At 45.4% G+C, this 71,477-nt stretch overlaps 1 protein-coding gene across 1 annotated transcript; it reads right to left on the bottom strand.

Annotated features, from left to right (window-relative positions):
- Nucleotides 1-50,877: 50,877 nt before the first annotated feature.
- SOX18 (SRY-box transcription factor 18) lies at nt 50,878-62,430 on the bottom strand. The gene is made up of 2 exons (XM_032218519.1): nt 61,683-62,430; nt 50,878-55,793 (listed from the first exon to the last, which is right to left on the bottom strand). The coding sequence occupies exons 1-2, from the start codon at nt 62,191-62,193 to the stop codon at nt 54,925-54,927; spliced, it is 1,380 nt and encodes a 459-aa protein (XP_032074410.1). The 5' UTR covers nt 62,194-62,430; the 3' UTR covers nt 50,878-54,924.
- Between the last annotated feature and the right edge of the window lie 9,047 nt (nt 62,431-71,477).

The following is a 71,477-nucleotide window of genomic DNA, read 5'->3' as shown; positions in this document are numbered from 1 at the left end:
GAAATTCACACACAACTCCCCCCCCCCCCTTTTTTTTTCTTTTTTTGTGTGAAAAATCACTTCCTTTAAAACAGGTGTTTCAGAGGCTGGATGGGGAGGGGGGGTGTTGGCCAGGAAGGAGTCTGACATCGACCAGGGGGGAGGGGGCTGGTGATTCTGATGGTTTGTATTTACAAATCCCAGCTTTTTCCTGGTGTCGGCTGGTGGGAAAAACAACAGGATGTTGAGCTCGGCCATCTCCTGAGGTCCCGCACAATTCCGTTGGAGCAACTTCTCACATAAAGGTTGACTTTTTCATTCTCTCCTCTTTCCCATTTTTTTTTCTCCATCTCCATAAACACGGACATAGGAACAGCACCTCCTGGCTGATGCACCTGTCGTGACATCCTTTGTAATTAAGTCTCCCCCGGAAATGGATGCTTGGATTTCCCACCACCACAATAAGACTCACAAAAAACTTTCAGGAAGGTTGACGACTTTCTCCTGGAGGGACAGAGAGAGAGAGAGAGGAAAGGGACAAAAAACTGACACCATTTGCACATTTCCTTTGGAGTAAACATGTCCTTTCATTCATCCCTGCTTTATCCGTTATCCCTTTTAATACAAAGGCAGTCCTCAACTTACGACAGTTAGCAATAGCAATAGCAGTTAGACTTATATACCGCTTCATAGGGCTTTCAGCCCTCTCTAAGCGGTTTACAGAGTCAGCATATTGTCTGGGTCCTCATTTCACCCACCTCGGAAGGATGGAAGGCTGAGTCAACCTTTGAGCCGGTGAGATTAGAACCGCCGAACTGCAGATAACAGTCAGCTGAAGTGGCCTGCAGTACTGCACCCTAACCACTGCGCCACCTCGGCTCCCTTTAGTGGCTGTTCAAAATTACGACAGCACTGGAAAATGTGATTTATGATGGACCCGTTGTAGCATCCCTCACGGTTACGGACTCAAAATTCAGGACGCTTGGCAAACGGTTCAGAGTTATGACGGTTGCAGTGTGTGGAGGTCACGTGCGATCCGCTTTTGTGACCTTCTGGCCAGCAAAGCCAATAGGGAAATTGTGGGTTACTAACTCATCAACTGCAGTGTCGCTTAACAATTGTGGCATGAAAGTTCGTAAAATGTGGCAAACCTCTCTTAACAGATGTCTCACTTCACAACAGAAACGTTGGGCTCAATTGTGGTCATAAGTTGAGGACTACAAATAGATGTTGGATAACCATTGGTCTGAAATGGTATAGGGTTTTCTGTCTAGGCAGGGGGTTTGACTAGAAGACCTCCACCTCTGTTATTCTATTGTATTCTAGATGGTTCCCTGGACGATCTCAGAATTACGTAAGATTAACCCTGGTCTGCATTCCTCAAGAGTGTTTAAAATCCAACAAGTCCATTTGATTGAGGAACTATATTTATGTTCCTCAATCTGGGTGAATTTAAGAGATAAGAGAATAACAGAGTTTCAAGGGACCTTTGAGGTCTTCTAGTCCAGCCCCCTGCTTAGGCAGGAAACCATGGCCTATATCATTTCAGACAAATGGCTGTCCAACATCTTCTTAAAGTCTTCCAGTGTTGGAGTATTCACAACTTCTGGAGGCAAGCTGATTAATTGTTCTCACTGCCAGGAAATTCCTCCTTAGTTCTAGTTTGCTTCTCTGCTTGATTAGTTTCCACCCATTGCTTCTTGTCCTGCCTTCAGGTGCTTTGGAGAATAGTTTGACTCCCTCTTCTTTGTGGCAACCTCTGAGATATTGGAAGACTGCTATCATGTCTCCCCTAGTCCTTCTTTCTATTAAACTAGGCATACCCAGTTCCTGCAACCGTTCTTCATATGTTTTAGTCTCCAGTCCCCTAATCATCTTCGTTGCTCTTCTCTGCACTCTTTCTAGAGTCTCCACATTTTTTCTACATCTTGGCGACCAAAACTGGATGCAAATATTCCAAGTGGGGCCTTACCAAGGCCTTATAAAGTGGTATTATCACTTCACGTGATCTTGATTCTCTCCCTCTGTTGATGCAGCCTAGAACTGTGTTGGCTTTTTTGGCAGCTGCTGCACACGGCTGGCTCCTATTTAAATGGTTGTCCACTAGGACTCCAAGATCCCTTTCACAGTTACTCCTATTGAGCAAGGTACCACCTATACTGTACCTGTGCATTTTGCTTTTCTTGCCTAAATGTAGAACCTTACTCTTTTCACCATTTTTGAAGAAGCTCATGGAACTGTTTCCATATTACAGCTAGTCCTTGACCTGCAACCATTCATTTAGCGACCGAAGTTACAACAGCAGTGGAAAAACCTGACATGATCATTTTTCACACAGTATGACCATTGCATCCTTTTTTTGGATCACGTGATGAAAAGTCGGACACTTGGCAACCGCTTCATATTTATGACGGTTGCACTTTCCCGGGGTCACGCGATCACCTTCCGGCAATGAGGAAGCCAGATTCGCTTAACAACCCTGTTACTAACCTGACAACCGCAGCGATTCACTTAACAACGGTGGCAAGGAAGGTGGTAAAACGAGGCAGACATTTAACAATGGTCTCACTCAGCAGTGGAAACTCGGGGCTCAGTTGTGATGGTATGTCGAGGATTACCTGTGTCTAAAACTCGAATATGGAAAGGCACATTCTCTTGGTCGTCCCGTTGCTTTAACCCGAAGCAATGGTGGGCATTCAACTACAGATATAATGTTTTTCTTTCCCCCTCTCATTTTTTTATATTCTAAAACAAAAGATAATGAGAGGAAATCTGCGGCCCTCCACATCCCCTGTGGGAAGAGGCATAAAATAAAAGCTATTCATTGCCGATTCCTGAGATTCGAAAGGGAGAACAATTCCTAAAGCAAAAAACGGGGAATCTGCAAAGCCAGAGGGAAAAAACAAAAGAAAAGCATTTGCAAATGGAGTTCACTCTTCCAAAGACCCAACAGAGGACAATCAACCATCTCTGAGCAGCCTCCTGTTAGGTTAGATCCGGGTTGTCAAACTGGCAGGAATAGCGAACACTACGGAAGGCAGGCTTAAGACACACTCAGAGGTGAGTTCCTACCAGTTCGCACCTATTCGGTAGAACCGGTTCGTCAAATCTACCGAACCGGTTAGAAGAGGTTCCACCAGTGGACCCGGAAAGCAGGCCACACCTACAGAAGAGGATCCAAACTTTTTTGAAACCCACCACTGCCACACACACACAGACAGACAGACAGACAGACAGACAGACTGACACAGAGAAAGAGAGAAAGAGAAAGAAAGGAAGAAATAAATAAAAAAAGAAAAAAGAAAGAAAAAGAGTGAGAGAGAGATGAAAGAAAAAAAGAAAAAAGGGACAGAGAGACAAAAGGAAGGAAAGAGAGAGAGAAAGAAAGAAAGAAAGAAAGAAAGAAAGAAAGAAAGAAAGGAAGAAATAAATAAACAAAAAAAGAAAAAAGAAAAAAGAGTGAGAGAGAGATGAAAGAAAAAAAAGAAAAAAGGGACAGAGAGACAAAAGGAAGGAAAGAGAGAGAGAGAAAGAAAGAAAGAAAGAAAGAAAGGAAGAAATAAATAAACAAAAAAAGAAAAAAGAAAAAAAGAGTGAGAGAGAGATGAAAGAAAAAAAAGAAAAAAGGGACAGAGACACAAAAGGAAGGAAAGAGAGAGAGAAAGAAAGAAAGAAAGAAAGAAAGAAAGAAAGAAAGGAAGGAAGAAATAAATAAACAAAAAAAGAAAAAAGAAAAAAAGAGTGAGAGAGAGATGAAAGAAAAAAAAGAAAAAAGGGACAGAGACACAAAAGGAAGGAAAGAGAGAGAGAAAGAAAGAAAGAAAGAAAGAAAAGAAAGAAAGAAAGAAAGAAAGAAAGAAAGAAAAAACATGGCCAGCAAGCCACTCCCACCAGGTCACATGGTCGGCAAGCCACTCCCACAAAAGAGGCCACACCCACAGAGTAGGTTCCAAAAATTTTTGAAACCCACCACTGGACACACTTGACAAACTTGAACATTGGGCACTATCTAACACAATGAAATTCAAGGGTGAAAAGAGGAAGGTTCTACATTTAGGCAAGAAAAGCAAAATGCACAGGTACAGTATAGGTGGTGCCTTGCTCAATAGTAATAACTGTGAGAGGGATCTTGGAGTCCTAGTGGACAACCATTTAATTAGGAGCCAGCCGTGGGCAGCAGCTGCCAAAAAAGCCAACACAGTTCTGGGCTACATAGACAGAGGGACAGAAACAAGATCATGTGAAGTCTTAATACCACTTTATAAATGCCTTGGGAAGGCCACACTTGGAATCCAGCATCCAGTTTTGGTCACCACAATGTAGAAAAAATGTGGAGACTCTAGAAAGAGTGCAGAGAAGAGCAAGAAAGAGGATTAGGGGACTGGAGGCTGAAACACATGAAGAACGGTTGCAGGAACTGGGGATGTCTAGTTTAATGAAAAGAAGGACTAGGGGTGACTTGATCCAATATTTAAGGAGCTGCCACAAAGAAGAGGGAGTCAAGCTATTCTCCAAAGCACCTGCGGACAGGACAAGAAGCAATGGGTGGAAACTTGTTAAAGAGTTTTCAGCACCTGCCAAAAAAGCCAACACTGTTCTAGGCTGCATCAACAGAGGGAGAGAATCAAGATCACGTGAAGCGTTAATACCACTTTATAATGCCTTGGTAAGGCCACACTTGGAATATTTGCATCCAGTTTTGGTGGCCACGATGTAGAAAAAATGTGGAGACTCTAGAAAGAGTGCAGAGAAGAGCAACAAAGAGGATTAGGGGACTGGAGGCTAAAACATAGGAAGAACGGTTGCAGGAACTGGGTATGTCTAGTTTAATGAAAAGAAGGACTAGGGGAGACACGATAGCAGCCTTCCAATATCTCAGGGGTTGCCACAAAGAAGAGGGAGTCAAACTATTCTCCAAAGCACCTCGGGGTAGAACAAGAAGCAATGGGTGGAAATTAATCAAGGAGAGGTTTCCTGCGATTTCCCGCGATTTCCACTAATGGTTCGGGTGAACCAGTCTAAATCGGCTGAATTCCACCTCTGTCCGTGCCTCATTTTTGGCTTGGATTATCTCCTGCAGCACTTTGCTGAGTGCTGCAGGAGGCCATCCAGGCCAAAAATGGGCTGCGAGGGGGGCACATGCCCCTCCTCATGCCCCATTTTTGCTAGTAGAGACACCATGGGCCAGTCCTTTGCTATTCCCAGGCTGGCTCCACAGGCCAGATTTAAGCATCCAGCAGGCCGGATCTGGCCCGCGGGCCTCGAGTTCGACACCCCTGGGTTAGACCAAGAATCTCCAAACTGGGCAACTTTAAGACTTGTGGATGTCAACTCCCAGAATCCCCCAGCCAGTAAATTCATAATTTACTTCTAATAAACATTTACTAATAATACTTAGGGACGCAGTGGCTCAGTGACTAAGACCCTCAGCTTGTTTGAATCCCTAGCGCCATGTAATGGAGTGAGCTCCGGTTACTTTTCCCAGCTTCTGCAAAACTAGCAGTTCGAAAGCAGGTAAAAAATGCAAGTAGGAAAATAGGAACCACCTTTGGCGGGAAGGTAACAGCGTTCCGTGCGCCTTCGGTGTTTAGGCAAGCCAGCCACATGACTATGGAGATGTCTTCGGACAGCGCTGGCACTTCGACTTTGAAACGGAGATGAGCAGTGCCCCCTAGAGTCAGGAACGACTAGCATATGTGCAAGGGGAACCTTTTCTTTACCTAATAATACTTTTTATAAACCTTGGAGTGTCTCTTGCAAGGAATATAAGAGCAGCTGGAAAAGATTGAATGTATTTTGAGAGAGGCAGTGATTTAAATTTCCTTTAAAAAAAAAAACCTCTCTAGCTAAGTCAAATTTGGCTGGAATGGAAACTAATCAAGGAGAGAAGCAACTAGAATTAAGGAGAAATTTCCTTAAACCAAGAGCAATTAATCAGAGGAATGGATTGTCTCCAGAAGTTGTGAGTACTCCATCACTGGAGGTTTTTAAGAAGAGATTGGATAATCATTTGCCCATAATGGTATGGGGGGGTCTTCTGTTTGAGCAGGGGGTTAGACTAGAAGACCTCAAGGTCCCTTCCAGCTCTCTGTTATTCTGTTAGTTCATTTTGCGAGTGTTCAAACTTACAACGGCAACTGAAAAAAATGACTTATGACCATTTTTCACCCTGGTGACTTTTCCGGCATCCCCAGTGTCACACAATCAAAATTCAGCCCCTTGACAACTGACCCCTATTTACGACGATCATGTGATCCCTTTTGCGACCTTCTGTTAAGCCACGCCAGTGGCCAAGCTGGATTCACTTAACAACCGCGTTCCTCTCTTAACAGCTGCAGTGATTCACTTAACAACGGTGGGAGGAAGGATCACACAGTGGAGCTAAACTCACAGAACGACTGCTTCGCTGAGCCACAGAAATTTCGAGATTAGTTGTGGATAATTGATTAAGTTCAATGTTTTTTTTTAATGTAAAAAAAAGATTTTGAATTTGAGAAACATATTTAGCGATGGTGTGGGTGTTATTGTAAGAGGTTAGAAATTAAGGGCAATTAGGCGATCTCGTTTATGTATTAAGAAAATATGTTTAAGCATCACCACCAGATGGATTCGTAACTGGCTGACCAACCGCACTCAAGGTGTAGTCCTCAATGGAACTGCATCTACATGGAGGGAAGTATGCAGTGGAGGACCCCAAGGCTCTGTTTTAGGTTCCACCACAAATGCGCGCACAACAAAAGCGCGCCTGACTAAACCGCGGTGTCTAAAGCGCGGTGACAAAAGCGTGTGACGAATTAGCGACTAATTAGCCCTAAAGCGCACCGACAAAAGCGCGCCGACAGAAGCGCGCTGTAACGTAACCCTCAACCTAACCCTCAACCTAACCCTAAACCTAACCCTAAACCTAACCCTAAACCTAACTGTAAATCTTACCTTAAATGAAATCGCGCTTCTGTCGGCGCGCTGTTGTCGGCACGCTGTTGTCGGCGTACTTTTGAAATCGCGGTTTTAGAGCCGCGGTGTTGTCGGCGCGCTTATGATGTTCGCACTTTTGACGGGTCACGCTGTTTTAGGCCCAATATCTTCATCAATGATTTGGATGAGGGAATAAATGGGGAACTCATCAAATTTGCAGATGACACCAAACTGGCAGGAATAGCCAACACTCCAGAAGACAGGCTTAAGATACAGAAGGATCTTGACAAACTTGAACATTGGGCACTATCTAATAAAATGAAATTCAATGGTGAAAAGAGGAAGGTTCTACATTTAGGCAACAAAAACGAAATGCACAGGTTCAGTATAGGTGGTACTGTCAAGCCAGCCTCCCTCAGCAACCAAGAAAGAAACCCCTTAACTCCATTTCTCAGAATTAAGAGTACTTTTACTGGTTATGAGTAGATAGCAGCTAAGCAAAGCAAGATCTGAGGCAAAAGCGCGCAGAATCATAGATATCAATATGTGACCCAACTCCCTCCCCCTGGTAACCCTCATCCCACTGTCCAATCTGCATATCCCTCAGGTGTCATGTGAGTTCCATCTTCAAAAAGCATCATCAGGTTGGTATGCAGTAGAAGGTGAGAACAAAACTCCCTTTTCACAATCTCTCCTATACTTAAAATTTCCCTTCCCAAGTACCATGCCTCCCCCTCTCCGTTTCAATGGCAGCCGAAAGCAAGTAGCGAAACAGAGGCTGACAGGTACCTTGCTCAGTAGTAGTAACTGTGCGAGGGATCTTGGAGTCCTAGTGGACAACCATTTAAATAGGAGCCAGCCGTGTGCAGCAGCTGCCAAAAAAGCCAACACCGTTCTAGGCTGCATCAACAGAGGGAGAGAATCAAGATCATGTGAAGTCTTAATACCACTTTATAAGGCCTTGGGAAGGCCACACTTGGAATAATGCATCCAGTTTTGGTCTTCACGATGCAGAAAAGATGTGGAGACTCTAGAAAGAGTGCAGAGAAGAGCCACAAAGATGATTAGGGGACTGGAGACTAAAACATATGAAGAACGGTTGCAGGAACTGGGTATGTCTAGTTTAATGAAAAGAAGGACTAAAGGTGACATGATAGCAGTCATCCAATATCTCAGGGGTTTTCCCAAAGAAGAGGGAATCAAACTATTCTCCAAGGCACCTGAGGGCTGAACAAGAAGCAATGGGTGGAAACTAATCAAGGAGAGAAGCAACTTAGAACTGAGGGGAAATTTCCTGACAGTTGGAACAATGAATCAGTGGAACAGAAGTTGCCTCCAGAAGTTGTGAATGCCCCAACACTGGAAGTCTTTAAGAAGATGTTGGACATCCATTTGTCTGGAACGGTATAGGGTTTCCTGCTTAGGCATGGGGTTGGACTAGAAGACCTCCAAGGTCCCTTCCAATTCTGCTATTGTAAGATAAAAAATAGGGAAAGAGACTAAGACAGCTGAAATTGGAAACAGAGAGATGATGTAAAATGGATTGCGTACACGAGGGGAGGTATGAGAAAAGATCTGGACAACGCTTTGTTCATAACATATGTAAAAAATTTGCAAGAAAAAAAAGAAAACTTTGAAAAAATAAATAGATTTTGGCCTCTGTTGAAGTCGTAAGCTGAGGACAACCTGTATTTCTGTGAATATTTGTCTTTTCCAAGCGTTGTCTCCACGCTTTACCAGGGAGGTCCTTCCCCACCACACGCCATGGGTTAGGAGATTCCCCCCCATCTCTCTGACGCATGCCTTGCTCTGCATAGCAACATCCCAGGGATTTGCAAGGCTGTTTTGCAAGGAATTCTGGGCATCTGCTGGACAGAGATAAGCTCAAGAATTCAGTGTTCCGTTCCAAATATCCTGCCCGCTTCCGGCTGTTTCCTTGCTGTTGCTCCATGTCATTTGTCTGGTTTCCGCTACATCATGCTGTGGAGGGCTTCCTGTTTTCTGGACAGAGGTTGGGGAATGGCTGTGCAAAAGACCTCCCTGATGGGGAAAGACCGGAGCGAGGAGAGGCGAAGTTGGGTTGGAGGGCGCCAGGGGGAACCTGGATATCTAGTTTAATGAAAAGAAGGACTAAGGGAGGCATGATAGCAATGTTCTGATATCTCAGGGGTTGCCACAGAGAAGAGGGAGTCAAACTATTCTCCAAAGAACCTGAAGGCAGAGGACAAGAAGCAATGGGTGGAAACTAATCAAGGAGAGAAGCAACTTAGAACTGAGGAGGAATTTCCTGACAGTTAGAACAATTAATCGGTGGAACGACTTGCCTCCAGAAATTGTGAATGCTCCAACATTGGAAGTTTTTAAGAAGATATTAGATAACCATTTGTCTGAAGTGGTGTAGGGATTCCTGCCTAAGCAGGGGGTTGGGACTAGAAGACCTCCAAGGTCCCTTCCAACTCTCTTATTCTATTCTATTCTATTCTATTCTGTTCTGTTCTGTTCTGTTCTGTTCTATTCTAACTGTCATTTACAGATGATATCATTTGCAGGAACTGGGTATGTCTAGTTTAATGAAAAGAAGGACTAGGGGAGACATGATAGCAATCTTCCAATATCTCAGGGGTTGCCACAAAGAAGAGGGAGTCAAACTACTCTCCAAAGCACCTGAAGGCAGAGGACAAGAAGCAATGGGTGGAAACTAATCAAGGAGAGAAGCAACTTAGAACTGAGGAGGAATTTCCTGACAGTTAGAACAATGAATCAGTGGAACAGAAGTTGCCTCCAGAAGTTGTGAATGCCCCAACACTGGAAGTCTTTAAGAAGATGTTGGACATCCATTTGTCTGAAGTGGTGTAGAGTCTACTGCTTGGGCAGGGAGTTGGAGTAGAAGACCTCCAAGGTGCCTTCCAACTCTGTTATTCACTTGTGGTCTATTCTAAAGAAAAGGAGGATCAGGGGAGACATGATGGAAGTCTTCCAATATCTCAGAGGCTGCCACAAAGAAGAGGGAGTCAAGCTATTCTCCAAGGCAACTGAGGGCAGGACAAGAACTAGAGATACCCAATTCCTGCAACCATTCTTCATAAGTTTTAACCTCCAGTCCCCTAATCCTCTTTGTTGCTCTTCTCTGCACTCTTTCTAGAGTCTCCACATCTTTTCTACATCATGGCGACCAAAACTGGATGCAGGATTCCAAGTGTGGCCTTACCAAATTTTCTGACAATGTGAAGAATTCATCATTGGAAGAAGCTTTCTGCCTACAATTGGGTGTGTTCCATCGCTGGAGGTTTTCCAAAATACACCAGAATGGAATCAGGTTTCCTCCTTCAAGCAGGGGGTTGGACTAGAAGACCTCCAAGGCCCCTTCCTGCCCAACGATTCTATGTTTTATGAATGATGCAATTGGGCTTGATGAGGATTCAGAGGGAGGGAGGAGGAAGCCTGGGGCACAGTCCTTGTTTCCACCCTGATCTGACCATAGAAGTCCTGGATTTCCCTCCCCCCTCCATCCTCTTGGAAAAATAAAAGGAAACAAGTGTGGAATTGTAGCACAAACGCAGTTGCTTCCTCTGAGCCCATTTGTGGTGTCAGCTGGCTGGTTGCGTCATCCTCCAGAAGGATCCATATTAGATAAGCATGGAAGGAGTCCCATTCGGACTTCTCGGGCTTGGTGCTTTTCAACAGAGCTGGATTTCACTCCTAAAATTCCCAGTCTGCTGTTTGGATTCCCAGGACGGGGTGCGTGAAGTGGGCATCCCGTTGGAGAAGACTGGTCTGCTTCTCCCAGGGGTGAAATCTAGCAGGTTCTGACCGGTTCTGGAGAACCGGTAGCGGAGATTTTGAGTAGTTCGGAGAACTGGCAACAGAGGTGGGTTCCTACCAGTTCGCACCAGTTCGCTAGAACCGGTTCGTCAAATCTACCGAACCGGTTAGAAGAGGTTCCACCAGTGGACCCGGAAAGCAGGCCACACCTACAGAAGAGGTTCCAAAATTTTTTGAAACCCACCACTCACTCACACACAGACACACAGACTCACACAGAGAGAGAAAGAGAAAGAAAGGAAGAAAGAAAGAAAGAAAGAAAGAAAGAAAAGAAAGAAAAAGTGAGAGAGAGATGAAAGAAAAAAAGGAAAAAGGACAGAGAGACAAAAGGAAGGAGAGAGAGAGAGAGAGAGAGAGAGAGAGAGAGAGAGAGAGAGAACACATGGCCGGCAAGCCACTCCTACCAGGTCACATGGCCAGCAAGCCACTCCCACAAAGGAGGCCACACCCACAGAGTAGGTTCAAAAAAATTTTGAAACCCACCACTGACTGGCAAACACAACCTCTGGATTTGTTTACATGTTTGGCAAACTAATAAATACAAATACAAAATGGATTGATGTGTCAGGTGATCCTAGAGTATGGGTCAATTCAGTACTGCACGAAAATGGTTTTTCCGAGCCGAGGTGGCGCAGTGGTTAAATGCAGCACTGCAGGCTACTTCAGCTGACTGCAGTTCTGCAGTTCGGCGGTTCAAATCTCACCGGCTCAAGGGTTGACTCAGCCTTCCATCCTTCCGAGGTGGGTGAAATGAGGACCTGGATTGTTGTTGGGGGCAATATGCTGACTCTGTAAACCGCTTAGAGAGGGCTGAAAGCCCTATGAAGCGGTATATAAGTCTAACTGCTATTGCTAAGCGGTATATAAGTCTAACTGCTATTGCTAAGCGGTATATAAGTCTAACTGCTATTGCTATTTCCATTTGTTACTTTCATTTTTTGTCGCCCCTTTATTTATATATAAAAAAAGACCTTTAGCAGTTCAGGGATTGTCTAGCCAGTGTTGTACAGTTGTTGGAAAAGATGTGATGGCCACATCGCTGGGTTGTGTTAGCGACACAGACACCACAAATCTGTTCTCTGCCTCAGTTAGTCATACCAGCAAAAAAAAAAAGAACAACAACACCCCAAAACAACTCATTTCTATAGTTGTTAGTCCAGTTGTGTCCTGTTTCCTGTCTGGCCTTTGTGTTTCTGTACACACACACACACACACACACACACACACACACACACACACACACACAGATCTAAAATAAAATTACAGTCTTGGGCACTCTTTTTGCTCAAATCTCGAATAATACACGTATGTTGACATGCCATCGATATGAAACTGTTAGCTTGTCTAATCCCAGATTTTGGACTGCATTCCAGCCTCCGAAGTGATCATTTTTTACTTAGTGGGGTTCCTGACCAGTTTTAATTGGAGAAGCTCAGAACTGACCCCCCCCCCCGGGGGGAAGGGGAGGGAGGGGAGAGGGGGGGGGGCTTTGGGATTCGTTAGATCTTCCATTGAGTCATTGGCTCTCCTCCAGCATAGATTTTGCATCCTGTTGTGATGAGGACAAGGTGCCGTTTTCTTGCAGATTATGCTTTTCTTCCATTATGATGTCCCAGACTGTCTTTGGCACGCGTGCCCCTGCACCAGGTTAGGGAAAGAAAGAAAAGAAAGAAAAAAAAAGAGAGAGAGAAGGAGAGAGGGAGGGAGGGAGGGAGGGAGAGAGAGAGAGAGAAAGAGGAAGGGAGAAAAGAAAGAAAGGAGGGGGGAAGGAAGGAAGGAAGTCTTAAAATAATTTCAGAGAATTAAAATGAATTTCCACCATTGATGATTGATACCGGAATAGGAAATAGGGTGGAACTGTGATCTAATATTTGGAGAAGAAACATGTATCACATCATTAATAGATTCTCTCTCTCATTCACATGCAATGCTTAGGCCTTATTGTTTGAATCACATATCCTACTAATCAGCCTAATCAGGCGATCCTGACATGCTAATATAGGGTCTTCCTTTCTTTCTTCCTTTCTTACTTTCTTCTTCCCAGACCCCTCTCTCCTTCCTCCCTTCCCTTCTTTCCTCCCTCCATTCCTTATCTTCCTTCCTAAAAGACCCCTCTCTCCTTCCTTTCCTTCTTTTCTCCCTCCTTCCCTCACTCCCCTTCCTTCCTACCTTCCTTCCCTCCCTCCTTCCACTCCTTTCCTTCCTTCCATCCATTCTTCCTTTCCTTCCTTCCTTCCTTCTTAACAGACCCCTTCCTTTCCTTCTTTTCTCCCTCCCTCCCTTCCTTCCTTCCTACCTTCCCTCCCTCCCTTCATTCTTCCCTCCCTCCCTTCTTTCTTTCTTTCCTTTCTTCCCTCCCTTTCTTCCCTCCCTTCCTTTCCTTCCTTCCTTCCCTTCCTTTCTTCCCTCCATTCTTCCCTTCTTTTCTTCCCTCCCTCCCTTCATCCCTCCATTCCTCCCTTCCTTCTCTCCCTTCCCTCCTTCCTTCTTCCTCCCCTTTTCCCTTTCTTCCCTCCCTTTCTTCCCTCCCTCACTTTCCTTCCTTCCTCCCGCTCTCTTCCTTCCCTCCCTTTCTTCCCTCCTTTCCTTTCTTCCCTCCCTCCCTCCCTTCCCTCCCTCCCTTTTCTTCCTTCCTCATGCTCTTCCTTCCCTCCCTCCCTTCCTTTCTTCCCTCCTTTCATTTCTTCCCTCCTTTCTTTCCTTCTTTCCTTTCTTCCCTCCCTTCTTTCCTTCTTTCATTTCTTCCCTCCCTCCCTCCCTTCCCTTTCCTTCCTTCCTCCTGCTCTTCCTTCCTTCCTTCCCTTCCTTCCTTTCTTCCCTCCCTTCTTTCCTTCTTTCCTTTCTTCCCTCCCTTCCTTCCCTCCCTCCCTTTCCTTCCTTCCTCCTGCTCTTCCTTCCCTTCCTTTCTTCCCTCCTTTCCTTTCTTCCCTCCCTTCTTTTCTTTCTTCCCACCCTCCCTCCCTCCGTCCCTCCCTCCCTTTCCTTCCTTTTTCCCAGACCCCTCTCTCCTTCCTCCCTTTCCTCCCTCCCTCCTTCCTTCCTTCCTTCCCCTTTCTTTTATCTTTCCTTTTCTTTCTTCTCATCTTCTTCTCTCCATCCTTACCTTGTTAGTTTTTACCTTCCTCATTTAAAAATTTAACAAACTCACCACAACATTACCTGCTAAATAAAAAACCCCACTTCCCACCCCTTCTCCTTCTTTTCTGCACTGTCAGAGTGACCGGCCTCAGGGTCTTTTAGCCCCCCCCCCCCCAAGCCTGCCCTGCCCAAGGAGAAACCCCCCATTTGGGCAGCCCTGTTGAGGAGGCCGATGCCTGGGTGTAGAGACAAGGGGCCAGCCATGGGGTGGGGGGGTGGGTGGGCTGTCCTTTAGACCCCCGAGATTCCATGATGGATGTGAGCGAGCGTTCCCACTTATTCTCATTATTTTCAGCCAGACCGGAGGTATTCAAAGCAGGGAAGGAAGCTCGGGGCAGCAACTGAAACAACAATCAAATGAAAACAAAGGCTTTTGAAAAAAGAAAAATTAAACACACAGACACACACAAAAAAAGAAATTATCCGTTCATAAATCAGATGAACTGCAGGTAATCCTTGGAGCTAGCCAAAGTCTCGGGAAAAGATGAGATCTTTCAAAAACAGCCAAGAAATAGCTGAGAGACACAAGGGTGAGCTTGCTAAGAGCATAACAAACATAATAGGCCAGTGTTTCTCAACCTTGGCGACTTTAAGCCCTGTGGACTTCAATTCCCAGAATCCCCCAGCCAGCTGTGCTGGCTGGGGGATTCTGGGAGTTGAAGTCCACAGGGCTTAAAGTTGTCAAGGTTGAGAAACACTGCACTAGAACCCTCTGGGAGGATCCTCCAAAGAGGAGCCGGGTCAAAAAAGTCAAGATGGCGGCCATTAGCACGCAGCAGGAGCCCCGCCTCTTTTTGACCAGCGTTAGCCGGCCTCCAATCGCAGAGTCCCAGCCGCCATCTTGCCTTTTTTTTTTTGAAAGCCTTCCTCCTTGCCCAACACGCTGTCAATGTCACAGCAAAGTTTTCAACAGGCCTGGTTTTATTTTAAAAAAAATGTTTTTATTTAAAAAACCATGTTGTGAAAACAGAGCCGTAGGCTTCTGGATCGAGGATCAAGTTATTTATCTTATAAATAACAAGGAAAAAAAAGAGTCAAGGAAACAGCCTGTCCACTAAAGAGGGAAGAAGCCAAGGAAGTAACAGGCGGAAGAGAGAAAGCGGAGTTGCTTAGCAATAGCACTTATCAATAGCACTTAGACTTATATACCGCTACGCAGTGCTTTTTCAGCCCTCTCTAAGCGGTTTACAGAGCCAGCCTCTTACCCCCCAACAATCTGGGTCCTCATTTGACCCACCTTGGAAGGATGGAAGGCTGAGTCAACCTTGAACCTGGTGAGATTCGATCTGCCAAATTGCAGTCAGCTGGCAGTCAGCAGAAGTAGCCTGCAGTACTGCATCGAACCACCGTGCCACCGTGGCTCATAGCAATAGCACTTAGACTTCTATACCGCTTCACAGCGCTTTTACAGCCCTCTCTAAGCGGTTTACAGAGCCAATCTCTTGCCCCCAACAATCTGGGTCCTCATTTTACCCACCTCGGAAGGATGGAAGGTTGAGTCAACCTTGAGATGGTCAAGATTGAATTGCTGGCAGTGGGCAGAGTTAGCCTACTCTACTGCGTTTGAAGGAAGGAAGGGGAGGGAGGTTGGAAGGAAGGAAGGAATAGTAATAGCACTTATATACCACTTCACAGTGCTTTACAGCCCCTCTCTAAGCGGTTTACAGAGTCAGCTTGTTGCCCCCAACAATCTGGGTCCTCATTTGACCAACCTTGGAAGGACGGAAGGCTGAGTCAACCTTGAGCCAGTCAGGATCGAACTGCTGTCAGTGAGCTGCATTAGCCTGCACTGTTGCATTGTAATAGATAGATATGGATGGATGGATGGATGGATGGACGGAAAGGATGGAGATAGATGATAGGGAGGGAGGGAGAGAGAGATGAGACAGACAGACAGACAGACAGGCGATAGATAGGTGGATAAAGATAGATAAGAAGATAGATAGATAGATGATAGATAGATAGATAGATAGATAGATAGATAGATAGATAGATAGATAGATAGATAGTCAGCAATAGACTTATATACCACTTCACAGTGCTTTACAGCCCCTCTCTAAGCGGTTTACAGAGTCAGCTTGTTGCCCCCAACAATCTGGGTCCTCATTTGACCAACCTTGGAAGGACAGAAGGCTGAGTCAACCTTGAGCCAGTCAGGATCAAACTGCTGTCAGTGAGCTGCATTAGTCTGCACTGTTGCATTGTAATAAATAGATATGGATGGATGGACGGAAAAGGATGGATGGGTGGGTGGATGGGTGGGTGGATGGGTGGGTGGATGGGAGGGTGGGTGGGTGGGTGGATAGATGGATGGATGGACAGACAGAAAGGAATGGATGGGTGGGTGGATGGGTGGATGGTTGGAGATAGATAATAGGGAGGGAGGGAGGGAGAGAGAGATGAGACAGACAGATGATAGGTAGATGGATAAAGATAGATAGATAGATAGATAGATAGATAGATAGATAGATAGATAGATAGATGATAGCTAGCTAGCTAGCTAGCTAGCTGGATAGATAGATGGATGGATGGATGGATGGATGGATGGATGGATGGATAGATAGCTGGATAGATAGATAGATAGATAGATAGATAGATAGATAGATAGATAGATAGATAGATAGATAGATAGATGGATGGATGGATGGATGGATGGATGGATGGATGGATGGATGGATGGATGGATAGATAGATAGATAGATAGATAGATAGATAGATAGATAGATAGATAGATAGATAGATAGATAGTCAGCAATAGCACTTATATACCACTTCACAGTGCTTTCCAGCCCTCTCTAAGCGGTTTACAGAATCAGCCTATTGCCCCCAACAATCTGGGTCTTCCATTTACCCACCCCAGAAAGATGGAAGGCTGACTCAAGTCAGCCAGTTGGGTTCGAACTCATGGCAGTGGGCAGTTAGCCTGTAATGCTTCATTCTAAAAGAAAGAAAGGAGGAAGGAAAGGAGGGAGGGAGGAAGGAAGGAAGGGCAATATCAATAGCTCTTAGTCTTATATACCACAGTGCTTCACAGCCCTCTCTAAGCGGTTTACAGAGTCAGCCTATTGCCCCCAACAATCTGGGTCTTCATTTTACCCACCTTGGAAGGACGGAAGGCTGAATCAACCTGGAGCCTGGTGGGACTCGAACTGCCAAACTGCTGGCAATCAGCAGTCAGCAGAAGTAGCCTGCAGTACTGCACTCAAACCTGTGCGCCCCCCGCGGCTGCTTAACTCATTCTTTGCATTGGTCTTCACGCAAAAGGAAACTGTAGTCCAACTTACCAAAAACATAACGGTAACTATAAAAGTCAGACGAGCCATAAATATTAAAATAATTTCAATTCCTTATTTCATTTCTCCCTTTCTCCTTTCCTTCCTTCCTTCCTTCCCTCCCCCTTCCTTTTCTCCCTTCCCTCCCTCCCTTCTTCCTCCCTTCTTTCATTTCTCCCTTCCTCCCTCCCTCCCTCCTTCCTTTCTTCTTTCCTTTCTCCCTTCCCATCCTCCCTCTTTCATTTCTCCTTTCCTTTTTCACTTCCTTCTTTCATTTCTCCCTTCCTTCCTCCCTCCCTCCCTTCTTCCTTTCTTCTTTCCTTTCTCCCTTTCTCCTTTCCTTCCTCCCTTCCCATCCTCCCTCTTTCATTTCTCCTTTCCTTCTTCACTTCCTTCTTTCATTTCTCCCTTCCTTTCCTTCTTTCTTTCCTTCTTTCCTACCTTTCTTCCCTCCCTGCCTCTCCCTCCCTTCCTTCCTTTTCTCCTTTCCTTCTTCCTTCCTTCCTTCCTTTCCTTCTTTTCTTTCCATCCTTCCTTTCTTCCCTGCCTCCCTCCCTCCCTCCGTTCCGAATAAGATGCTTTTTGAATGAGAATTGAAACGTATTCAAAGGAAAAAAAAAAATCCCGCAAAGTCCAGTTGCCTTTTGAAAAAGGGCCTTCGGGACTGGACACTGTGTAGAAACGCTGCATCTTTAAGATATTCCACCCAGTGCCTGGGAATGCTCTTGCTGAATTACAGCTTCTAATCAAATACATGTAGCCATGTCACTTAGAGGGCCCAGGAGAAGGAATAATACATTAAAAAAAATACAATTGGAAGAGCACAAGATTAAAAACAGCTGCTTTGCTAGACCCCTCTGCATTTAATTGATTCTGAATGTTCTGCAGAAGTAAGGCGGGGGGGGGGGAGTGCAGAAGCGAACGCAGCCAAAACACCATATTTCTGTCCATCTTTTTGGATCCCACTAAGTCTGCTTTATATTTTGGGGGAGAAAGAGGGGGGGGGGAAGCGCAGCAGGAGCAGCTCAGCAAGAAGGAAAATGGACCACGGGGGGTGGTGTTAGGGCCCCCCATCTGGAGTGGATACCCTCCCTCTCTGCCTTCCATGCCAGCTTCAGGGGGACAGGAGAAAGCTTAAGTTCCCTTTGCAAGTTTCAAGAAATAAAGAGGGAGGGAGCCAGAAGAAACAAACGGGGGGGGGAGTTTTTTTCCCCCCCCAGGAGGCAACTGGAGTTTCTCGTCTTTTTTTTTTTCTTCTGAAGATGTTTCGCTTCTCATCCAAGAAGCTTCTTCGGCTCTGGGTGGATGAAGAGAAATGGAAGGATTTCTAACTCCTTGCAGACAGCTGGTCATTTGGATCTTTTTAGAGAGAAGCGACCTGGAGGTTTATCTCTGTCCTCAGGGTTGAAGCGACCTGGAGGTTTATCTCTGTCCTCAGGGTCACCTGAGTGGTGCAAAGAGATGTGAAGCCTTCTTGGAACTGCTGAAAGGATTGCATTGTAGACCGGACATAGATGATGTCCAGTGGTGTGTTTCACTTATTTTTACCACCAGTTTGCCCTGCACACACACACACACTTTGCTCACACACGGGCCTTCAGCACATGCCTCAAAAACGTGGCTAAATAGGATCTCTCTACCGTTCCATCGAAGGATTTATACTCCTTGCAGACAGCTGGTCATTTGCATCCTTTTTAGAGAGTCGTTGAGGCCACTTGGAGGTTTGGATTTTGACACCTCTGGCCCTCTTTGGTTGGAAAGAGTGGTCAACGAGGCCATCTATGTCCAAATTGAACAGCCCTCCGTCAACAGAGGGGCAGGGATACGACATCATCTATCTTCAGTATCCAACAACAAAGTCCTTTCGTACTTCCAAGAAGATTCCACAAACCCATTTGCACCACTCAGGTGACCCTGAGGACAGAGATAAACCTCCAAGTGGCCTCAATGACTCTCTAAAAGGATGCAAATGACCAGCTGTCTGCACGGAGTAGAAATCCTTCCAACCTCCATCATGTTTTTTTTTCCAGAAAAGTGTTTATTTTTTTGTTCTCTATATACAATAATAGGTATACATTCATATAGTTATTATTCTTTTTTTTACATTCGTCGTTCTTATACATTTGTCATTCCATTTACAAGGTTATAACATACCATTTGGGTTGCTTTGTTTACCCTCCCTCGCTTATTTTGACACCACCTTCTTTTCCCTTTCTTTTCTCCCTCCCTCACTTCTCTACTTCCTTCCTTCCTCTCTGCTTCCCCTTCCTTCTTCCCTTACCTCTTCCCTATTCCTCTCTTGCTCTTCCCCTTTCTACCCTCTCTCCTTCTCTCCTTCTCCCTTCCATCTTCCTCTCCTCATCTCTATCTTCCTTCCCTCCTCTTCCTCGCCTCTTGTCCTTTCTTTTCTCCCTCCCTCCTCTACTTTCTTCCTTCCTCTCTCCTTTTCCTTCCTTCTTCCCTTACCCCTCCCCTACTCCTCTCTTCCTCATCCCCTTCCTCTTCTTAATGTCTCTCCTTCTCCCTTCCATCTTCCTCTCCTCACCTCTAACTTCCTTCCCTCCTCTTTCTCTCTTCTACTCCTCTACTACTTTCTTTCTATCCTTTTCTATTATTGTTGGTCCTTTCTTTTCTCCCTCCCTTCCTTCTCTACTTCCTTCCTTTCTCCTTTCCCTTCCTTTTTCCATTACCTCTCCCCTACCCCTCTCTTTATCTTCCCCTTCCTACCCTCTCTCCTTCTCTCCTTCTCCCTTCCATCTTTCTCTCCTCACCTCTATCTTCCTTCCTTCCCTCCTCTTCCTCTCCTCTCCTCTTCTCCTCTCTTCCTATCTTTTTCTATTGTTGTAGGAGTCTCTTCCAGCTCTGAATTTTTATTTTTTGGGGGTGGTATTTCTGCGAGACCCAAAAATAATTGAATATCATTTCTTGTTCCCTTTCCTTCTCAAATCTATCCTGATTATGTTCCCACCCCACCTTTGTATCTTTCTTTTGAATATATACTTATCATCATTCGGTCAGAACGTCTTGGATGAGAAGTGTTAATACCACTTTATAAGGCCTGGGTAAGGCCACACTTGGGATACGGCATTCAATTTTGGTCGCCACGATGTAGAAAAGATGTGGAGACTCTAGAAAGAGTGCAGAGAAGAGCAACAAAGAGGATTAGGGGACTGGAGGCTAAAACATATGAGGAACGGTTGCAGGAACTGGGCATGGCTAGTTTAATGAAAAGAAGGACTAGGGGAGACATGATAGCAATCTTCCAATATCTCAGGGGTTGACACATAGAAGAGGGAGTCAAACTATTCTCCAAAGCACCTGAGGGTAGAACAAGAAGCAAGGGGTGGAAACTAATCAAGGAGAGAAGCAACTTAGAACTGAGGAGAAATTTCCTGACAGTGAGAACAATTAATCAGTGGAACAGAAGTTGCCTCCAGAAGTTGTGAATGCCCCAACACTGGAAGTCTTTAAGAAGATGCTGGATAGCCATTTGTCTGAAACGGTATAGGGTTTCCTGCCTAGGCAGGGGGTTGGACTAGAAGACCTCCAAGGTCCCTTCCAACTCTGCTATTGTATGTTGTATATATGTTAAGTCCAAAGTCTTCAAAAGGAAAACCAGAAAGTTGAGTTGCCTCTTGTAAAAAAAGCACCTTTGGGACAACCATGACCTGGATGATGGAGAATCTCCACAGACACTAGGGCAGTGTTTCTCAACCTTGGCAACTTGAAGATGTCTGGACTTCGACTCCCAGAATTCCCCAGCCAGCATTCGCAATAGTAGCTATGTTCACCCCTTGACTTTAAAGTAAAAAAGGCAGGATTAAAAAAAAAGACTAATAAACAAACAAACAAACAAACAAACAAATAAAATCACTGCTCTCTTTCTTTGCTTAACAGTGTCCCCCATCTGTTGCCCAAGCTAGATTAACACCCAATCTGGTCACATTCCAGGAGCTTGTTAACCCCGGAACATCTCCAGAAAACGCTAGAAGTATGACAACTCCAAGTTATTTGCAGTTTGGAGCTTGCCAACTCTTCATTTGTCATAATAATTAATGTTAATAATGATCTTTTTGTTGCATTCATACAGGCTTTCTGTTTTAGGATGCTAAGTGCTGGGGCCATTTATTTATTTATTTATTTGTCAACCGTGTACACAACTGTCATAAATAACCACGCAACCATAAATATACAGAATCACTCCCAGCTCCAGGCTGTGTCTCAAACCCTCGCCCTGCATTCTTATCCATCTTTGGAGCGTGCAAACTTTTATTCAAGGCACCCCGGGGTTTGCACAATTTCTCAGCCATAAATTTCCATCGGAATCGTGTGCTTGGGGAAAGCAGAGATAGCAGCCTGCATTTTCTGCCAAAAAAAAAAAGGGGGGGGGGGTTTGCTTGCTTTCTTAACCTATTTACACAAGTAAGAATTTCATAAAGGTGTTAAAAAACAGCGTTTTATCAAATGTGGTAGCTTTCAGAGGGGGTGTACTTCAACTCCCAGAATTCCCCAGCCAGCTGCCTGGGGAATTCTGGGAGTTGAAGTACCGTATTTTTCGGAGTATAAGACGCAGCAAGGTTTGGAAGAGGAAAAATTTTTTTTTAAAGTTTTTGCACTCTGCAAACCTCCCCAAAATGGCCCATTTTTCACGAAAATGGGCCCGTTTTTTTTTCTTTTTAAAAAAAGGGCATGAATAGCCATTAGGAGGCTTGTAGAGTGCTCCTGGGGGTGGGGGACGGGCAAAAAACGGCCCATTTTTCACAAAAACCGGCCCGTTTTTTTTTTTAAAAAGAGCATGGATAGCCTTTAGGAAGTTTATAGAGTGCTGCTGGGGGCTGGGGCGGGGAATGGGCCGGTTTTTGTCATTTCTGCCCTCCCCAGCACCCTGGAGCTCTCTGAAAGCCTCCTACAAGCTATGCACGGCCCCATCCTAAATTATGAATGTTGTTGAATGTTTTAAATTGTTGTTTTTTATTTCTTGTATCCCCCTTCCCTTCTTATTTGTAAGCTGCCCTGAGTCTTCCAAGAGTGGGTGGCATACAAGCTAAATAAATTCAAATTTTGGTGATGGGGACGGAGTTTCAGGAGGCCAAAAAAATGCTGTATCCAGTATATAAGACGCACCCAGATTTTCAGCGTCTTTTTTGAAGGAAAAAGGTGCGTCTTATATTCCGAAAAATACTGTGCATCCCACTGAAAACTGCTACAATTGAGGAGCACAGTGGTGTAAAACAGGGCTGGGTTCCAGCAGGCAATTACTGCCAATTTGTTTGTGTACGCGTTGTGCTATGAAAATTGTTGTGCATGCGCAGAACTGAAAAACAAGATGGTTATGGTGCCACCCAGAGAATCGGTTCAGAGGCGTGGCAGGCCTGGGTTGCTCCTGGTTCCAGCGACCTGTAGGAAGTTATCACCCAGCCCTCTTCCAGAAAAATGAAATGTCCTAGGAAATATTGAAAAAGCAGAATATTTCTCTGGATGTGAAAAGGAAGAAACATGTTTTAAAAGACAGAATAGCTCCCTGTAGCTTCCTGCCCATCCCCACTTTGTCAATGGGCCATTAAGAAGGCCAAGCTAGTCCACTTTACATAATAAAGAGTTCTCCCCTTCAGCTCCAGGGGGGATGGGATTAAGGCATGATAATATTGGCCCCAACTGACCACATGGCATCTGAGAACTCAACCAAACCTGGATTCAAAACGCAGCCTAGAGAGTTGCCCCTGCATGGCCCCATGGGAGTCTGACAACCAATCAGAATACATTTCTTACACAGGAACAGGAAACAGAGAGGTGGGACTGAACAGGGTATAAAAAGCCTAGCCAGCCCCTCCGTCAGCCCTTCTCTTCTTCTCCACCAACATTGAAGCATCTGATTCCCCTTTTCTGTTCAGGGCTCAAGCCATGTGGCCCTGTCCACCAATAAACCATCTTTCCAAGCAGCCTCCATGTCTCCAGTGTCTTCTTCCCCACTTGGAGCTGAACCCAGAAGGACATTTCTTTCATCAGACCCAGGCCGCCAAACCACTACTGGTTCGGCTGAACCAGTCTGAACCAGTAGTAACCCACCACTGGTGTAAAAGAACAGAAACGAACCCCTTAATCCCTGGTGTGTAACTCATTTCATGCTTGAGTCGTTTTTCAAATCATGGGGCAAAACCACGTTCGTGCCTCGAGGATATCAGAATCACCTTCCGCGTTCAGGCTGAGAAATCTGGTTTTATTTTAATGGGTTACGGAATCTTTTTAGCTTTTTTATTTTAACCTTTCACATTGCAGGGAAGTTCAGCCATGTGTGAATCGCGTCATCCTGACCTCAGTTCTTGCCTGCCTTTATGCGGCTATCCGGCTTTATCCACTTGCTGACTGGAGAGGCCACTAATCACAGTTTGTCATAAAATTATAGAAGATTTCTAGTTACTGGGAGAGAGACAGGATCAGGCAACGGATTTGGGGGGGGGGGAATGCAATTTTCTGTCCGTTTGCGAATTGTGCCACTCACACCAGAGGTCGCTTTCACACAGGGGTGAAATGCTATGAAGTCTGCTACTGGTTTGCGTCGTGCTTCTGCGTTGCAGGCGTGAAGAAGGCTTTTCTGAGGCTGCAAAAGTCAGCAGAACAGCGAGGGGAGGGGGAAATAGCTGTGTCGCGCAATTTAGATTCGCTAGAAAGATTCAATACAATAATACAACACAATAGCAGAGTTGGAAGGGACCTTGGAGGTCTTCTAGTCCAACCCCCTGCCTAGGCAGGAAATTCTATAACATTCCAGACAAATGGATATCCAGCATCATCTTAAAGACTTCCAGTGTTGGAGCATTCACAACTTCTGGAGGCAATTTCTGTTCCACTGATTGATTGTTCTGACTGCCAGGAAATTTCTGTCCTTGATTAGTTTCCACCAATTGCTTTTTGTTCTACCCCCAGATGCCTTGGAGAATAGTTTGATTCCCTCTTCTTTGGGGCAACCCCTGAGATATTGGAAGACTGCTATCATGTCTCCCCTGGTCCTTCTTTTCATTAAACTAGACATTCCCAGTTCCTGCAACCGTTCTTCATATGTTTTAGCCTCCAGTCCCCTCATCCTCTTTGTTGCTCTTCTCTGCACTCTTTCCACAGTTTATACAATACATACAATAGCAGAGTTGGAAGGGACCTTGGAGGTCTTCTAGTCCAACCCCCTGCCTAGGCAGGAAACCTTACACCCCTTCAGACAAATGACTATCCAACATCTTCTTAAAGACTTCCAGTGTTGGAGCATTCACAACTTCTGGAGGCAATTTCTGTTCCACTGATTGATTGTTCTGACTGCCAGGAAATTTCTGTCCTTGATTAGTTTCCACCAATTGCTTTTTGTTCTACCCCCAGATGCCTTGGAGAATAGTTTGACTCCCTCTTCTTTGGGGCAACCCCTGAGATATTGGAAGACTGCTATCATGTCTCCCCTGGTCCTTCTTTTCATTAAACTAGACATTCCCAGTTCCTGCAACCGTTCTTCATGTTTTAGCCTCCAGTCCCCTAATCCTCTTTGTTGCTCTTCTCTGCCCTCTTTCTAGAGTCTCCACATCTTTTCTACATCGTGGCGACCAAAACTGAATGCAGGATTCCAAGTGTGGCCTTACCAAGGGCTTATAAAGTGGTATGAACAATAACAATTGTCTTCCGCATTGCCACTACATGAGGTCATAGAAAACAGGGAATGACTAACTGGGCCTATATGCATAACAATAATATTATCTGACTGAACAGTGAGATATTTATTCAGTCAATGACCAGCAAAATTTAAAAGAACAAACACAGAATGAATGACTCAACTAAATGATATATATTTATTATTTGGATGATTTTGGGCCAATCACAGGAGACTGTGAGTTCAAGTCACGCCTTAGACATGAAAGCTGTTTGGGTGGTTCTCAACCAATCAGCAAGAGACTTTGAATTCTAGTCCTGCCTTAGGCATGAAAGCCAGCTGGGTGACTTTGGACCAATCACTCTTTCTCAGCCCAACCCACCTCACAGGGTTGTTGTTGGGAAAATAGGAAGAGGATCATAATAAATGTTCACAATCTTGTGTTTTTTATGAAGTAATAAAGGTGGGATAAAAAAATTTAATGGAAGGAAGGAAGGAAGGAAGGGAAAGGAAGGAAGGAAGTTAGGAAGGAAAAGAAGGAAGGAAAGAATGAAGGAAGGAAGGAAGGAAGGAAGGGGAAGGGAGAGAGAGAAAGAAGAAAGGGAGGGAGGAAGGGAGGGAGGGAGGAAGGAAGGAATGGAAAGGAAGGAAGGAAAGAAGGAAGGAAGGAAGGAAGGAAGGACAGACCTTAACAACTCTGCTATTGTATTGTATTGTATTAAGGTTGCACAAATGCAATGTCCTTGGCTCGATAACCTATTTGTATAAGTTTGTTTTCACACAACACATTACTTTATTGAATTAACATGTTTTCCAGGATCACTAAGCATCACAAATAATGAACTTGATGATGAAATGATGAGCCAGCCGTGTGCAGCAGCTGCCAAAAAAGCCAACACAGTTCTAGGCTGCATAAACAGAGGGAGAGAATCAAGATCACGTGAAGAGTTAATACCACTTTATAAGGCCTTGGGAAGGCCACACTTGGAATACGGCATTCAGTTTTGGTCACCACGATGTAGAAAAGATGTTGAGACTCTAGAAAGAGGGCAGAGAAGAGCAACAAAGAGGATTAGGGGACTGGAGGCTAAAACATGAAGAACGGTTGCAGGAACTGTGTACGCCTAGTTTAATAGAAAGAAGGACCAGGGGAGACATGATAGCAGTCTTCCAATATCTCAGGGGTTGCCACAAAGAAGAGGGAGTCAAGCTATTCTCCAAAGCACCTGAGGGTAGAACAAGAAGCAATGGGTGGAAACTAATCAAGGAGAGAAGCAACTTAAAACTGAGGAGAAATTTCCTGACAGTGAGAACAATTAATCAGTGGAACAGAAGTTGCCTCCAGAAATTGTGAATGCCCCAATATTGGAAGTCTTTAAGAAGATGTTGGATAGCCACTTGTCTGAAACAGTATAGGGTTTCCTGCCTAGGCAGGGGGTTGGACTAGAAGACCTCCAAGGTCCCTTCCAATTCTGCTGTTGTATATTTTATATTGAGCGTCATATTTTGATATTGTTGTTATATAGATAGTCCTTAAGCAGCCCTTCATTTAGTGGCCGCTCAAAGTTACAACGGCACTCAAAAAAGTGACTTAAAACTGTTCCTCGCACTTACGACGATCACAGCATCCTCACGATGTGATCAAAATTTGGGTGCTTGGCAACCAGCTTCTACATATGACGGTAGCAGCATCCTGGAGTTACACAACGAAAATTCGTGAGTGATCCTCCCAGCCAACGTCTGACAAGCAAAGACAATGGGGAGAAAACAGGATTCACTTAATCACCATACGATTCATTTAACGGCAGTGATTTTCTTAACAACCATGGGAACAAAGGTCATACAATTGAGTATGACTCACTTAACAACTGCCTTGCTTAGCAACTGAAGTACTTATCTCGAGGACGCCTGTACCCAGGGGGGGTGGTATTCACTTACTTTCCCTACTGGTTCGCAAATAGGAGCGCACATCTACGCATGCACTCAGCCTTCCACGCATGCGCTTTGGCTTGAAAATGTGCCTAAATAAGAAGGCATAGAGCCGGCAGACCCACCCCTACCTGCGATTTCTACACCAGTTCGTATGAACTGGTACAATACAATACAATAGCAGAATTGGAAGGGATCTTGGAGGTCTTCTAGTCCAACCCCCTGCCTAGGCAGGAAACCCTATACCATTCCAGACAAATGGCTATCCAACATCTTCTTAAAGACTTCCGGTGTTGGGGCATTCGCAACTTCTGGAGGCAACTTCTGTTCCACTGATTCATTGTTCTCACTGTCAGGAAATTCCTCCTCAGTTCTAAGTTGCTTCTCTCCTTGATTAGTTTCCACCCATTGCTTCTTGTTCTGCCCTCAGGTGCTTTGGAGAATAGCTTGACTCCCTCTTCTTTGGGGCAACCCCTGAGATATTGGAAGACTGCTATCATGTCTCCCCTGCTCCTTCTTTTCATTAAACTAGACCTACCCAGTTCCTGCAACCGTTCTTCCTATGTTTTAGCCTCCAGTCCCCTAATCCTCTTTCTTGCTCTTCTCTGCACTCTTTCTAGAGTCTCCACATCTTTTCTACATCATGGTGACCAAAACTGGATGCAGAATGCCAGCAGCGGCAGCGGCGATCAGGGAACTGGTTCAGGGGCGTGGCCAGCCTGGGTTGCTGCCGGTTCTGTGCCCCAGGCCCAAATACCACTACTGATTTGCCCGAACCGGGCCAAACCGGGAGCACCCCACCTCTGAAGTCCTCCCATCTTAAAGTTGTCAACTTGGAAAAAAAACAGTGCTGTTGTAGGGGAAAATAAACCTACATTTGAGCAACCAGGACAAACGTTTCCTTCCTGACTGAGTGGTCGCAGCTGCTTACGACGCCAAGCAAGGTGAAGACATGATCCATTGTCCTGCATCGCAACAGCCCTCTTGAAACAATTAAGAACCCACGATGCCCCAGCAGTGAGAATTCCATAGGCGGGTACACACACTGGCTCCTAATTTCCTTGTGCTTCCCAGGCTGGCCTCGCACCCTCCTTCTTCTGTCTGCACAATTTTTGGCTGAAACCTTGCATTCCTATCGCTGGCTTCCCCCGGCCGCCTTTGCCAAGTCTCCCAAGCTGTGCGGTGGCTGTGTAACGTGGACAAACCCTTTGCGAGGAGTCAGCCGGCGACCGCCAGGCGTATTCCCAACCTCGCTTTGCGACGTACCAGGCCTTCCAGCCATCTGGTACGTCCAGGAGTTGTTGTTTTCGGACCTTCTGGGGGGCTCGGACGAAGGACATTCGATGCACACCGCATCGGCGAGAGACCTCTCCCTACTTAATTTAATATAAAAGGGATATTTACACACACACACACACACATGCAGAAATGCACACACACACAGACACACATGCACACTGGATGGAAAATGTTCATGGGTTCCATATGGGCGCACACACACACACACACACACACACACAAACACACGCTGGCCAGTGGAGAGCAGCCAACGAGAGAAAGAGGTGGTTGGTTTTGTGTGTTTCTTTGTGTGTGTGTGTGTGTGTGTTTGTGTGTGTTTTCAAAGCCACATTCCTCAAAAAGTGATGGCTGGACCTCTTCCCAGAAGGGCTCCATTATAGCTTGGACCCGTTTTCCTTGATGGATTTCAATTCCAGCAGAAAGGCAAGCCTTTGCCAAGGTTTACTTCCCCCCACCCCCTACCACCAGCTAAAGAGGTTCTTCATCTCACATCTTTCCACCCCCCAGAACCCGAGTCAAGACATGGGATGTCTGTAGGAGAAGACCTTGGAGGGGGCAGAGGCGTTACCCTCTCACCTGGGATGTTCTGAATGGGACGGTTGTAAAATTTTGAAGTCCACCCATCTTTAAAGGTGCCAAAACAGACAATATGGGTTTCATTCAAACCATATGGGTCCGAATAAGAAACCAGACATTTGACAACTTCTAGGACGGGGGTGTCAAACTCAAAGCCCGCGGGCCGGATCCGGCCTGTGGGCCCATCCTGGAAAATGTAATAGAAGTAGAAAAGCTTTACTATACAATACAATAGCAGAGTTGGAAGGGACCTTGGAGGTCTTCTAGTCCAACCCCCTGCCTAGGCAGGAAACCCTATACCGTTCCAGACAAATGGCTATCCAACATCTTCTTCAAGACTTCCAGTGTTGGGGCATTCACAACTTCTGGAGGCAACTTCTGTTCCACTGATTAATTGTTCTCACTGTCAGGAAATTTCCCCTCAGTTCTAAGTTGCTTCTCTCCTTGATTAGTTTCCACCCATTGCTTCTTGTTCTGCCCTCGGGTGCCTTGGAAAATAAACTATTTTATTTTCAAAGAAGTCAAAGAAGACTCCATCTTCTTTGTGGCAACCCCTGAGATATTGGAACACTCCTATCATGTCTCCCCTAGTCCTTCTTTCTATTAAATTAGACATCCCCAGTTCCTGCAACCGTTCTTCATAGGTTTTAGCCTCCAGTCCCCTAATCCTCTTTATTGCTCTTCTCTGAACTCTTTCTAGAGTCTCCACATCTTTTTGGTAATGTGGTGACCAAAACTGGATGCAGTATTCCAAGTGTGGCCTTACCAAGTCCTTATAAAGTGGTATTAAGATCTTGATTCTATCCCTCTGTTTATGTAGCCTAGAACTGTGTTGGCTTTTTTGGCAGCTGCTGCACACGGCTGACTCCTATTTAAATGGTTCTCCACCAGGACAACCAGGCAGAGAATCTGTTGCTGAATATTTTTTTCTGAAAAGTTTTTATTTTTATTTTTTGTTCTCTATGTACAATTATAGGTATACATTCACATCGTTATTGTTCTTTTTTACATTCGTCGTTCTTAAACATTTGTCATTCCATTTACAAGGTTATAACATACCATTTGGGTTGCTTTGTTTACCATCCCTCACTTGTTTTGACACCACCTTCTTTTCCCTTTCTTTTCTCCCTCCCTCCCTTCTCTGCTTTCTTCCTTCCTCTCTCCTTCCCCTTCCTTCTTCCCTTCCGTCCTCTCTCCTTCCCCTTCCTTCTTCCCTTCCGTCCTCTCTCCTTCCCCTTCCTTCTTCCCTTACCTCTCCCCTACTCCTCTCTTCCTCTTCCCCTTCCTGCCCGCTCTCCTTCTCTTTCTCTCCCTTCCACCCTCCACTCCTCATCTCTATCTTCCTTCTCTCTTCTTCCTCTCCTCTCCTTCTCTCTCCCTTTCTTTTTCTATTGTAGGTCCTTTCTTTTCTCCCTCCCTCCCTTCTCTACTTTCTTCCTTCCTCTCTCCTTTTCCTTCCTTCTTTCTTCACCTCTCCCCTACTCCTCTTTTCTTCTTCCCCTTCCTGCCCTCTCTCCTCTCCCTTCCATCTTCCTCTCCTCACCTCTATCTTCCTTCCCTCCTCTTCCTCTCCTCTCCTCCCTTTCTTTTTCTATTGTTGTAGGTCCTTTCTTTTCTCCCTCCCTCCCTTCTCTACTTCCTTTCTTCCTCCCTCCTTTTCCTTCCTTCTTCCTTTACCTCTCCCCTACCCCTCTCTTCCTCTTCCCCTTCCTGCCCTCTCTCCTTATCTTTCTCTCCCTTCCACCCTCCTCTCCTCACCTCTATCTTCCTTCTCTCCTCTTCCTCTCCTCTCCTTCTCTCTCCCTTTCTTTTTCTATTGTAGGTCCTTTCTTTTCTCCCTCCCTCCCTTCTCTACTTTCTTCCTTCCTCTCTCCTTTTCCTTCCTTCTTCCTTCACCTCTCCCCTACTCCTCTTTTCTTCTTCCCCTTCCTGCCCTCTCTCCTTCTCTCCTCTCTTCCATCTTCCTCTCCTCATCTCTATCTTCCTTCCCTCCTCTTCCTCTCCTCTCCTCCCTTTCTTTTTCTATTGTTGTAGGTCCTTTCTTTTCTCCCTCCCTCCCTTCTCTACTTCCTTCCGTCCTCTCTCCTTTCCCTTCCTCCTTCCTTTACCTCTCCCCTACCCCTCTCTTCCTCTTCTCCTTCCTGCCCTCTCTCCTTCTCTTTCTCTCCTTTCCACCCTCCACTCCTCATCTCTATCTTCCTTCTCTCCTCTTCCTCTCCTCTCCTTCTCTCTCCCTTTCTTTTTCTATTGTTGTAGGTCCTTTCTTTTCTCCGTCCCTCCCTTCTCTACTTCCTTCCTTCCTCCCTCCTTTTCCTTCCTTCTTCCTTTACCTCTCCCCTACTCCTCTCTTCCCCTTCCCCTTCCTACCCTCTCTCCTTCTCTTCTTCTCCCTCCCATCTTCCTCTCCTCACCTCTATCTTCCTTCCCTCCTCTCCTCCTCTCTTCCTTTCTTTTTCTATTGTTATAGGTGTCTCTTCCAGCTCTTAATTTTTATTTTCTTGGGGTGGTATTTCCGAAAACCCCAAAATAGTTAAATATCATCTCTGGTTCCCTTTCCCTCTCAAATCTATCCTGATTATGTTTTTTCCCCCCTTTGTATCTTACTTTTGAATATACGTATACTTATTTATTATTATTTTGTTCCCGTCGCTGAAATTTTGGAAGCCCACCCCTGAAGAGACCAGGTGGTTTTGAAATGTGGATTTAAGGATGGCTGTTATATAGAAGCTGGATTGACAAAATCAGAAACGGGAAGAAGCTGCCTGGGAAAGCCAAGGGAAATCATCAAAACCATATAAAATCTGAGAGTTAGAATATTTCGGACATGTGATGCGACACCTGGGAAAATGTGGCATCCTTCACTTCATCCTCCAGGGAAAGATTGAAGCCAAAGGAGGTCCAGGCAGAAGAAGAACATCACGGCTTCAAAATCTAAGAGACTGGTTTGGACAAAAATCAGCAACACTTTTTCGTGCGGCTGTTGGTAAAAATAGGATTGCCAACGTCCAATGATGGATATGGCACAAGAAGAAGGACCAAAACTGGATGCCTTGTTCCAAGTGTGGTCTCAATCAATGGATGGATTGAAAACAGCATGAAGCCACCACCCCTCCACCGAAATATTTCGGGTAGGGTGAAGACTAGCTGTCCTCCCAAGTGACGATCCAGTTTGAAAAAGAGGCAATCTTTCATCTGCACAATTTGGAAACCACATCGCTAACGTCTGTTATATACGGAAAGAGAGCAACGCATCCTTCCAGATGTTGCATCCCAGTTCCACCCCAGCCTTTCACAAGTTAACAGGCCTCCATCTGGGTTGGACCACACAACAGTTCCCCGCCCCCCCCCCCCCGCCCTCCCTGAGGAAACATGGGAGTTGTGGTCCAACGTCAATGACACCAGTCCAGGAAAGGATTTCCGGCTGCTGAGGGTCAGTATTCTTTACCATGATGGCTTGAAGATGTGGGGACTTCACCTCCCACAGGCTGGAGGATTCTGGGAGATGAAGTCCACCCGTCTTCAAGCTGCCAAGTATGGCAAAGGTGATTGGGTGATACCAAGCGTTGTTTCATTTTAGGAATTTGGGACTTAATTTTTCTTGGTTTTGTGATTGGTGCAGTGCAGTGGGCTCATGCTTGTGGGTGTTGTATTTTATCACAGTATATTCACATCCTTGAATTCACATTTCATTCTGAGTGTTAGGAGCCCTGGTGGCGCAGAGGTTTGAAGGTGGTATTGCAGGCTAATTCTGCCAACTGCCAGTTCGATCCTGACTGGCTCAAGGTTGACTCAGCCTTCCATCCTTCTAAGTTCGATAAAAGGAGGACCAAGATTGTTGGGGACAATATGCTGACTTTGTAAACCACATAGAGAGGGCTGTAAAGCACTGTGAAGCAGTATATCAGTCTAAGTGCTATTGTCCTATTCTATTCTATTCTATTCTTTCATTCTTAATTCTATTCTATTCTTTCGTTCTTAATTCTATTCTATTCTTTCATTCTTAATTCTATTCTATTCTTTTGTTCTCTATTCTATTCTATTCTATTCTTTCATTCTTAATTCTATTCTATTCTATTCTATTCTATTCTTTCGTTCTTAATTCTATTCTATTCTTTCATTCTTAATTCTATTCTATTCTTTCGTTCTCTATTCTATTCTATTCTTTCGTTCTTAATTCTATTCTACTCTTTCGTTCTTAATTCTATTCTATTCTTTCATTCTTAATTCTATTCTATTCTTTCGTTCTCTATTCTATTCTATTTTATTGACATGGTGGCGCAGTGGTTAGAATGCAGTATTGCACGGTGACTCTGCCCACAGCCAGCAGTTCGATCCTGACCGGCTCAAGGTTGACTCAGCCTTCCGTCCTTCCGAGGGGGGAAAATGAGGACCCAGATTGTTGGGGGCAAGATGGCTGACTCTGTAAACTGCTTAGAGGGGGCTGTAAAAACACTGTGAAGCTGTATATACATAATTCTGCTATTTCTATTTCTATTGTTATTCTTGCAATGCAGTGTCTTGTTATTTTATTCTGGAAATGCAGTGTGTTTATATCCCTGGATATGATTCGCTAGAGGGAGGGGACAGGTAAAGATTAGGAATGGATACTTTTAAGCCACATAGTTGAATAGAATAGAAGGGAATAGAATTCTTTATTGGCCAAGTGTGATTGGACACAGAAGGAATTTGTCTTTGGTGCATAAACTCTCAGTGTACATCAGGAGAATAAAATACATTCATCAAGAATCGTAAGGGACAACACTTAACGATAGCCATGGGGCACAAATAAGCAGTCAGGAAAAATCAATATCTATATAAATCGTAAGGATACAAGCAACAAAGTTATAGTCCTGCAGTCATAAGTGGGAGGAGATGGGGGATAGGAATGATGAGAAGACCAATGCAGCCTCAGTAAACAGTTTGACAGTGGTGAGGGAATTATTTGTTTAGCAGAGTGATGGCATTCGGGGGAAAAACTGTCCTTGCCTCTAGCTGTTCTGGTGTGCAGAGCCCTATAGCGTCATTTTGAGGGCAGGAGTTGAAACAATTTATGTCCAGGATGCGAGGGGTCTGTAGATATTTTCACGGCCCTCTTTTTGACTCGTGCAGTGTCCAGGTCCTCAATGGAAGGAAGGCAGGTTGGTAGCCATTGTTTTTTCTGCAATTCTAATTATCCTGTGTTTGTCTTGTTGGGTTGCAGAACCAAAGCTGTTGCTTTGGATAATGAGATGGGCAGCATATTGAATGAATGAATGAATGAATAGCAATAGCAATAGCAGTTAGACTTATATACCACTGCATAGGGCTTTCAGCCCTCTCTAAGCGGTTTACAGAGTCAGCATATCGCCCCCACAGTCTGGGTCCTCATTTCACCCACCTCGGAAGGATGGAAGGCTGAGTCAACCTTGAGCCGGTGAGATTAGAACCGCTGAACTGCAGATAACAGTCAGCTGAAGTGGCCTGCAGTACTACACCCTAACCACTGCGCCACCTCGGCCCTTATGAATGAATGAATGAATGAATGAATGAATGAATGAATGAATGAATGAATGAATGAATGAGCCAGCAAGCAAGCAAGCACTGTTCATTTTGGGGTTCAAATTTTGTTTTAATTCCAGCTACCAGGTCTGGGCTGCAACATCGAGATGACCACGAGGGGGCAGCAAAGAGTCCCCTTGTGGATTTGCAATTCAGGTAAAGTTCGGGTTTTTAATTGAATTCTTATTGGACTTCACAGTGTGTACCTGTCTTACTGATGGTTTTTGTACATTTGGCTCTGGGTTCTTTGGGGAGCATAGAAATCACAGTATCCTACCTTTCTCGGCTACGTAGAGCTGAGTCAAAATCTATTTTTTCTTCTTCGGTTCAACTGTGTCCCGTTCTTGGAGACTGTCTGCAATTTTCTTGGCAAGATTTTCCCCAAATAGTTTGCCGTTGCCTCCTTCCTAGGCAGAAAGAAAGCGACTGGCCCGAGATCACCCAAGCTGCCTTTATTTAATTTAATCAGAACAGAGCTGGAAGGCACCTCGGAGGTCTTCTAGTCCAGCCCTCTGCTCAAGCAGGAGAACGGATACCATATCAGTCAAATGGCCATCCAGTCTTTTCTTTAAAAACTTCAATGGTGAAGATGTAAAGATTTAAAACTAACAGCCTATAAATCTGCAGAATTAGATATTTACATATTCACATATTTATTGATTACATTTTTATCCTAATTCCTCTGTGATTAGCCCTAAGTCACCCAGATGCTTTCATGCCTAAGGTGGGAATAGAACTCACTTTCTTGGGGGATTGGCCCAAAGTCACCCAGCTAGCTTTCATGCCTAAAGCAGGACTAGAACTCACAATCTCCTGGTGATTGGCCCAAAGTCACCCAGCCTGCTTTCATACCTAAAGTGGGACTAGAACTCACCATCTCCTAATGATTGGCCCAAAGTCACCCAGACGCTTTCATGCCTAAAGCAGGACTAGAACTCATCATCTCCTGGTGATTGGCCCAAAGTCACCCAGCCTGCTTTCATGCCTAAAGTGGGACTAGAACTCACAATCTCCTGGTGATTGGCCCAAAGGCACTCAACCAGCTTTCATATTTAAGGCAGGACTAGAACTCCCAGCCTCTCAGTTTCTAGCCTGATCCGTTTTTTCACCACTACACCAAACTGGCTTTTGATAGAGCCATTTCTCTCCAAAGAACGATGGGAAAGTTTCCTTCTGGACTCCGGCTGGACGGCAAAGAGTTAATTGCCTCTGCCTTCAGTTCCATTAATGTCAGACTGCCCCCCCCCTCTTTTTCTCCTCTCTCCCCTCCCCATTATTTGCAATTTGCATGTTTAAACCCTGCACCTCAATTGGCAAAAATGAGATTGAGCCACATAATGGAGAGCAGATGGCGGGGTGCATGCCGGCTCCGGCAGAGTTGGCACCCCACTTTTGGGGTCTCCTTGGACGGGCCAGGCCTTTCATAGCCTTGGTTAGAAGGGGAAAGCAGGCACCCACCGTCCCCGAGAGATCCTATTAAAATAATTGAATCTCCTCATTAAATGCAGCCCACATGTGTGTGCGTGAGGGCGTGCATTTTATTTCCAGCCCTAAGTTAAATAGCTGGGAGGTCTTCATCAATTGGGAAGTGTAGATTTCATGGAAAACTGGCCTTGCCAGATGCCAGAGTAATGGACTTCTAATTGACATGAGGAAGGGGAGGAGAAGAGGGTCTTTTGCTGATGGAAGACTAATGAAATCTCTTTCTTTTTCCCAGCAATCCCGAGCAGGAGGGGGGAAAATGCACAAAGACCATTTCTCCAGGGCTTCAAGGATAAGACAGTCCTCGACGTACGACCACAAGGGGGACCGACATTCCTGTGGCTAAGCAAGACAGGTGTTCGATGGGTTGCGTGCCTCGTTTTTAGGAACTTTCTTGCCCCCCGTTGTTAAGTAAATCGCCACCGTGGTTAAGTTAGTCCCATAATTTGGCTTCCCCTTTGTTGCGGCCCGCTAACAGAGCTGGCAGCAGATTCGGACAGTGAGGAGGTTGGGGAGGAACCCGGGCCAGTCCTGGAGGCTGGGGAGGGCTTGGATGAAGGCTCTGTGTCGGAGGCAGAGAGGGGGCCAAGGCCGTGCGACAGTTATCAGCTGCCTTTGGAGTCAGACAACAGTGAGGCAGAGGAACAGCTGGAGCCTGTTCCCAGTGTGCGCATGCGCAGACCTGCCAGAAGAAAAGAACAGCTCAGAAATCAGGGTCGACTTGGGAGTAAAGCCACAGGTGGACGGTGAATGGCCCCTCCCAGAGGAAATAAAAGAGGAGAGAGAGGGGAGTGGGCTTTTGCAGGAAACAATCTGTGCGTTCTACATGGGGCTACCCTTGAAAAGCATTCGGAGACTACAGCTAGTCCAGAATGCAGCCGCGCGAGTGATTTTGTGTGTACCAAGATACACCCATATTACACCTGTCCTCCGCGAGCTGCACTGGCTGCCAATTGGCCCTACATGGCTCAGGACCAGCGTATCTGCGAGGCCGCCTACTGCCACACACCTCCCATCTTTCCAAGAAGGCTTCCACGATTCCAGTGTCTTCTTCCCCACTTGGAACTCAACCTAGAAGGACATTTCTTCCAACAATTGTCCTACTGTCCCCACTTATTCGTATCCATTACCTGTATTGATAATCGTGTTTATACTTATATCTGGTTATCTTATACATGCTGGATGAAATAAAATCAATAAAGAATTCTGTGCAGACGGCTGTGCAGTCCCGTCTGGAAAAGACACAGCTGCTTTCAAAGGTTTTGGAGACCGACGCGCTGGTTGTGTCCTCACGTGGTCCAGGGTTGCCTTTTGGAAACAGAATCCGTTGCGCAGCGCCGATGATGAGATCATGTCATGAGCCCCGGAGTGGAGAATGAGATGCTCTGAGCGAGTGGAAATGTCGGCCTCCACACAAAAGCTACACGGGAGCAGAACATCCTGTTCTCTAGGCAAACAGGAAGTGCTGCTCTTCAAACTTGACATGGCATCCTTTATAGGTTAACCAAACCCAGGAGGGAGCTCACAATCTCTCTCCCGGGGCCAATCAAAGCGATTATGGGCTGATTATCGAAGACACTCGGATAATATGATGGAATATTTGATCCTTTGCATACCATCAAGATCAGTGGTGGGATTCAAATCATTTAACAACCAGTGCTCTGCCCTACTGACCAGCTGGGTAGGCAGGGCTCGGGGTTCATGTGACTCTGTGGGAATGACCAACTCAACATCACTCACATCAATCACAGCTGCTTTGCCTTAGCTGTTACAATGTAATAAGGGTTAACCAGAGAGGCAGTTTCTGTAAGCAGGATGATAAAGATTAGGCTAGAAACACCACCAGAATGTTTCCTTCCTTCCTTCCTTTCTTCCTTTCTTCCTTCCTTCCTTCCTTCCTTCCTTCCTTCCCTCCTTCCCTCCTTCCCTCCTTCCCTCCTTCCCTCCTTTCCATCCTCCCTCCCTCCCTCCCTCCCTCCCTCCCTCCTTCCTTCCTTCCTTCCTTCCTTCCTTCCTTCCTTCCTTCCTTCCTTCCTTCCTTCCTTCCTTCCTTACAGGATTAGCCCTGTAAAGTGGGGAAAAACAAAATGAGATTTCTTCCAACAACCGGTCCTCCCAACTGCTTAGAAAGTTAACAACCGGTTCTCCCGAATAGGTGCGAACTGGCTGAATCCCACCACTGATCAAGAATGGACGAAGGTGCTTTGACAAATAAGAGAACCTACCATGAATAATAAGCTTTGTTGTTGTTGTTAGTTGCGAAGTCGTGTCCAACCCATTGCGACCCCATGGACAACATTCCTCCAGGCCTTCCTGTCCTCTACCATCCTCCAGAGTCCATTTAAGGTCATACTGACTGCTTCGGTGACTCCATCCAGCCACCTCCTTCTCTGTCGTCCCCTTCTTCTTCTTTTGCCCTCCATCGTTCCCAGCATGAGGCTCTTCTTCAGGGAGTCCTTCCTTCTCATTAGGTGGCCAAAGTCTTTGAGTTTCCTCTTCAGGATCTGGGCTTCTAAAGAGCAGTCAGGGTTGACCTCCTCTAGGACTGACCGGTTGGATGGCCTTGCAGTCCAAGGGACTCAATGCAGGAGTCTTCTCCAGCACCAGAGTTCAAAGGCCCCCATTCTTTCTTATGCTCAGCCTTCCTTATGGGTCCAACCTTCACAGCCATCCATTGCAACTGGGAAAACCACAGCCTTGTCTATAAGCACTTTTGTTGGCAGGGTGATGTCTCTCTTATTTAGGATCTATCCTAGGTCTATCTTGTCAACTTTGATTTTTCCAAACAAAAAAGAATCCTCCAGGGAAATGGTTTTTGACTCTTGGATCCTAAGCAATCTGCATATGCTATGGTGAACTTTAATTAACTATAACACTGAAATGTAATATGTGTGTATGCTATAGAAAAGATAGCAAGCAAAAAGGAAATTAACTAAGGTGAATAAAGATAGTAGGCTAGCTGATATGTATTAATAATGGAAGGTGAAATTGATTTTGTATTTAATAACGGCAGCAAGACTGTTGGTGGCGCAATACTGGAAGAAGGAAGATTTGCCTAGAATGGACATTAAAAGTCACAAACCTAGCAGAGATGGCTAAAATATCAGCATATCTCAAGTATCATTCAAATGAGAGATATAAACTGGAGTGGAGAAGATGGATTGACTATATTCAAAATAAATATGGGACTAAGAAATTCCAGATAGTTTATGACTGAAGATACAAGGAATGATATAATCTGTTTAGAGTTAGCCTAGCAAAGAGGAGTTAAAGCTCAAATGAAAGATGATTCTAACTTTCTTTAAGTTTATTTTAGAATATCTTTGTTAAAGATTTATACCCTGTATTTGTTTTGGGAAGTCGGGGGGGGGGGGAAAGGTTGGGGGGGGTTCAGGGGGGATGGCAGAGCAGGGGAGGTAAATATTTGTAAAAGTTTTTTTTTTCTAAAAATTTTCAATAAAAAAAAATAATGGAAGGTGAAATGACTATGCTGGGATACAAATAAGAAAAATATTAGTTGGGAAAGTTACTAGAGGAGGGGAAAAATGGAGGGAAAATTTGGAAATACGGCTAATATAGAGTTAAAATTATAAGACGAGAAAAAATATTGGCGCTTAATGATGTATAAGTGTGTAACCGTATTATGAGGATAGCGGGAAATTTGAATCCATCTTGCACTGCATCCAAAAAATAGGTTGTTACGGAGGGGAAGAGGAAGAGGAAACAAATGGAATTCGTATAAAGGTATACCTTTAAAAGAAAAGCTAGCAATATGGAAAAAAAATGTTTTCCTTTTTTCTTTGGGAATATAATTATTAATGCCACCGATGATGTTAAATGGGGTTTGCTACAAGGCGGAAATACACCACGTAAAATAGAGAATGGAAGGGAGATAAAGAGGAGGGAAGAGAGAGAAAGGAGACAGGAGAGAGGGAAGTAGAAGGGAGGGAAAGAGTAGGAGAGAGGGAAGGTGTGGAAAGAGAGGAGAGGAGAGGGAGAGAGCAAGGGGAAGTAGAGAAGAGAGAGAAAGGGCAGAGGGAAGAAAGGAGGTAGGAAGGAGGAGAGAGGGAGAGGAGGAGAGTTGAAGATGAAATAGACTATAATACGGTGTATGGAAAGCAGAAGAGCAAATAAAAATTGAAGAGGCTTAGCGGCAAGAGGAATTGATATATTATTGAATATTCAAAAAAAAAAGTTTGTTAAGATGTAATGGCATACTTTGGGTTATATTGTATGTATGTTAAAAAAAATAAAAAAAACTTTTGGCAAAAATAAAAAAATCTCTGGAGACAAGCGGTTTCACCAAGTTTTTGTTCTAACTGGCAGGAAATTTCTTCTCGATTCCAAGTTGTTAAGTGAGTCTCTGCAGTTGCTCTGTTAACAACCAGGCAGTTAAGTGAATCTGGCTTCCCCATTGGAGACCCTGGGATGGTGCAACCGTCATAAATATGGGTCAGTTGTCAGGCATCCACATTTTTATCATGTGACCATGGGGATGCATGCAATGGTCATAAGTATGAAAAATGGTCATAAATCGCTTCCCCCCCCCAATGCTGTTGTAACTTCTAATGGTTACAAAATGAATTTTGCTAGGTCAAGGACTACCTGTGATTTATTATATTCTTTAAGGGGATAGAAACTTGCAACCCTTATTGCCAGTTTTTGAAGAAAACATTAGGTATTTTCAACTTATAGTATATTTTCTTTCTGTAGTCTATTCATGTTCAGCCTGAATTAGCTAGAAGTGAATTCTGTTTTTATGGGTCTAAACCAGTCTTTTTCAATCTTGACAACTTGAAGATAGCTGGACTTCAACTCCCAGAATTCCCCAGCAGGCATGTCTTTCTGCCTTTATAGGACTAAATAATTAATGATTGTAACTATGATTTATGATCTATGACCTCTAACTTTGTTGTTGTGTGTATGTGTACTTTCAGAGCTTATGCATTACAAACAAATTCCTTGTCTGTCCAATCACATTTGGCCAATAAAGAATTCTCTTCTCTTCTCTTCTCTTTCTCTTCTCTTCTCTCCTCTCCTCTCCCCTTCCCTTCCTTTCCCTTCTCTCCCATTCCACTCCATTCTATATTCTATTCTATTCCATTCCATTCCATTCTATATTCTATTCTATTCTATTCTATTCTATTCTATTCTATTCTATTCTATTCTTTCTATTCTATTCTATTCTTTCTATTCTATTCTATTCCCTATTCTATTCTATTCTATTCCATTCCATTCTCTATTCTATTCTATTCTATTCTTTCTATTCTATTCTATTCCCTATTCTATTCTTTCTATTCTATTCTATTCTATTCCCTATTCTATTCTATTCTATTCCATTCCATTTTCTATTCTATTCTATTCCATTCCCTATTCTATTCTATTGTATTCCATTCCATTCTATATTCTATTCTATTCTTTCTATTCTATTCTATTCCCTATTCTATTCCATTCCATTCCATTTTCTATTCTATTCTATTCCATTCCCTATTCTATTCTATTCTCTTCCATTCCATTCCATTCTATATTCTATTCTATTCTTTCTATTCTATTCTATTCTATTCTATTCTATTCTCTATTCTCTATTCTATTCTATTCCATTTTCTATTCTATTCCATTCCCTATTCTATTCTATTCTATTCTATTCTCTTCCATTCCATTCCATTCTATATTCTATTCTATTCTTTCTATTCTATTCTATTCTATTCTATTCTATTCTATTCTCTATTCTCTATTCTATTCTATTCCATTTTCTATTCTATTCTATTCCATTCCCTATTCTATTCCATTCCATTCCATTTTCTGTTGTATTCTATTCTATTCCATTCCATTCTATATTCTATTCTATTCTATTCTATTCTATTCTATTCTATTCTTTCTATTCTATTCCATTCCATCCCGTCCCACTCCACTCCACTCCATTCTATATTCTATTCTATTCTATTCTATTCTATTCTATTCTATTCTATTCTATTCTATTCTATTCCATTCCATTCTCTATTCCATTCAATTCCATTCTATATTCTATTCTATTCTATTCTATTCTATTCTATTCTACTCTACTCTACTCTACTCTACTCTACTCTACTCCATTCCATTCAGTCTTCTCTTCTCCTCCCTTCTCTCCCGTCCCACTCCACTCCAGTCCATTCTATATTCTATTCTATCCTATCCGATCCTATCCTATTCCATTCCATTTTTCTATTCTATTCCATTGTGTTTCTCACTCTTGAGAACTTTAAGATGTGTGGATTTCAACTCACAGAATTCTGGAAGTTGAAGTCCACCCATCTTAAAAGTTCTCAAGATTGAAAAACAGTGGCTTAAACCAAGCAATATATCCATCTTTGATTCCTGAGGTGCTGAACACAAGATTGCGGTGACACTGACTTAATTTATAGTCTTCCCAGAGTTCAGTTTGCAGAAAGAAGGCAATTGTTGTGGCCCGCCAGCAGAGCTGATGGCAGATTCGGACAGTGAGGAAGTTGGGGAGGGACCTGGGCCAGTCCTGGTGTCTGGGGAAGGCTCAGATGAAGGCTCTGTGTCAGAGGCAGAGATGGGGCCAGGGCCATCCAACAGTTCTCATCTGCCTTCGGAGTCAGACATCAGTGAGGCAGAAAAACAGCTGGAGCCTGTTCCCAGTGTGCGTATGCGCAGAGTGGCCAGATGGAGGGAACAGCTGGAGAACAAGGGCTGACTCAGGAGTAAAGGCACAGGTGGAGGGTGAATGGCCTCTCCCATAGGGAATAAAGAGGAGCAAAAGGGGAGGGGAGTTTGCAGAAGACAATTAGTTCAATTCATTAGGGTGAAGATCTGTTCCTGGCTTCTTGCCAAGTAATTGCTGCTACAGCGTGGCGTTTGGAAGATATCGGCCTGCCGGCTCTCCAAGCCTGATAAAAGTCTGTCGTTGTGAAATCTCTTGAAAGACTGTCGGCCTGGACTTTGCTGAAGAGGAATTCACTTTAAAACTAAATAAAAGGGGTTTTATCGGGACGAGGAGTCCGTGGCATGACAAAACCACGCTCAACTAAAGCGCGCCCGATTAAACCGCGTCGCTGCCGTCATCAACAGGGCGACAACAGCGAGCGCGGAGAAAGAAGGGTGCTTTAAATAGCGCTTTGAAAGCAAGCCGATTCAAGTTAAGGTAAGGGTTAGGGTTAGGGTTAGGGTTAGGGTTAGGGTTAGGGTTAGGGTTAGGGTTAGGGTTAGGTTAAGGGTTAGGGTTAGGTTTAAGGTTAGGCTAAGGGTTAGGTTTAGGGTTAGGTTAAGGGTTAGGTTTAGGGTTAGGTTTAGGGGGGTTAGGTTTAGGTTTAGGGGTTAATTTTAGGTTTAGCGTTTACAGCGTGCTTCTGTCTCCGCGCTGTTGTCGCCCTGTGATGACGTCAGCTACGCGGTTTCGTCGAGCGCCCTTTAGTCGAACGCGGTTTTGTGGTGGAACCCGAGGAGTCTGCTTCGTGATCTTGGGAAGCCTAGATCAGAACAGCAACTGAAGGCACCATCTTCACCTCCAATTTGGAGGAGATTCATGGCTCGGGAGCTTAACAGGTGGACCTCGGTGGCAGCTCCTGGCGCCAACGTTGGATTAGAGGAAGACCCGACACAAAAGCAGGTTCACCTCTGGGATCGGCGCTGAAAAAGTTGAATAGGAAATGAAAGGGTGAGAAAGGTCTTTTGCTGTCTGCAATTCTTAGAGAGATATTTCCAGTTGGGATTGATAGACCGGTGATGGATGGATGGATGGATGGACATCATGGATGGACATCAGAATGTGGAATAAAGCCGTTTCCTATGCTTGTTGATGTTTGCTCGAGTTCCACTACAAAACCGCGCTCGATTAAACCGCGTCCCACTAAACCGCGTAGCTGATGTCATCAACAGTGCGACAACAGCGCAGAGACAGAAGCACGCTGTAAACCCTAAACCTAAAATTAACCCCTAAACCTAAACCTAACCCCCCTAAACCTAATCCTAAACCTAACCCTCAACCTAACCCTTAACCTAACCCTAAACCTAACCCTAAACCTAACCCTAAACCTAACCCTTAACCTAACCCTAACCCTAAACCTAACCCTTAACCTAACCCTAAACCTAACCCTAAACCTAACCCTTAACCTAACCCTAAACCTAACCCTAAACCTAACCCTAAACTTAACCCTAAACCTAACCCTTAACCTAACCCTAACCCTAAACCTAAACCTAACCCTTAACCTAACCCTAACCCTAAACCTAACCCTAAACCTAACCCTAAACCTAACCCTTAACCTAACCCTAACCCTAACCCTAACCCTAACCCTTAACCTAACCCTAAACCTAACCCTAAACCTAACCCTAAACCTAACCCTTAACCTAACCCTAACCCTAAACCTAACCCTTAACCTAACCCTAAACCTAACCCTAAACCTAACCCTAAACCTAACCCTTAACCTAACCCTAACCCTAAACCTAACCCTTAACCTAACCCTTAACCTAACCCTAAACCTAACCCTAAACCTAACCCTAAACCTAACCCTTAACCTAACCCTAACCCTAACCCTAACCCTAAACCTAACCCTTAACCTAACCCTTAACCTAACCCTAAACCTAACCCTAAACCTAACCCTAAACCTAACCCTTACCTTAAGTTGAATCGGCTTGCTTTCAAAGTGCTATTTAAAGCGCCCTTCTTTCTCCGCGCTGGCTGTTGTCGCCCTGTTGATGACGTCAGTGACGCGGTTTAATCGGGCGCGGCTTAGTCGAGCGCGGTTTTGACGGGTCACGGTTTGCTCGTAGCTTTGTCTTTGCCTGGAAATTTCTAGGGCAAAGATCTTCAAACTCGGCAACTTTAAGACTTGTGGATTTCAACTCCCAGATTTGGAGAATTCTGGGAGTTGAAGTCTACAAGTCTTAAAGTTGCCAAGTTTGAAGATCTCTGCCCTAGGGGTAGAAATGGGGACCTCTTTCTTGGTTATGGCTGTCCTCAATATCATGGCTGCTCATTTAACGATGGTTCAAAGTTACAACGGCCTTGGGAAATGTGTCTTGCTATTGGTACTCGCGCTTTCGACCGATCCATCACACTCACGGTCAAAGGATCGCCATTTGGGCAGTTCAGCAACTGGCTCACATTTATGACCGGTTGTAACGTTCTGGGTCGCAGGATTGCAATTTGTGACTGGTTTTGCTGATTTCCAGCCAAAAATGCCCATTAGGGGAGCTGAATTAATTTAACAGCCACCATAAAAATTGTTGTAAAATCCAACAACAGGGGGTTGGATTAGAAGACCTCCAAGGTCCCTTCCAACTTTGTTATTCTATTGTATCCTATCCTTTTTTCGATTCTATTCCAATTTCTATTCCAATTTCTATTCTATTCTTATTCCTATTCTGTTCCATCCCACCCCACCTCATTCCATTCCAGTCTATTCTATTTGTACTCTATCTTCCATTCCATTCCACTCTACTTCACTCCATTCTATTCTACATTCCAATGTTCTGTTCTGTTCTGTTCTATTCTATTCTATTCTATTCTATACTTCTTATTCCTATTCTTATTCCGTTCCGTTCCATTCCATTCCACCTCACCTCACCTCACCCCATTCTATTATTTTCTATTTTGTATTCTATTTTCCATTCCATTCCACTCTACTTCATTCCATTCTATTCCACATTCCAATGTTCTGTTCTGTTTTATTCTATATCTATTCTATTTTATTCTTCTTATTCCTATTCCATTCCGTTCCATTCCACTTAGTCTATTCTAGTCTATTCTATTTTCCATTCCACTCCACCCACGAAGACCAGCTGGCCAGTGCCCAAGTGCACTCCAGAAACTAGAAGACCAGCTGGCGATGGTATGTGGGCCCATAGGGCAAGCGCTGTGTGCCACCTCTGCCAGGCATGCCATAGGTTCACCAACACAGTTACATAGTATGTGTGTGTGTGTGTGTGTGTGTGTGTGTGTGTATGTATGTATGTATGTATGTATGTATGTATGTATGTATGTATATATATATATATATATATATATATATATATATATATATATATATATATATATGAGCTAAATAGCTTGAAATAGATCTATACTAGTCTCCCTTTATTTATTTATCAGCACAAATTTAAAAAAAACCACAAATATAACAAAGGCAACAGTAAAAATGTTGGGTTTCTGTCGTGATGGACTCTTGTGACAAGCCGATTGACAGATGATGGAAGCAGTTAGCTTCCTCCCATAATTGAGGCATACCAGGGGTTGTAAAAATCTAATAGATACCTTTCACCCTGGCTTCGCTGATAACGGATAAGAGCCTGTGGCCTAATGGCTAAGAAGTCTGCCTAGTATGTCACCCAGCCCAGGTTCCAATCCCAGTAAGGGTATGGCTAGCTGATGAGAGCTAAATAGCTTGAAATAGATCTATACTAGTCTCCCTTTATTTATTTATCAGCACAAATTAAAAAAACAACATATGTATGTATGTATGTATGTATGTATGTATATGTATATGTATATGTATATGTATATGTATATGTATATGTATATGTATATGTATATGTATATGTATATGTATATGATGTATATGTATATGTATATGTATATGTATATGTATATGTATATGTATATGTATATGTATATGTATATGTATATGTATATGTATATGTATATGTATATGTATATGTATATGTATATGTATGAGTAGAGTAGAGTAGAGTAGAGAATGGAATGTAGAAGAATAGAATAGAATAGAATAGAGAATGGAATGAATAGAGAATGGAATAGAATAGAATAGAGAATGGAATGAATATAGAATAGAAGAATAGAATAGAATAGAGAATGGAATGAATATAGAATAGAAGAATAGACTAGAGAATGGAATGAATAGAGAATGGAATGAATACTGAAAAATAGAATAGAATAGAATAGAATAGAGAATGGAATGACTATAGAAGAATAGAATAGAGAATGGAATGAATAGAGAATAGAAGAATAGACTAAAGAATAGAGTGAATAGAGAATGGAATGAATATAGAATAGAAGAATAGAATAGAATAGAATAGAATAGAATAGAATAGAAGAATGGAATGAATATAGAATAGAAGAATAGAATAGAATAGAGAATGGAATGAATAGAGAATAGAATAATAGAATAGAATAGAGAATGGAATGAATAGAGAATGGAATGAATAGAGAATAGAAGAATAGACTAGAGAATGGAATGAATAGAGAATGGAATGAATATAGAATAGAAGAATAGAATAGAATAGAATAGTAAGCTGGAAGGGACCTTGGAGGTCTTCTAGTCCAGCCCCCTGCTCAAGCAGGAGAACCTATACTATTTCAGACAAGTGACTGCCCAGTCTCTTTTTAACAGCCACAACCTCTGTTCCACTGATCCATTATTGTCACTGTTAGGAATTCTCCTTAATTCCAGGTTGCTTCTCCCCTTGATTAGTTTCCATCCATTGCTTCTTGTTTCGCCTTCTGGCCCTTTGGAAAATAAGTGGACCTCCCTTTCTTTATGGCAGCCTCTCAAATACTTGAATGATGCTATCTTGACACCCCTGGTCCTTCTTTTCCCTAGACTAGCCGAACCCGAATCCTGCAACTATTCTTCCTATATTTTGGTCTCCAGGCCTTTAATCCGCTTGCTTTCTGGGGAATTAATTATTGTCAAAACTTCTGCTCGGCCCCCGAATCCAGATGCACGAAGCTGCCACAAGCAGCCAGGATCCACGACCCCCCCCCACCCTTATCCAACCCAGGTTAGGGATGAAGGGGCGTGGCTTCGGAGGCAGAGGGAGGGGCTTCCCAGCATCCCGGAGGAGTAGGTTGCTGGAGTTAGGAGCGAGTTGGCTCACGGTTTTCTACTTGTTGGAAATGACTCTGGGGCTTCCTTTGAGATGGGACATGTTCGGCTCCCTTCCTGCTGGCGTCCGAGAGAGAGCGGGGGAAAAGGGCCACCGTGGCTTTCTCCTTTATAGTTCAGGAAATGATCACATCGGCCTAACCTGAAAAATAAGTCAAGGGGTCTTTTTCAACCCCACTTCCCTCCCTCCCTCCCCCCACAAATTCATCCTTCCAGATTTGTTCCTGGGGAGCCTAATGTCACTAGGACATTTCCTGTCCCGGCCATATGTGCAGGCCTGCACAGGATGTTTCTCATCTTTTTTTTCCAAGGCTGGGGTGGGCGGGAAATCCAGTAATTTTGGCACAGGTTGAGTGTCCCAAAAGTGGCCCGGAGCCAGACCTCCTGTTTAACGGGTGATGTCACTTTTCCCTTTCATTATTTCTTCCTTTTTTTGTTATTACACTTATTTCTAACGCTTCTCCCTGCCTTGTTATCAAGCTGGATGTGTTAATAACCTCAAAGCCAAGTTTGTCACTTTAGCTTGGAAGGGAAATCCTTTTTCTTTTTCTTTCTTTCCTTTTTTTCTTTCTTTTGGGTCACGTTTTTCTTTCTCTCTCCTTCTACCTTATTTCCTTTCTCACTCTCTCCCTTCCCTTCCTTCCCTTCTTTCTTTTTCTTCTATTTCACTTTCTTTTCCTTTTCCTTTCTCTCTCCTTCCTTCCTTTCTCACTCTTTCCTTTCCTTCCTTTTTTCTTTCTTCTATCTTACTTTTTTCATTTCTCTCTCTCCTTCTTCCTTCCTCACTCTTGCCTTTCCTTCCTTCTTTTTTTCTTTTTTTCTTTCTTTTGTCCATCTCTTTCCTTCTTTTTTCCTTTGTCTCTCTCCTCCCTTCCTTCCTTTCTCACTCTTTCCTTCCTTCCTCTTTTTTCTCTTTTATTTCTTCCTTCCTTCCTTCTTCTTTTCCTTGTCTTGAAAAGAAAAACATGGTTTCTTTGTTTGGTGTTACGTTCCGAGAGAGAGGGGGGGGGAGGGAGGGAGGGAATAAGAAAGTAAGAGAGAGAAAAGGATTTGTTAAAAATGCAGACTTTTCTGAAGAATCTGTTCCAAATCACCATCATTTGATGAACAGATGCCAGTGGCATTTTCCTGCAGTGGACGGAAAATTCCCCCTTGAAATACTCAAAAGATATGCATTGGAGTAGTTGCCAAAATTAAGCTTGATTAATTGAGGAAAGGGAAAGAAAGAAAAAAAGAAAAGAGAGAGGAAGAAAGGAAGGAAAGAAAAAAGAAAGAGAAAGAAAGGGGAAAGAAAGAAAGAAAGAAAGGGGAGAGAAAGAAAGGAAGACAAAGAAAAAAGGCAGAAAAGAAAAAAGGTAGAAAAGAAAGGAAGGAAGGAAAGCAAAGAAGGAAGAGAAAGAAAGAAAGAGGGAAAGAAAGACAAAGAAAGAAAGAAAGGAGGGAGGGAGGGAGGGAGAAAGGAAGACAAAGAAAAAAGGTAGAAAAGAAAGAAGGGAGAAAAGAAAGAAAGAGGAAGGAAGGAAGGCAAAGAAGGGAGGAAGACAAAGAAAAAGGAAAGAAAGGGGAAAGAAAGAAAGAAAGAAGGGAGGGAGGGAGGAAGACAAAGAAAAAAGGCAGAAAAGAAAAAAGGTAGAAAAGAAAGGAAGGAAAGCAAAGAAGGAAGGAGAGAGGGAGGGAGGGAGAGAAGGAAGGAAGCAAGGATGGATCAGAAAATGTTTTTAATATTCTACCAGCCAACAATGAATCTGGGTTTTGGCACTGAAGCAGCTATTTTAGTTGGTACTTTCTGTAAAAGAAAAATGCAATTAAAAGAAATAATCTGTGACAAAAAGAGTCATTTTTCTCTTTAAAATTAATGAAATTTGCTTTGCTAAATGACAAGAGATCTGCCTGGAGAGACATACTAGACTCCACAAACTTTCCGGCACAACCAAGTTCCTGTTTTGATGACATTCCATTTTCTGATTCTTGGCGTTAAAAATTTCTTATTTTGTTTTTGTAAACGATGTAGGAGACGGCTGGCCTCTTTTTTTAATTCTTGCATTTATAAAGTGGATATAAACCAGATTTATAAGAATAAATCTTCGCTTGATAGGCGAAGAAACTCCCCTTTAGTGGTATTTCTTTAGCGATCAATTAATAGGGATTTAGGTAGTCCTCAAATTACAACGATTTCCATTCAACAACAGGACTGGGAAAAAAAGTGACTTATAAATAGATCCTTGCACTTAAAACCGTGACAGGATCTTTACAATCACAGGATCAAAATTTGAAGCGCTGGCATGTATTTACAACAGTTGCAGAAATCTGCGGTCATGTCATGATCACAACTTCCCAGCCAGCATCTGACAAACAAAATCAATGGGAGAAGCCAGATTCGCTGAACGACCACGTGTCCCACTTAACAACCGCAACAGCAAAGATCTAAAATCAGACTCACTTAACCGCTATTTGAAATAGTGTAGAACAGCGGGAGGGGGGGGAGTTGGGGTCTCCAACCTTGGCCACTGTAAGCCTGGGGGATTTCAACTTCAGAATTAGAATAGAATAGCAGAGTTTTAAGGGACCTTGGAGATCTTCTAGTCCAACCCCCTGCTTAGGCAGGAAACCCTACAGCACTTCAGACAAATGGATATCCAACATCCTCTTAAAAACTTCTGGAGGCAAGTTGTCCCACTGATTCATTGTTCTCGCTGTCAGGAAATTCCTCCTTAGTTCTTTGTTGCTTCTCTCCTTGATTAGTTTCCACCCATTGCTTCTTGTCCTGCCCTCAGGTGCTTCGCAGAATAGGTTGACTCGGAGTTGAAGTCCGACAGGCTTAAAGTCGCCAAGGTTGCAGAGACCCCTGGTGTAGAGGGACTCCTCCTTGAGCCGAGAGTTGGACTAGAGCAGTGTTTCTCAAACTTGGCGACTTTAAGTCCTGTGGACTTCAACTCCCAGAATCCCTTTCCAGCTCTATTCCTGATTGAACTGCCTTGCTTAGCAATGGGAATTCGGATCCCCGGTATAATCGTAAGTCGAGGACTTCCTGTGTGTTACTCCCAGGGATGCTACAGGGACTTTTGCAAAACATCAACAATAACCCACCAACAACCCAGCTTGATTTAAAAATACAGTCGGCTTTCTGAAGCCCCCCCCCCCCCCCAAAATAATTATAAAATTAAACACAGGTATGAGCACACAACATTGTGATGGTGAGCACACGCATGCTTGGCTTAAAACCAGGTTCTTTGACATCATCCAGATTTCTGCAACATGTTAGAAAGAAAACACAGCACGCATGCCTGCAAACAACCACATTTGCCCAACTGATCAGTTCCTGAAGACCCCCCACCCCTCCCAAGCTGCACAGAATCTCCTTGGGGGAGGAGAGATCCCACCCACCCTCTGAGAAAAAAAAACCTCGTAAAGTCAAAAGCAGTTGCGTTAAACCGAAAAACCACACACCCAGACATGCTGAGAAAAAGAATATCACGGTGTTTTTATTTTGAGTTTTTCCATGCTGAGGACAGAGCCTTCTTTCTGAACCAATAAACCCCAAACTCGCTGGGCTGAACATCAGCCCGTTAAATATATATATATATTTTTAAAAAACATCCCCTGGGTTCAAAGTGTAAGTCCTTTCGTGTCTTTGACAGCGTCTCTTGGCGGGAGAGGTTCCCACGATGCCAATGCGGAGACTCAACACGGATCGGCTGCCAGAAAGAAATCTGGAAACACTTGGGGGCAACATCGGTTGGGGGAAACGGAACATGTGTTCGCATAACGAGCGCATGGGAGTCGTGCAATTAGGAAAAGATGTTCTAATAATTAACCAGGCAGCGAAACAAGTGCTGGATTCAGTCCGATACTCCGACATGTGTCCCTGCGATGCTGTAGGTAAATACACAAAGGGGATCGTTTGAAACCCTCGCTGGGAATTTCGCAGGGCAGCTGTAATGTTTCCCTGCGAATCCCAAGTTCCAGAGGTTTCGATCCCGCGCAGCTTAACAGCTGCTGCTTCTTCCGATGAGCCGCATTATTTGCTACATAGGTGCTTTTTCAACACTGTGATTATCCTTTCATCGATTACAAAAGAGAGAGAGAGAGAGACAGACAGAGAAGACGTAGTATAAAATGCCTGAACAACTTAAATATTATTTATAGATAAGTAATTTTTTTTATTATTTTTAAAAAAAAGCTTAGTAAAAAATATAGATTTGTCCAAACCAAAGAGAATGCTGTGATACGGTGGGAAATAAGTGGTAAGGGGCACCCTGAAATTACCCCGGTCCCCCTTAATAACGTTGAAAAAGGCTTGTTCTGGATTTTAACACTGGCGCCGTTCACTTATGAATTGGGTTGCTGTGCGTTTTAAAGATTGAAGTGTTCATTTTTCATGCGTGGTGCAGTTTTGGGTTAACGTTCAAAATGGGGTTATAGTTACATCTTGGATGATTATATCCTTTGTAAGGAGGATTTGAAGGCGTGTGTGTGTGTGTGTGTGTGTGTGTTTACACACAGAACCCCTCACATTTATTGTCTGGCACAGCCTGCTGACACTTTGCAGGGGAAATAAAGTTGGAAGGCTAAGGTGTATGGTCAAAAAACATCCGCCAGGCTTTAAAATAGGATTTAAAGCAGCGTTTTTCAACCATGCCAACTTGAAGACGCGTGGACTTCATCTCCCAGAATTCCCCAGCTGGTCGTAGCCAGCTGGGGAATTCTGGGAGTTGAAGTCCACGTCTCTTCCAAGATGCTACAATTGAGAAACATTGCATTAAAATATCAGCTCCAAATATGTACAAACACATACACACACATGCTTGGCAATTAGCCAAGGGTTCAAATCCACAGGGGTGAAGTTTTGCAGATGGAGAGATCTACCCTCAGTTTAACCACCACACCAAATCTCTTGCGCCAAGGTCATTTAAGTGGCATTTTCACCTACAAATAACAAAAATTCTGTGGAGATAAATTCTACACCTGCCTAGAATTACACTCCAGGAATTGCAAAACCGGGGGACGGGGGGGGGGGCAGGGGAAGCAAGAAGCCACTTCAATGCATTTCCTTCCCGTTGCATAGGGCTTGGCTAGATGACCCTCGTGGGTCCCCTACCTCTAAGATTCCGTGGATTAAGAGCCAAGCAAATGGGCCTAACAGAGCCTCTTGCCTTCCCTTACAACTTTTCTCACACTTCCCCTTTGTCACTCTTTTAATCACCTCCGTGTACGTTCCTCTCTGTTCTATCCCCTCCGGCGTCCAGCCTTATAGAACATTGCAACGGTTAATGCGTTCGTCACAAGAAATCACGCATTCCAGCAGTGCAGTGCACGGGCTTCGCATTTTTTCACGGTGGATTCCCTGCAAGAGTCATTCCGAATTTTGGAAATGCAGCCTTCGCAAATTGCCACGCTGATTTCACCAAGGGCCCCAACTCTGTGGGTAATGACTCGGATCCAAGTGTCGGCATTTTAAAAATCTTAGCCCTTTTACTGAATCTTATCTCTGGGATCAAAACGGACTGGGGTTTATCTCGATTTAGAAACCGGGGTTAAAACCTTTGAAAACAAACCTTTTTCAATTAGGGGCTGAGGAAGGACTGGGTACCTTTTACACAGTGGGGAAAGAATGCAAAAGATACTGTTTGCTCCAGTACTGAATCGTGTAAATGGAATTTCCCGACTCTGGCAACTTTTAAGAGGGGTGGACTTCAACTCCCAGAATTCCCCAAGCTGGGGAATTCTGGGAGTTGAAGTCCACCCCTCTTAAAAGTTGCGAAGAGTCAAAAATTCTGGTTTAAATGCAGATGATTAGCTCAATAAGTATCTGCCTGAATTCCTTCCCGACCTTTTACGGCAAAAACCCAGCGATGGGTACCCCCGTCCAGTATATATGGCACCTTAAAATTGCATTTTCCTCCTGTTTTGAACCATCTCCTTGTGCTACACAGCAATACAGTATATCAATTCTTTAGCCTTATTGTTTTTTTACCTTTTTTTTAAAAAAAGAAAGCAATGCCTTTAATGAGATAGTCTAAAATAATGCAGGTTTTACAGATCAAAGGAGAGATTTGGGGCAGCCAGAGACACGGTGGGAAGTAGGGAGCAGGAAGGCACTTATGGGGCGGACTACCATTGTAACAGGGCCCATTCTATTTTTTCCTTGGAGAGGAGAAATTTCCCGCCCAGGTACGCGTAGTCCTCCACTTACGACGATTCCGTTTAGCGACTGTTCAAAGTTACCACGGTGTTACCAATTTAGTGATTCACTTACGTGGCAAGAAAATGCATCAAAGGGGGGCGGGGCAAAACTCACTTAGCGAATTTGTCCCTTAGCAACTGAGCTGTTGGGCTCCATTGGGGTCATAAATCGAGGACTACTGTAACATTAAAAAAAAGAGAGAGAGAGAGAGCGGGAGGCGGTTCTAAGGTGAGCGAGCCGTACTGATTTTGCTTTGATCCTTGCAGCAACTGTGGAAAGGAGACCAAGGGGCAATGCACACATTAGGAGGCCAAAAAGTTAGCTTGCCGTCCATGAGCTTATTGGAAGGCGATGGTGTGTAGAGCCCGGAATTACTACATATCCCAATATTACTACATCTGTAGTTACTCCAGATGCCAATAGGAAGTCCTTGGCTGTATGGACACTTGTGTCAATTATTATGTGAAGGTCGGGTATTTAAAAGTTTGTAATGTGTGAGAAGGCCCTTCCACATCTTGAGTTGAGCTCCAGCTTTTCCAAAACCGTGAGATATTTTCAGTACAAAATTTGTCCCGAACTGCTTGTAAGGAACTTTACTCCTCAGCTACTCCACAGCCAGCTGAACTCCTCAACTCAAAGCTTCACAACCGAAGCAAAGAGCACAAACTCACCTCCTCTTCCTCTCTGGAGCAAAGCATTAGCATCTCCAGGGGCTGCTTTTGACCTAACCACTTCCTACGGGCGCAGATAATCCTCGATTTACAACAACAAAGGGAGGGCAAGATTTCCACCGCTAAACAAGGCAGGGGTTAAGTGAGCCATGCCCGATTTACGGCCTCTCTTTTTTTTTGCCCCGGCAGTTGTGAATCACTGCAGCTATTAAGTGAATCAGATGGTCATTAAACAAATCCAACTTCCCCTTTGTTGTCAGATTCCGGCGGGAAAGGTTGCAAAAAGCGATCAGGTGACTCCCCAAACCCTGCAACCATCGTAAATACATGCCAAGGGATTAGATGAGGGTGGGGATGCTGCAGCGGTCATAAGTGCGAGGACTAGTCACTTGTTTTCAGTGTCATTGGAATGGTTGCTAAATGAGTGGTTGTAACTCGAGGATTAATTATACGCCTGAGTCCCAATCTCCTCTCCAATTCATACTGGGTTCACTGTCCTAGCTCTCCCCAAGGAGTCCCGAGAAACCCAACGGGGGGATCGTATGGAGTACGTCTCTCCACTCAAATTTCCCAGCAACCTTGAGAAGAGGGGACGATGGTTCCCTCCCGGCTTGTGGGGCTGCCCCAAACCTCTCCCTCAATTCAACGTTTACCCAGTGATACAGGCGCTGTAATAAACAGCGCTGCTCGCATCGGACAAGGCTGAAATGAGGCTGTTGTCCTCACAGCTCCGGGGAGTCACTTTGGACATAGAAACATGGTAGGCGAAGCCGGAAGGATCCGGACGAGTCCTGCTCATATTCAAATACTGGTCAAACTCGTTGCGGTCCACTTCTGTCCACAGCTCATTCGGGTTCAAGTGCTCCACGCCATCCAGCTGGTGCGATTCGGGCGGAGGGGAGAGCTGGCCCAGGTGGGCTGACAGCCCGTTGGCAGCACCCGCAGCACAGATCTGGTTGTAGTACATCCCAGGCGGGTGGGGAGTCCTCATGGCTTCGGCCAGGTGGGAGGGAGGGTTGGGGGGGTACCCCATGACCATGTTCCTCCCCAGGTTTTTTTCCGGGGAAAACTCCATCGGCGGTGGAGGAGGAGGGTGATGGTACCCCCGAAAGGACATCACGTTGCAGTCGTCCTGCATGTGCGGCGGGAAAAAGGCCGGCTCTGCTTGTTCAAGGACGTCCAGAGGGGACATCTCCGGGGTTGGCAGGCCGTAGTTCTCCATCTCTGACCCCATCGAGCGCAGTTCTCGGAAGTGGTTCAGTGGCGGAGGCTGGGAGTGGCCGAGGCCGCCGCCTCCGGCACTGCTGCGGTGGCCCATGGCAAAATTCTCGCCGCAGGGCTGGGGCAGGTTGTGGAGAAGGATACTTGGTTCCATCCTCTTGATTTTCTTGGCCTGCTTCTTCCGGCGGGGACGGTACTTGTAGTTGGGGTGGTCCTGCAAATGCTGGATCCTCAGCATCTCAGCCTCCTCCACGAAGGGGCGCTTGTCGGTGGTGCTCAGGGCTTTCCACGCCTGGCCTGGGGGTCCGAAAGAGAAAAGAGAGGACATGATAAAAACATCCGACGAACGGTTGCAGGAACTGGGGAGGTCTCGTTTAATGAAAAGAAGGATTAGGGGGTGACATAATAGCAGTGTTCCAATATCTCAGAGGCTACCACAGGGAAGAGGGAATCAAGCTATTCTCCAAACCAGAAGAAGGCAGGACAAGAAACCATGGATGGAAACTAATCAAAGAAAGATCCAACCTAGAAATAAGGAGAAATTTCCTGAGATTTCCTCAGAAATTACTTCAGAAATTTTCCTCAGAAATTACCTCAGAAATTTTCCTCAAAATTTTCCTCAGAAATTTTCCTCAAAAATTTCCTCAGAAATTTTCCTCAAAAATTTCCTCAGAAATTTTCCTCAAAAAATCCGGACGCTTGGCAACTGATTTGTATTTATGACGGTTGCGGGTCATAAATACAAGTCAACTGTTGCAACCTTCTCCAAAGCAACTTTGCCCATCAGGAAGCCAGGTTCACTTAGCAACTTAACCACAGCCGTGATTCACTTAACAATTAGGGTAAGGTTGTAAAATGGGGGAAAACTAATTTAACAAATGTTTCGCTTAGCCACAGCATTTTGGGGTTCAAATTGTGGTCCGTAAGTGGAGGACTATCTGTGATACCAGAATGATAATTTTGGGAGTATCTCAGCAACTAATAAGCTTAGGATCCTACCAATCCTTTAAAAGAGAGCAATCCGGTTCTAATTTAGATGCATGGAGTTAATTGTGATCGCTGAGCATCTCCAACTAAATATCTATCTATATCTATTTATCTATCTATCTATCTATCTATCTATCTATCATCTATCTATCTATCTATCTATCTATCTATCTATCTATCTATCTCCCTCTCCCTCTCCCTCTCTCTCTCTTTCTCTTTCTCTCTCTCTGTCTTTAAGGTACGATAATAATTTGAGATGTGCACACAATTCCTAAGAACACCTGCTGCATCTTGAATTTAAGTGTGGAGATGTCCACAAGTGTGCACAAGGAGAGGCAATTTGGTTTAGTGGTTAAGGCACCAGGCGAGAAAAAAAGGCAACAGTGAGTTTTAGCCTCGCCTTAGGCATGAAAGCTGTCTGGATGACTTTGGGCCTATCACCAGGAGAGTGTGAATTCTAGTCCCATCTTATGCATGCAAGCCAGATGGGTGACTTTGGGCCAACTGCCAGGGGACAGTGAGTTCTAGTTCTGTCTTAGACACGAAAGCTGGATGACTTTGGTCTTATCACCAGGAGAGTGTAAGTTCTAGTCCCACCTTATGCATGCAAGGCAGTTGAGCGACTTTGGGCCAATTGCCAGGAGACAGTGAGTTCTAGTTCTTGCCTTAGGCAAGAATGCCAGCTAGATGGCTTTGGGCTAGTCATTCTTTCTCAGCCTAATCCTTCTCAAAGGTTGTTTTGGTGGGGAAAATAGGTGGAGGAAGTTATGTGCTGGATATGCCTGCCGTCTTGAGTTATTTGTAAAAAATAATAAAGACGGGGGGAAATTAAATTAAATTTTTAAAAAAACACGGTGTCCTTATTCCATCACCCAAACGTTGCACTCAAAAAAAATGTACGCTTGTTTCACACAACCATAACTTGTGAAGTCACAGTCAGAGGGGTTAGCGGATTCTGGAACGGGCAACTGGTTGTTTTAAAGGTGCACGACTTCCAAATTGTGACTCACTACATCAAAGGGCGCGTTGTTTAGGGAACATTTTCCAGAAACTGCGAGACGGCAATTTGGACATTTTTCAAACCCTATAAGGGAGCCAAGTTCCACTTTAGAGAGAGAGTGGGGGGGGGGGGGGAGAATAAAGATACTCTACAGCGAGTTAATTTCACTACAATCCCTTCAAGCATCTAAAGAACAAGAAATGGCTCGGAGACAATAAACACTGGAGCGTAAAAATATTTCTTTTCTTTTTTTAAAAAAAAGAAGCTCTTAAATTCATTTTCCATATTGTCTTGCTTAAATAGTGAGAGCCAAATCATGTTGTCTAAAGTGGATACAGTGAAGAGCCGGTTGAGGAATAGAGCTTTTCCCACAATCGGTTCCATAAAAAGAGAGTGAAGAAAAGGGATTAAAACATGTGATAAAATTATTTATAGCATGGGGAATGGAGAATATGTGCAGTCTGGATTGTCCAAGAACACTGAATCGTGGGAGATTTTGCTGCACACTGAGATATTAAACTGTGAAACTCATGGCCACAAGATAGTTAACAGCCAGCAACCTGGAAGAAGTAAAACCCAGGAAGATCCAGCTATCAATAGCTATTAATCATTTTGGTAATCTTTGTATGATGTCCTGCAGTCTCAAATGGCACCTTAAGAGCAGGAAAAGAATAATAGATCTATCTATCTATCCATCCATCCATCCATCTATCTCGATCCTTTTTTCTTTGAAAAAGTCATTTTCTAGGGCAGGAAGAAAAAAAAATCTCTCTATTTTTGTTTGAAAGTGCAAATACAGTCCATTTGTTTAAGATTGGGAGAAATCAGGAAGAAAAATTCTCTCTATTTTTGTTTGAAAGTGCAAATATAGTCCAGTTGTTTAAGACTGGGAGAGAAACGATACCCAAATCCAGAATGGGGCACATAAATAGATAAATAATAGGATTGTTGATATCAACATTTAATAAATTATCGCTCAGTCAACTAGATGTTTAGACTGGATTTGGCCTTTTTGCCCTCCAATCGAGTCCTTCCCAAGGACAGGTAGATGTTTTGTTTGAAGATATTAAAATAATAATAACAACAACAACAACCTGGCAGCAACCTGTATCAACCATCAGCGCCAGTCAATACTTGTGATACATTTTTAAATGTTCAGTTGACTTGAGTTTCATGTTTAATGAATGAAAGAGAGGAGGAGGAGGAAGATATTATTATTATTATATACTTTATTCATTAATAAAGTACTAGCATCCTAGATATCATCCTAGGTACTTTAAGAAGTAACTTCTTAAAATATACGATGTTCCGAGTAGCGCAGTTTTTTGCAGTTCCGCTGGTATTATTGCAGGAAGCTGCAATTTGTTGATTTATCTTATAAAATTCTTGGACATGGTGCCAAGTGCCCCGATGACAATGGCTAATCACTCTTTTATATTATTATTACATACTTTATTCCTTAAACATGAAACTCAAGTCAAATGAACATTCAAAAATGCATTACAAAGACTATTAATACTATGGTTCTAATGGTTGATACAGGTTGTTGTTGTTATTATTATCACTGGTTAATCTTTGGTGAGATTCACAGCCTTTGGGGCTTGTTGGTAGCTCAACAGCTCGAGTCCTAACCAAGGACCTAGGAACTGTTAAGGTAACATCGGAGGATATAAGCTGTTCCAAGTAGGGTGGTTTTTTGTAAAAATTTTGTAAAATTATTAAGACTATATATAAATAGCCTCAATCAATATATAATTCCTTACTGTTTTAACTCACAGTATGCTTAACCTGGCCAGTTAAATACCATTTTTGCTGTAATTACTGCAACATACGAAGCTTGATTAGACTTAACCTCACCACGTATTTTCTGCTGTGGCTTAGCGTGTTAGATGAAATATGCCCCCCTGTTTATGATCCCATATGCTGTGTGAACACAGAGCGTAGGTTCAACCATCACCAAAGCAAAGCTTCCATAAAAGCCGTTTTCCCTCGAAACACAAATGTTTGAGTTCTGATGATGTTACCTAGTTGGGTAATGAAACATCTGCAAGAAATCAAAGCCTCAAAGGACCTCTCGTTTCAAACCTGAGCGACAAATATTCTCCTTTACTGGTACTTGAATCCTAATTATTTGCTACTTTATTAAGCATCAAATATTTTTGGCAGTTGTTTCCAGATGTGCTGGTTCATGCCGTCTTAGAATAGAAGGTTCGGAACTAACTCTAATCATCCCAAATAATGCAAAGTTAAGTTTATTTTTTTTAAAACATCCAATGGATTTTGGAATTTCAATTAAAATAGATCTCAGAGGTTTAAAAAGCTCTTCTGTCCTCTCTCAATTGATTCCCTAAATTAATATAAGGATGCAAAATGTTCCTTAAGTAAGTTGAGCTCAGAATAATTAAGATAAAACGCTGGGATGTGATTGGGATCCATTTACACCCAGATCTGATCTTGCTCGCATCCTGGAGCAGAACCCAGATAAAATTCCTCTGTCAATCAGAAATTCTGGGTTAGCCCTAAGTGGCAGAGGGTTAGTCTAGATGACCCTCGGGGTTCTTTCCAGCTTTTCAATTCTGTGCTCCTACGAACACACACAAAAGTGGGGAAAATCATACCAAATGGTCTCCTTTTGGCAATGTTTCTGGAGCTTGGCAACTTTTAAGACTTGCGGACTTCAACTCCCAGAATCCCCCAAGCTATAACCCCCCCCATCCTTTCTTCTCAATTTTGGACTAAGATTCCCCCCTCCCAAAGAGAGCCCCATCTCTCTCTGTATCTAGTGTCTACAGTCTCTCTCTCTCTCTCTCTCTCTCTCTCTCTCTCTCTCTCTCTCTCTCTCTCTCTCTCTCTCTCGTGTGTGTGTGTGTGTGTGTGTGAGAGAGAGAGAGAGAGAGAGAGAGAGACAGTGGGAAGAAGAGTCCCTATGTTGTCCCGCATGTGTCTTTGTATGTCAACAAGGGGGGGGGGAGTAGGGAGTCCGGTGTGTGCGTGTGTGTGTGTGTATGTATGCGTACCTGTGGGGGCCTGCGTGTGTATCAATGCGTGTGCCCCAAAAGGACAACGGGAAGACACCACCACCCCTGTGATGTCGTCCCGTGGCTGTGTGCCTGCATGTTTGTGTATCACGGGGAGAGGTGTGTGTGAGAAGGCTGGTCTGTGCGTGTGCGTGAATGCGTGTGTGCGAAGAGGGCAGCTGCAAGAAGACCACCCGACACTGTCCCGTGAGTGTTTGTATGGAGGGCTGGGAAGTCTGGTCTCTGTGTGCGTGGGCGTCTTGGTGTGTGTGCCTGGTGTAACAAGCGGAGAGTGGGAAGTGGAACCCCGACTCCCTCCCGTGAGTGCTCTGCGCGTGAGTGCTTGTGTGTTTAACAAGCGGGGAGAGTGCCGTCCCGCGAGTGTGTGGCTGTTTTTGTGTGTCACGGAGGGGCGGGGTGGGGGAGTGGGGAGTCCAGTCTCTCTGTGTGTGTATGTATCACGAGGGGGAGGAGTGGGGAGTCCGGTGTGTGTGTATGTGTGTAAGAAGCGGGGAGTGGGATAAGGACCCTCGACTTAAGTGTTTGTTTGTGGGGGGGGGAGTGGGGAGTCGGGCCTCTGTGTGTGTGTGTGTGTGTATCGGGGGGGGGGGGGGAAGAGTGGGGAGTGTGGTCTGTGTGTAAGAAACGGGGAGTGGGATGAGGACCCCCGACTTAAGTGTTTGTTTGTGGGGGGGGAGTGGGGAGTCGGGCCTCTGTGTGTGTGTGTGTGTGTGTGTGTGTGTTGTGTGTGTATCACGGGGGGGGGGGGAAAGAGTGGGGAGTGTGGTCTGTGTGTAAGAAGCGGGGAGTGGGATGAGGACCCCCGACTTAAGTGTTTGTTTGTGGGGGGGAGTGGGGAGTCGGGCCTCTGTGTGTGTGTGTGTGTGTGTGTGTGTGTGTATCAGGGGGGGAGAAGAGTGGGGAGTGTGGTCTGTGTGTAAGAAGCGGGGAGTGCGATGAGGACCCCCGACGCCGTCCCGCGAGTGCGTGGCTGCGTGTTTGTGTCTCACGGGGGAGGAGTGGGGGGGGGGTCGGGTCTGTGCGCGTGGGTGGGTGGGTGTCTCAAGGCGCGTGTGCCCAGGGGCTAACGGGGAGAGGACCTCCGCGTGAGAGCGAGCGTGTCCGTGTGTCACGGGTGGGCGTGGGGGCCGCGCAGTGGGAGAGGGACCCCTCCGCCCTTACCGAGCATCTTGCTGAGGACGGCGTTGTGCAGGTCCGGGTTCTGCTGGGCCAGCCGCTTCCTCTCGTCCTTGGCCCACACCATGAAGGCGTTCATCGGGCGGCGGATGCGCGAATCCTCGCCGTTGCCTCCTCCGCCGCTGTTGCCGCTGCCGCTCTTGCCCGGGACGCTGCCGTAGCCATAGCCGGCGGAGGCTGCTAGCGCCGCGGCGTCGGGGCTGGGCGCGGGGCTGGGCGCCGCCGAGGACGAGGCACCCAAGAGGCCGCCTCCGGGCTGAGCAGCAGCCGCTGCGGCGCCGGGGCAGAATCCGAAGCCGGGCTCGGGGCTGGGAGAGCGGCTGCGGCGCGGGGGCGGCGGCGGGTAAGCGAGCCCCGGATCAGGCGCGGCGGGGGCGGCGGCTGCGGGCGGCGGGGCGGCGGCTGCTGCTGCTGCAGCCGCGACGGCTCCCCATGAAAAGTCGCCTCGGGCTGGGGGAATCTTCTCTGCACAGAAAGGGGGCTCAGGTCTATTCATTCCAGCTGGACGGAGCTCTGGGGATCGGGCCTCGAGCGGGAGACGGGACCGGCGGGGCGACGGACGGCCAAGCGGAGAAGCCTCAACGGACGGGACGGGCCCGGGAAAGAGAGAGCGAGCGAGAGGCGAGGGCGGAGGGCGAGTTGAGGCGGTCGGTGGGCGCGGTCCCTTCTTTCTCCGGGCTGGCGAGAGGCGGCTCTTGTCCTCCGGCCGAAGGGAGGACCAGCGGGCTGAAGGATGCTGCCCGTCGAGGGGCCACATTATAAAGGCTTCGGGCGGTGGGAGGGGGCGGGAGGGGAGGAGAAACGGAGCGGGAGGGGGGGGGGCGCAGAACAGGGGGGAGGGAGAGAGGGAGGGGGGGGCGTCCGGCTTTGGAAAAGCGAAGCCAGCGCTCGGGCTCCGTTTCCTTTGGGGTTTTTTCCAAGGAAATGGGCGGGGCGGGTGGGAAACGGCCTCTCTTCCTCGACCCCCCCCCTCTCGCCCTCCCTCCCCCCCCCCCGCTTCGTTGGCTGCTGGAGCGGCGGCAGAAGCGGCTCAAAGCCGCTTGGAACGAGCGCGGGAGGGAGGGAGGGAGGGAGGGAGGGGCGGGGGCGAAGGTGGACGGGGGAGAGCAGCCTCCGAGATCGGCTGGACGCGATCGCGGAACAGCTGCTTGGGTGGTGGGGGCTGGCTTTGAAGAGCGCCGGGGAGGGGGGGAAGCCTTCCTTCCTTCCTTCCTTCCTTCCTTCCTTCCTTCCTTCCTTCCTTCCTTCCTTCTCTTTCCTTCCTTTTTTGTTTCCTTCCTTCCTAATCAAAATTAGCCTTTCTTTCTTTTCTTTCTTCCTTTCATCCATTCTCTCTCTTTCTTTCTCCTTCCTTCCTCCTTCCCATTTCCTTTCTTCCTATTTAACCTTCTCTCTTTCCTTCCTTCCTTTTTTGCTTGCTTCTTGCTACAGCAAAATCATCTTTCTTTCTTTCTTCCTTTCCTCCTTCCTTCCTTCCTTCTTCCGCCTTCCCATTGCCTTGCTTCCTCCTTATCATCTCCACTCTTTCCTTCCTTCCTTTTTTTTGCTTGCTTCTTTCCACAGCAAAATCAGCTTTCTTTCTTTCTTTCTTCTTCTTGCTTTCTTTTCTTTCTTTCTTTCTTTCTTTTTCCCCTCTTTCTTTCTCCTTCCTTCCTTCTTTCTCCTTCCCATTGCCTTGCTTCCTCCTTACCATCTCCACTCTTTCCTTCCTTCCTTCCTTCCTTCCTTCCTTCCTTCCTTCCTTTTTTTGCTTGCTTCTTTCCCACGTGAAATCAGCTTTCTTTCTTTCCTTCTTTCTTTCTCTTTTTCCCGCTTTCTTTCTCTCTTCCTTCCTTCCTCCTTCCCATTTCCTTGCTTCCTCCTTACCTTCTCCACTTTCCTCCTTCATTTCTTGCTTGCTTCTTCTTTCCGCAACAAAATCAGCTTTCTTTCTTCTTTTTTCCTTTCTTTCTCTCTTTCCTTTTTCTTTTCTTTCTCCCTCTCTTTTTCCCTCCCTCCCTCCCTCATCCATCTAGCCATCCATCCAAATCTCCTTCCTTCCTTCCTCTTTCTTTCTTCTCTTCCCTTCCCCCCTGACAACATTTCTTTTAGCAAGTTTTGATATCCCTTTCCTGGCAGCCGCTCCGCTTTCTTCTTCCAAAACCTAAAGAAACGAAGACCGAAATCTTGTTCAGAGGTTGCCTTGCAGTGGCAACGCTGGGAAGGCTTTTTCTGACAGTGGGAAGTTTGCGCTGCGCATGGGGTTTGGATTTGAAGCCCCTCAGGGAGAAAGAAGGAAGAAAAAAGAGAAAAGAAAAGGAGGAAAACCAGCAGAGGGAGAGGAGGGTGGGTCCCAGTTTGCACTGGGGGGGGGGATGTTTGAAAGAAAAATGTTTCTCCTGTGGAGGATTTCGTGGGTGGTAAACTGGGGGGGGGGGGAGTTGATGGCCACAAGATTGCAATGATCACGGATTTTGGGTGTCTGCCAAGAGGGCCTGCAGAGATTCGCTCTGAGGGCTCTTAGTCCTGGAGATTCAGCATTTCCTCTAGGTTGGGGACAGGAGGTTCTTAAGAAAAGATTGGACCGCCGTTTGTCTGAAACGGTCCTCCTGCTCGAGCAAGGGGTTGGACTAGAAGACCTCCAAGGTCCCTTCCAACTCTGTTGTTCTATTCTGTTCTTCATCTTCCAAAATTTTATTTTTCATTCTCTCACATACCATTTTAAGCATACCTTCACATAACTGTGATTCTCCTTTACATCTGTCATTCTGATACATTCGTTATGTCATTTAATAGGTTATAATATACATTTTTGGGTTGCTTTATTTACCATCCCTTCCTCCTGTTGTAACACCACCTTATTTCCCCTTTCTTTTCTCCCTCCCTCCCTTCTGTTCTGATAGGTGTCGCGTTGTGACTGATGGGAGAACTGAGGTAGTCCTTGACTCATCTACTTGTCAGTCATTCAGTCTCTAAACCAGAGGTCAGCAATCTGCGGCTCCGGAGCTGCATGTGGCTCTTTCATCCCTCTGCTGTGGCTCCCTGTCCACAATTGATAGGGCTTTCAGTTAGGACAGGTAGAGGAGAAAGGGCGCCATGCTAGGAGGAAACTCTATGGTGGGGGAACTGGACTTCTGATCGGCTCCACAATTGATAGGGCTTTCGGTTAGGACAGGTAGAGGAGAAAGGGGCGCCTTGCTAGGAGGAAACTCTATGGTGGGGGAACCGGACTTCTGATCAGCTCCATAATTGATAGGGCTTTCGGTTAGGACAGGTAGAGGAGAAAGGATGCCATGCTAGGAGGAAACTCAATGGTGGGGGAACCGGACTTCTGATCGGCTCCACAATTGATAGGGCTTTCAGTTAGGACAGGTAGAGGAGAAAGGGCGCTATGCTAGGAGGAAACTCTATGGTGGGGGAATTGGACTTCTGATCGGCTCCACAATTGATAGGGCTTTCAGTTAGGACAAGTAGAGGAGAAAGGGCGCCATGCTAGGAGGAAACTCTATGGTGGGGGAACAGGACTTCCTGTTGGCTCCAAAATTGAAAGGGGGGGCTTCTAGTTAGGACCTTTGTGGCTCTTTGAGTGTTTAAGGATGCTGACCCCTGCCCAAAACTGTGTATGAGGCGGTCTTGTTTGACTTGTGATCCCCAACCCTTCCTCCCCACCAATCAACACGAGAGAAGCAGGGATTAACCCCAGACAAACAAGCAGTCAACTTCAGTCTAATCAAATAGAAAGCCACCCCCTCATCAAAATGGGCAGGACAAGCTGCTGTATACACAGGGCGTCCTCGACTTACAACCGTTCATTTAGTGACCATTCAAAGTCACAATGGCACTGAAAAAACCAGGGCTTATTTTTTTTCCCTACACAACCGTTGCAGCATCTCCATGTCATGTGATCAACATTCAGATATTGGTAACGGGTTCATATTTATGACGGTTGCATTGTTCCGGAGGGGTCATGCGATCGATTTTTTACAACCTTCTGTACAAGCAAACTCCGTGGGGAAGCCAGAATCACTTAACAACCATGTTACTGACTTAACAACGGCAGCGATGCACTCAACAACGGCAGCACGAAAAGTCGTGAAATGGAGCAAAACTCACTTAAAATGTTCATTTAACAACTATCTCACTTAGCAACATAGATTTTTGGCCTCAACTGTGGCCGGAACTCGAAGGCTAACTGTAAACAGAAAGCAAACACTACTCCCTTCTAACACTGATGATGTTACCTAATTGGGCAATGAAACGTCTGCAAGAAAATAGAGCACCGACGATTCCAAAGTCCCCTGTACAATCGTACAAGCAGTCCTTGACTTCGGACCACAATTGAGCCCCAAATTTCTGTTGCTAAGTGAGACAGTTGTTAGATGAGCTTGGCCCCCATTTTGTGACCTTTCTTGCCACAGTTGTTAGGTGAATCGCAGCAGTGATTAAGTTAGTAAGCACGGTCATTAAGTGAATCTGGATTCCGCATCAACGTCGCTCGTCGGAAAGTTGCAAAAGATGATCACGTGACCCCGGGACACTGCAGCCGTCATAAATGTGAGTCAGTTGCCAAATGCGATCATGGGGGACGCTTCAGTGGTCGTAAGTGTGAAAAATAGCCACGTGACTGTTTTAGTGTAGTTTTAACTTGCAACAGTCACTCAATGAATGGTTGTAAGCCATGGATTACCTGTAATGGGTTGGCACAAGCAAGGCATGGTTCGGGTTAACCTTGATTAGGTGGCTGGCGGCTTAGCATGGGTGTTGTGGCCCGCCAGGGGCCAGCGGAGTTGGCAGCAGAGTCGGACAGTGAGGAGGTTGGGGAGGAAGATGGGCCAGTCCTGGAGTCTGGGGAAGGCTCTGAGGAGGGCTCTGTGTCAGAGGCAGAGATGGGGCCAGGGCCGTCCGACAGTTCTCAGCTGCCTTCAGAGTCAGACATCAGTGAGACAGAAGAACAGCTGGAGCCTGTTCCCAGTGTGTGCATGCACAGAGTTGCCAGACGAAAGGAACAGCTAAAGAACAGGGGTCGACTTGGGAGTAAGGCCACAGGTGGACAGTGAATGGCCCCTCCCAGAGGAAATAAAAGAGGAGCGAAAGGGGAGTGGAGTTTGCAGGAGACAATTAGTTCCCTTAATTGGTTCGTGACTCTCTGAGACTCCTTGCCAAGTTCTGCAGATATCGGCCTGGCAGCTCTCCAAGCCAGATGAGGTCTGTGACTGTAAATCCTCCCTTGAAAGACTTTGCTGGATGCGAATGAGCAGAATTCACAGTCAATGAATAAAAGGGTTTTTTGTCGGGTTTGCTTCATGCTCTTGGGAAGCCTCGGTCAGAACAATGGGGCAGAAACCCAGATAATGTACAAGGCAGGAATTGGGTCTGTGAATGCAGCCTCTCGTGATTGGGTCCAGGCACCGTCTCTCAGCCTTTCCTACCATGCAGGGTTGTTGTGGTGGCACATCCTGAAATCAATATCTGTGCTCCCTGGCAGCAAAGCGGACCGTCCTCCTGAAATTTGGAAAGCCGAAATCCAATCCTCGTCGCCGGTGCCATCCCGAGGTTCGTGGAGACGACAATGACGCTTCCTTTCTATTCTTTCGCAGTTCAAAGGACTTGCCAGCAATTGGAGTCAGTTGGGGCTGGGTGGCTGGGCAGAGCCATGGTGGGGTGGGGGCCGCATGGCTCGTGGGGGCTGCTCTGGGGTCAAAGGGTTGGGATTGTCTCTTGCATGCGAACATCTTTTCCCAGCATTGGAAACCTGTTGGACTTTGGCGTTCCTTGGGGACGAATGTAACCTACTGGGGTTGCTGTGGCAGGAGTTTGAATTTCATTCACAAATGAGACCTTAATTAGTCCTGGGGAAGAAGAAGGCCTCAGGTTGAGGAAGCCTTGCCTTGCCAACGAAGGATGAATGGCTGCTTCAGGAGAAAGACAGGGGGGAAAAGAAAGAAAAGGGAGAGAAGAAAAGAGAGAGAGAGAGCGGAGGGAGGGAGGGAAGGAAGGAAGAAGAAAAGGGGAAAGAAAGAATGGGAGGGAAGGAAGGAAGGAGAAGGAAGGAAGAAAAAGGAAAGAAAAGAAAAAGGAGAAAGTGACAGTGGGAGGGAAGGAAAGAAGGAAGGAAGAAGAAAAAGGGAAAAAAAGGAAGGAAAGGAAGAAAAAAGGAAAGGAAGGAAGAAAAAAAAGAAAGAAATGGGACAAAATTCACTTAACAACGGTCTTGCTTAGGAACAGGAATCTTGGGCTCAATTGTGGGTCACAAGTCAAAGACTAGTTGTACGATCACAGGGGACTTTGGAGACCTTGGTGCTCTCTGAGCTTGGTGGTTTTCTTGCAGACGTTTCATTACCCAACTAGGTAACATCATCAGTGCTAGAAGGGAGGGGTGTTTGTGGAGAGGAGGAGGAGGAGGAGAGATAAGAGGAGGGGGAAGAAGAGAAGGAGAACAGCTATGGGGTCCTTGGTGCCCTCTGAGGTTGGTTGTTTCCTTGCATACGTTTCATCACCCAACTAGGTAACATCATCAATGCTAGAAAGGAGGGGTGTTTGTGGAGAGGAGGGGGAGAGAGAAGAGGAGGGGGAGGAGGAGGAAGAAGAGGAGGAGGAGGAGGTGGCTATGGGGTCCTTGGTGCCCTCTGAGGTTGGTTGTTTCCTTGCAGATGTTTCATTACCCAACTAGGTAACATCATCAGTGCTAGAAGGGAGGGGTGTTTGTGGAGAGGAGGAAAGATAAGAGGAGGGGGAAGAGAGAGGAGGAGGAGGAGAAAGAAGAGAGGAGAACAGCTATGGGGTCCTTGGTGCCCTCTGAGGTTGGTTGTTTCCTTGCAGGACGTTTCATTACCCAACTAGGTGACACCATCAGTGTTAGAAGGGTGGTGGGATTTGCTCTCTGTTTATTGTGGTTCTAAGTCGAGGACTACCTGTATCTACATGTGTTGCAGCCTGTCATTTGAGATCTCCCCAGCTGGCTTCCAGCCTCTGGTTGGGGAACTATTGTGGGAAGCTCTAAAAAATATTTTTTTAAAAAAAATAAATGGATCTGTCGATTACAAAGGAAGACAGAATACATTCCTCCACCCCAGATCACGTCACTACTCTCCGGAGACAAAAAACAGATCCCAACCAGTGTTCTCCATTGTGTATCAGCACCAGGATTTTTATTTATTCGTATCCCACCTTTATTATCGTTTTCAAAAATAAGATGGGGAATCCACCAACACACCTTCTCCACAATGACAACTCTTCTCCTGTAAGAGATGCAGAAAGAGAAAGGGATTGGCCCAAACCACCCAGCCAGCTTTCATGCCTATGGTGGGACTAGAACTCACGGTCTCCCAGTGATTGATCCAAAGTCACCCAGTGCCTTTCGTGCCTAAGGCGGGACTAGAATTCACAGTCTCCTGGTGATTGGTCCAAAGTCACCCAGTGCCTTTCATGCTTAAGGCGGAACTAGAATTCAGTCTCCCGGTGATTGGTCCAAAGTCACCCAGTGCCTTTCATGCCTAAGGCAGAACTAGAATTCACAGTCTCCTGGTGATTGGTCCAAAGTCACCCAGTGCCTTTCATGCTTAAGGCGGAACTAGAATTCAGTCTCCCGGTGATTGGTCCAAAGTCACCCAGTGCCTTTCGTGCCTAAGGCGGGACTAGAACTCACAGTCTCCTGGTGATTGGTCCAAAGTCACCCAGTGCCTTTCGTGCCTAAGGCAGAACTAGAATTCACAGTCTCCTGGTGATTGGTCCAAAGTCACCCAATGCCTTTCATGCTTAAGGCGGAACTAGAATTCACAGTCTCCTGGTGATTGGTCCAAAGTCACCCAATGCCTTTCATGCCTAAGGCGGAACTAGAATTCACAGTCTCCTGGTGATTGGTCCAAAGTCACCCAGTGCCTTTCGTGCCTAAGGCAGGACTAGAATTCACAGTCTCCTGGTGATTGGCCCAAAACCACCCAGCCAGCTTCCATGCCTAAGATGGGACTAGAAACTCCCAGTCTCCTAGTGATTGGTCCAAGATCACCAAAATGCCTTTTATGCTTATAGTGGGACTAGAACTCACAGTTTTCCTGCTGATTGGCCCAAAGTCACCCAGCCTGTTTTCATGCCAATGCACTAGAACTCTCACTCTCCCACTTTCTAGTGCTTCAGACCTGGGGCCCAACCTGTAATGGCAGGTTGAAGTCTCCGTGTTGTGGCTCATCAGCGGCCAATGGAGCTGGAAGCAGAGTCAGACAGTGAGGAGGTTGGGGAGGAACCTTGGCCAGTCCCTGGAGTCTGGGGAAGGCTCTGATGAGGGCTCTGTGTCAGAGGCAGAGATGGGGCCAGGGCCGTCCGACAGTTCTCAGCTGCCTTCAGAGTCAGACATCAGTGAGGCAGAAGAATAGCTGGAGCCTTTTCCCAGGGTGCGCATGTGCAGAGTTGCCAGATGAAGAGAACAGCTAAAGAACAGGGGTCGACTCGGGAGTAAGGCCACAGGTGGACAATGAATGGCCCCTCCCAGAGGAAATAAAAGAGGAGCGAAAGGGGAGTGGAGTTTGCAGGAGACCATTAGTTCATTTCATTGGTTCTTGACTCTCCAAGACTCCTTGCCAAGTTTTGCAGATATGGGCCTGGCAGCTCTCCAAGCCAGAGAAGGTCTGTGACTGTAAATCCTCCCTTGAAAGACTTTGCTGGATGTGAATGAGCAGAATTCACAGCCAATTAATAAAAAGGTTTTTTTGTCGGGACAAGGAATTTGCTTCATGCTCTTGGGAAGCCTCGGTCAGAACCCTCCCAGTGCCATACGTTCAGTGGGGTTCACTGACAACTGCGCGTTTGACAAAAGGGGCGCCGACAAAACCGCGGGGACAGAAGCGCGAGTTTGAAATCGCACCGAAGAATGAGGACAGAAGCGTGCCGACAACAGCGCGCCGACAGAGGCGCGCTCTTAGCCTAACCCTAAAGGTAACCCTAAATGTAACCCTAAACTAGGGGTGGGTTTCAACCGGTTCGCGGCGGTCCCTGCGAACCGGTTGGTCGGCGAACCCGGAAGTAAGTAACTTCCGGGAACGGCGAAGGGCCCGCCCGCCCGCGTTCCTTACCCAGTTTTGACGAGTTCTGCGCTTCCACGCATGCGCAGGATGCATACAGCGCCTGCGCGATCCTCCAGGAGCAGCTGGAGCATCGCACAGACGATAGTACGCATGCGTGCACTGTGCGCATGCACGAGGACGCCGCCGGCCCCGTTCCAACGGAACCGGTTGGAACGGGGCGAGAAACCCACCCCTGCCCTAAACCTAACTCTTACCCTAACCCTTACCTTAACCGTAATGGCGCTTCTGTCGGCGGTGTTTTGTCGGCGCGCCTTTGTGGGCGCGCTATCGACATCACGGTTTTATCGACGCGCTTTTGTCAGCGCGCTGTTGTCGGGCGCGCTTTTGTCGGGTCACGCGTTCAGGGATGACTGCTACCAACCTGGCCAAAGCATCAAAGGGGAGACCACTACTCAACTGGGCAATGCTACAATAGTGGCAAACCCATCTGTTTCTTTCACCTTGTTTTCATTTTGCTCCCCCGAAACAAAGGGAGACGTTGTTCTTTTAAAGAAAACCTTCAGAACAATTCCTTTAGCTTAACCAGAGCCTTTATGTAGATGCAGCCAATTAATCAGCTGCCTTTATTTCTTAATTTGGGTAACCGGCTTACAAATGTTCTCAAGGTGGACTGCCTTTATTTTATTTTTTAAATCCGCAGTGACGTTAAACTGCCTTCATCCGTGTGAGGTTCCTTTCCTGCGGCGCCTGGGAATGCCTCTGCCGGGTGCACAAGTTGCCATAG

Source organism: Thamnophis elegans, chromosome 5 (genome assembly GCF_009769535.1).
Source record: "Thamnophis elegans isolate rThaEle1 chromosome 5, rThaEle1.pri, whole genome shotgun sequence".
In the NCBI taxonomy this organism is placed as follows: domain Eukaryota; kingdom Metazoa; phylum Chordata; class Lepidosauria; order Squamata; family Colubridae; genus Thamnophis; species Thamnophis elegans.
This window is presented reverse-complemented; position numbering and strand designations above follow the sequence as displayed.

Bases quoted from the DNA above. Each gene is read 5' to 3' on its own strand.
- SOX18 (XM_032218519.1), bottom strand. From the start codon at position 62,193: ATGAATAGACCTGAGCCCCCTTTCTGTGCAGAGAAGATTCCCCCAGCC. The intron at 55,794-61,682 runs GTAAGGGCGGAG...TCGGACCCCCAG, and splicing joins CGTCCTCAGCAAGATGCTCG to GCCAGGCGTGGAAAGCCCTG.